Below are 71,169 nucleotides of genomic sequence, written 5' to 3'. Positions count from 1 at the left end.
TATGGGAACATAAATATACTTCAACATGTTCATGAAGCAACAGCTTCTCAAACTGAGGACTTAACAGGAGCTGTGTCTGCAGCTCACAGCTGGATGAAGTCAGGCTGAACTTCCTGTCTTTGACAGTCTTTGACAGGCTGCTCTCCCCTGTGGACCTTCATATGTGACTCCACTGAGCGTTTCTCCTGGTACCTCTTCCCACACTCCTGGCAGCTGTAGGGTTTTTCCCCTGTGTGAGTTAGCATGTGTCTCTTCAGGTCGATCTTCTGTACGAAGCCCTTATTGCAGAGCTGGCAGCTGTAGGGTTTCTCCTTCTTGTGGAACCTCTCGTGTGTCTCCAGTGAGATTTTCTGGCGAAACCTCTTCCCACAGAGGCTACAGATAAATGGCTTCTCACCCGTGTGGATCCTCATGTGAGAGTCCAGGTTTCCAATCTGCCTGAAGTTCTTCCCGCACACCCTACAGGTGTATGGCTTCTCCCCAGTGTGGATCCTCTTGTGAACATCCAGGTGTTGGCTCATGGTGAACTTCTTGCCGCAGACCTCACAGGAGTATATTCGTGGTTTCCCTCCCATGTGGCTCTTGATGTGCCTCTTTAGGACTGTGTTTTCTATGAAAGTCTTCCCACAGAACTCGCAGATGAACGGCCGCTCACCAGCATGCAGCTTCATGTGCCTCTCCAGCGATCCCTTTCTGGGGAAGTCCTTCCCGCAGTCTTTGCACCTGAATGGTTTCTGGCCCGTGTGTGTCCTCATGTGGATCTCCATGTCTCTGAAGCTTATGCCACAAATGTCGCAGATCCGGCTTGTTTCTCTGTGACTCTGGATGTGCAGCTGCAAACTCTCAGAGGACTCTGCACGCTCTCCACAGATGCCACAGAGACAATCAGGGTGGTTTAGATGCGTCTCTGCATGCCTCACAAAGTTTCCTTTGTTGTGAAACGCATTGCTGCAGACCTTGCAGCAGTGAGAAGGGGTCAAGCTGGGTTTTCTGTGCCGGCTACTGATGGTCGTTTGCTCATCTGATCCATGGCACCGGATATGTCGCCTCAGCTCAGCACTCTTTGCAAATTCTTTTCCGCAAAAGCTGCAGCTGAGCGGTGTCTGTCCATCGTGAGCTTTCATGTGTCGTTCAAGCGAGCTGCCTTGACTGAACTCTTTGTGGCAGATGTTGCAGGTGAATGGCTTCTCTGCCGTGTGGATTCTCATGTGGGTTACCATGTTGCCCTTCTGATTGAAGCCTTTCCCGCAGACAACGCAGCTAAAAGGTTTCTCTCCAGTGTGCATCCTCATGTGCATCTCCTGAGCTCGGATTGAGGGAAACTTCTTGCCGCAGACATCGCATGTCTTGGTGCTGTCACGGTGCATCTGGAGATGCAGCATTAGGCCATCACTGGACTCAAAACGCTCACCACACAGACCACACAGACAGTCGGCCTCTTTCAAGTGCTTCTCCACGTGCTTCATCAGAAAGCCTTTCCTGTCAAAGGACTTCCCACACACTCTGCAAAGGTGAGACACCAACTGCTTGTCGTTCTCACATTGTTCTTCGTCTCCCGTTGGATCATCTGGAGAGGCCAGCTGGCGATCCAGTTCAGAGATGGTCTGTGGTCTGGAGGATGTGCCAGGCAGAGTCTCCTTCAGTTGGTTGTCTATCGAGTTGCTTGGCTTCAGACGTTTCTTGTCAGAGAGACTCGTGACGCCAACTGACAAACACAACTCTGGAGAGAAAATACATGACATGTGATTATTTAAATCATGTGACTCTATCACTTTCTTTTAAAGGTTTATGTGTTACCTAAACACTAGCCCCGCCCATACTTTCCCTCCGATGCCCTTTCTGCTTGGTCCACGCCAGAAGCCTGATTTGTTTTGCACACACTTTTGCTTCTTCTGTTTCCTGTCATTGCTGTAGTTTAAAATTAATCATTTTCTTGCTGTCGTGGGATTAAATTTACTGAACTACTGATACCTGAACTTTGTATATTACATTAACGTTTATATCAGAGTTTGCTTCAGTAATGTTGAGGCGCGGGATTTGGGGAGACCAGTTACTGATAGTGTTCCAGTACATGTTTTTCCATCCAAGTATGTTTTTACTGCATTGGTGGTGTTTTTTGAGATCATTGTCATGCTGAAAATAAAACTCTGCAGTAATGCTTAAACTTCCATCTGTTAATACATTCAGTTGCTTTTTTACCAAAGGAACAATAGTGCAGGAACCACAAGTAAAGCCACACATTAATTTGATAATTTCTATCCTGCAGACAAAGCTTTTACCACCACTCACATTTAATTATTAGTTATTATTAATCTGTGGCTCTCTTCCAGTGGGTCTTTGTCCTGTCTTCCTCACCTCACCCCCCACCAGTCGTAGCAAGTGGCTACCCCTCGATGAGCCTGATCCTGCCACAGGTTTCTTTCTGTTAAAAGGGTGTTTTTCCTTTTCACTGTGGCCAAGTGCTTACTCATAGGGGGGGGTCATCTGATTGAGTCAAAGTCAGCTTTATTGTCAAACACCATATGTACAGTCATACACAGGAATTTAAAACTGAAATGCTCCCATGGCCCTCATTGTGCACTAAAACAATATAGAGATAAAAATAAAATAACAGTCTTATATACAACACAATACAATACAATCTTTTATAAACAACAGTGTCCAACACAATCCAAGTGCTCGTGGGCAAGAGTTTGTGTGCAAGTGGGGTGGAGGAATCAGTGAAAAGGTGGCGATGCTACATGACAGGTTTGCCCTTGCTGTTCTTAGGCTCACCTCATCCCGGCTCTGAAGGCCACATTACATGTTTCCCCGTATAGAAATTTTCACGTGTTTCTCCAGTTTGGGCAGTCTTTTGGTCTGCATGATTCAAATCGCCCACCAGGATGAGAAAAGCATCTGGGTGGGCCTTCTGCTGCTCACTGACATGCTGATACAGTTCATTCAGTGCCTTACTCCTGTTGTTGTTATTGGAGCAGGGAGGGACGTAGAAAGCAACAAACAGTATGGCTGAAAATTCTATCGGTAGGTAGAATGGTCTGCACTTGATGATCATAGTAGCAGAGGTGAACAGTGTTTCCAAGCCACAACAGGGTCGCAGCACCAGGCATCATCGATGTAAACACAGAGTTCCCCTCCACGAGCCTTACCCCCTACCCCATTCCAAAAGTGCTTGAATGGCGCTTTTGGGAATGTTAACATGTGGAAACATGTTAAGACATGTTTCCACAAACATGAAGACCCAACACTCCCTCACTGACTTCGAAGTGGACCAAAGTAAGCGTGCCTGATCCAGCTTGCTGTCCAGGGGAGTGCACATTGGGACAGTTCAATGGTGGGAATAGCGGGTTTGTGTGGATTAGCTGCTAAACTACTCCGGATGCCTCCGCGCTTACCCCTCTTCTGTTTCCTCTCACACCGCCTGAGACATTTCCACTGTGGGCGAGATCTAGTAGCAAGGGTCAGTGATAAATGCCTCCGAAGCAGTCCACAGTGCTCTAGTGTAATTTGTAGCTCTTCCGTGTATCGTGAATTTGCTTCTGTTGATTTTGAGCATGCACTCACGACTGTACCTTACAACAATATAAAGCACCCTGAGGTGACTGCTGTTGTGATTCAGTTCTTTATAAATACAACTGAATTGAATTGAACTGAATTAAACGTTTTTTAAAGCCCTTACGAATAAGAACTATTTTGCTCTAGAAGTACAGAAAGGACCACATAGCATCTCTTTGTCTCGGACCATCTCCAGCATCTTTTTCCATCTTCATGCATCTGGTCTCCTTCTGTCATTGCACAGTTTCTTATGTCTGCTCCTTTATTCCAGCATCATCACATCAACACTGTTTCAGCTCGGTCTATATTTTAATCCTAAATTTGAAACGAAGTCTCAAGCATTCTTGAGCCTCGTGTTAGTTTAGTACTTATTTATGTGAAACTAATAAACGTGATGTGTTTACTGGCTAAACTCCCACACTGACAGGTAATGTTTCCTGATAGCACTGTGTGCAAATGCTTCATTAAATCCATGTAGTATTCGGAGTATTTAAATGCAGAAAGGAGATAAAGTTATCATTGAAAATCTGTTTATACATATACATGCAGATCTGTCATATATAAACAGAAGAATGAGCACTAAAAGATCTGGGGGAGGACCGTGAGCGCGCCAGTAAATGGGACTAATTGAGGCTGCAGTGTGGTGCCGAATGTGGACACTGACCTTTGCGCTCCCCACCGGGATCTTCCGCGCCTCTCTCGGCCGCTCTGCTCGCTTCGAACGCGTTGAGGATGAGCTCGATGGCCGCCGACAGCCGCTCCGCCAGCAGCTCCCGTAGCTCCGGCAGCTCGGCTCGGCTGCGTTCATGCAGCAGCCGGAAGATCTCCTGAGCGGCCGCCGCCATCCGCTGCTCGATGGTGGCCTTCAGCCTGCGGCTCTCGGACCGCTTTTTCGACATTTTGCAGCGAACAAAGAGCAGAATGTAAACAGGACAAGACACTTCCGGGATCGCCGGGCAAGCGTCACTGGAGGCGGACGCTCATTTCCTGCGTGAACCGGAATGTGACTCTACAGCTGCTATTATGCTACCAGCTAAAATCCGACAGAGAAATAAGGTGTAAAATTATTCAGGTTTCAGTTTAAAGTGTCCAGCTTTCACTTTTCTTCCAGTGTCGTGTAAACGCTTCAAATGTCAATGCATCACGTGACACGAAATTTGTCAAAAACACCTCAATTTAAAATATCTTCACTAATTCACAGAGATCTACAGCTTCAATAATAAAGCTTTAGGTAAATTGTCAATTAACAACGTCTCCTGTTAATTTCTGCATGTACCAGAACCATTAACAAGCAGATACTGAGTTTAAATATAGAGGTTAGTGAAGACACCATCCGACTTGTCGCATAGTGTTAACGTCTGTCGAACTGACCGTTACTCTTTAATACAATAAAATAAAATAAATCTTTAAAAAAGATTATTAAAGAATCTTTAATAAAATAATTCTGACGTTTCACAGGCACATCACGACCAGATTTCAAAAATCAGAAGAGTCTGGAGCTGGATTTATAATAATAAAAACTGCAATATCGTATTAGTAGGAAGTATATGGGAACAGAAACCTCTGGACTTGTTTTTTATGCTTGGAGAGCTGACCATTATTTGCGAAGGGCATTATGGGCTGGTGGAGTGGATATACTGTCCTTAGCACTGCTTTTTCGGGTTTACCTCTGACATGAGACAGAAATCATGTGATCTGAGAGGTCCGGATTTCTTATAATGTTCCCAATGATGTTGCATGATGCTCACACTATATGAATGTTAAAACTGCACCTTCATTCAAAGCAGTGTTGGGGGGGGGGGGGGGTATTTAATTTTATTTAGGGCAGCTAATGAGACAGATTTCAGGTCTAAAAGCTTCAGATGGGAGTATAAACGTCATAGCTGTGCAGATGTCCCAGCTGAAAAAGAAGAAGGATGTGCCAGACCAGTGGCTGGTCAGAGGATCCCTGGGACTTGATTCAATGCCTTCAAAGTGCCTTTTAAACAGTCTGTGACCTGGAGAGTCAGGACCTTCATGACTAGGTACTACAAACTGATTGACATCCTGCAGTCCTACTTTTACATCAAAATCTTCATCAAAGACCACCATGTTCCCTCTGATGCCTCCATCCTGAGCTTCAAATGGGAAGCGAGGCACTTCCTGAATGAGAGCCAGGACAATGACAAGCTGATTTAAGTCCACTGCACCTATGGCGTGAACCACATTGGGTACCTGGTCTGTAGGTACCTACAGTGGGGCAAAAAAGTATTTAGTCAGCCACCGATTGTGCAAGTTCCCCCACCTAAAATGATGACAGAGGTCAGTAATTTGCACCGAGTTCACCTTCAACTGTGAGAGAACAGAATGTGAAAAAAAAATCCATGAATCCACATGGTAGGATTTGTAAAGAATTTATTCGTAAATCAGGGTGGAAAATAAGTATTTGGTCAATAACAAAAATACAACTCAATACTTTGTAACATAACCTTTGTTGGCAATAACAGAGGTCAAACGTTTACTATAGGTCTTTACCAGGTTTGCACACACAGTAGCTGGTATTTTGGCCCATTCCTCCATGCAGATCTTCTCGAGAGCAGTGATGTTTTGGGGCTGTCGCCGAGCAACACAGACTTTCGACTCCCGCCACAGATTTTCTATGGGGTTGAGGTCTGGAGACTGGCTAGGCCACTCCAGGACTTTCAAATGCTTCTTACGGAGCCACTCCTTTGTTGCCCGGGCGGTGTGTTTTGGATCATTGTCATGTTGGAAGACCCAGCCTCGTTTCATCTTCAAAGTTCTCACTGATGGAAGGAGGTTTTGGCTCAAAATCTCACGATACATGGCCCCATTCATTCTGTCCTTAACACGGATCAGTCGTCCTGTCCCCTTGGCAGAAAAACAGCCCCATAGCATGATGTTTCCACCCCCATGCTTCACAGTAGATATGGTGTTCTTGGGATGCAACTCAGTATTCTTCTTCCTCCAAACACGACGAGTTGAGTTTATACCAAAAAGTTCTACTTTGGTTTCATCTGACCACATGACATTCTCCCAATCCTCTGCTGTATCATCCATGTGCTCTCTGGCAAACTTCAGACGGGCCTGGACATGCACTGGCTTCAGCAGCGGAACACGTCTGGCACTGCGGGATTTGATTCCCTGCCGTTGTAGTGTGTTACTGATGGTGACCTTTGTTACTTTGGTCCCAGCTCTCTGCAGGTCATTCACCAGGTCCCCCCGTGTGGTTCTGGGATCTTTGCTCACCGTTCTCATGATCATTTTGACCCCACGGGATGAGATCTTGCGTGGAGCCCCAGATCGAGGGAGATTATCAGTGGTCTTGTATGTCTTCCATTTTCTGATGATTGCTCCCACAGTGGATTTTTTCACACCACGCTGCTTGCCTATTGTAGATTCACTCTTCCCAGTCTGGTGCAGGTCTACAATACTTTTCCTGGTGTCCTTCGAAAGCTCTTTGGTCTTGGCCATGGCGGAGTTTGGAGTCTGACTGTTTGAGGCTGTGGACAGGTGTCTTTTATACAGATGATGAGTTCAAACAGGTGCCATTCATACAGGTAACGAGTGGGGGACAGAAAAGCTTCTTACAGAAGACGTTACAGGTCTGTGAGAGCCAGAGATTTTCCTTGTTTGAGGTGACCAAATACTTATTTTCCACCCTAATTTACGAATAAATTCTTTACAAATCCTACCATGTGAATTCATGGATTTTTTTTTCCACATTCTGTCTCTCACAGTTGAAGTGTACCTCTGGTGCAAATTACTGACCTCTGTCATCATTTTAAGTGGGGGAACTTGCACAATCGGTGGCTGACTAAATACTTTTTTGCCCCACTGTAATTGACGTGGATGGGCTGGATCCACCAGCAGGACACCCCCTCCACATTGTTCAGGTGTTTGTTCTATGTTTGCAGAAATATCAAGAGACCACCTATAACAACATTTTGGAAGGAAAGCACCATGTCGGCCTTTAAGCCTAGATCTTTGCAGACTCTGGTTCTAACCAGATTTAAAGGTATTTGTTAGAATATGATGATATGGATGTTTGGGTTTTCATACTGAACAAATCAGGAGTGTTTGTAGAAACATTTTGATTATTGTTCAATTCTGGTTGTTGAATTAGAGGAAAAGGAAGTGTTTCCAATTATTTATTTTTTTCATAAGTACCAGCAGTCCATTTGGAATGAGCCCCAGTAATGTCATTCAGATTCAATTTAGACACTTTTTGGTGGGTTTTTGTAATTTATCATTATCCTTTGCTGCTTGGATCATTTCATGTACACATTTGCCAAATAAGGCTTGTGTACTCCAAGACTATTAAATTCCTCCACAGGAAGAGGAAATATTTCTCCCTGCTGAGAATTGTCACAATAAAAGCATAGAACAGTCTTTAGTAATCTTGTTCAGACACACAGGAAACTAAAGTGTAATTCAAACATTTTATTAAAACAGCTTAAAACCAGCAGCAGTTTCAGATCTGCTCCACCTATCAGATGGGTGTGGTTGTATGTGACATCACTTGGGGGTAGTCCTTTGGATTGCAGGACTTAGAGCTTTTAGAGTAGCTGCAGGTCTCTGGAGTGCCTTAATGACCTGCAGACCCAGAGTCCTCATTGGATGCAGGGATGCAGTCCTAGCACGCCTGCTAGGACTGGGACCAGGACCAAGGTCTGCTGGGTCAGATACAGTGTGGGGGTCTCCTCTGTTCCGATGAAACAGGGACTCCCGTCGCCGTGTGCAGGGGCTCACAGCCAACACATTGCGGAAACCGTAGGGCGTGGTCACCTTCGGCACGTGACACAGCGACATAGCTGCACGCGTGGTCAGGTCCATGTCTACGTCCGCAGATACTGCAGCGGCAGTGTGAGGGTGAATGACTGGTAGGGGTGTGTGGAATCTGGGAGAGGATGCAGGGCTAGGTGGGTTCTCAGGGGGGCGCTCACCATCACCACCATGATGAGAAAGTAGTCTGGTCCGCTCCGGGGACACCGGATAAGGCCGCGGCGTGCAGGGTAGGAGAAAGAAACTCGGGATCTTCTCCGGGGTTAGAACCAGAGTCTGCAAAGATCTAGGCTTAAAGGCCGACATGGTGCTTTCCTTCCAAAATGTTGTTATAGGTGGTCTCTTTGATATTTCTGCAAACATAACAAACACCTGAACATGATTGTGATTATCACATCTCCTTCCTGAGGCTGTGGGACAGGAAACATTAAACTGGAGGCACGCATACATTAAAGTTCCAGCTCTAATGTGCAGCCATCACCTTAGAAACAAATGGCAGCCCTGAACATGCTTAGATAAAATCATTCACAGCAATTCAGGTATTCCATTTTACCACTCTGGGGCATTTCCACTATTGGTGCCATGTTATTTATTTATATATATATATATATATATATATATATATATATATATATATATATATATATATATATATATATATATATATATATATATATATATATATAATATATATATATATATATATATATATATATATATGACAGTCATTTCTGTCAAATTACTAAGAAAGACAATTCTGGTCAAGCAGAGGACATTATGCTATAGTAATTCTGTCCAAATTTTCCACGTGGGATGTGTGCCAAATATCATCAAAGCTTTTTGAATGTACACATTTGGAAAATATTTTTCCAAGAGCTAAACTGTATTTTTAGCAAGCATCATTGTAAAAAGGAATGCTTTACTTTGAAGTAAAATTTAATCTCTATTTTGCATAACAGTGGTGACATCACATATTAAATGACTGGCTTTTAACACTTCATGGTTTGGGAAAATAACCATTTAATAATTTTCTCCCTTCAATCTCATCCCATCATCCATGCACACCATTTGAGAAAATTCTAATCCTGTGAGAGGTTTAAAAGTTTCAACCCTATTAAATACAAATCACTATCAATTTTAGAAAAATGCATACTCAGAGCTGCAAACATTAATTTCTTGCAGCAATTTTTAAGTGTTCATTCACATGGACGTCTTGCTGACCTTACATGTTTGGTGTACAAAATATTGATTTATGCATGCAGTGGAAAAAAGATTCACGCTTCATGCGATTCACATGAAGACCAGAAAATAATTTAACATGTTTATCAGCCATATGATCAATTTTATGATACAAAGCAGAAAAGTAGAGCCCAGCTTAACAGAGTTGATAACTGCTTTCACAATACTGTTATTTTCACCCGTGGTTTGGGTTTGTTTAAGCTGCCAGCACAAAGCAAAGCTGGCTGTGTTAAGCTTTGTAGTCACAACCTTCTGATTAACATGTTACTGGGAAAAATCTTAACTAATTCTTTGTCAGAACCATTTCATCTACAGCAGTTAGTCCTGAGAGCTACTGTTCTGCAGCTTTTAGATGCATCCCTACTCTAACACAGCTGAATCAAATGGTTGGATTACCTCCTCAGCATGCCATCAAGTTTGGCAAAGGCCTGATGCCATTCATTTGATTCAGGTGTGTCAGAACAAGGATGTGTCTAAAAGCTGCAGGACAGTAGTTCTCGAGGACTCGAGTTGGACACCCCGATCTACAGCAATTCTGAAGCTGCAGGGACGCTGGAAAAAAAAAAAAAAAAAGGGCAGATGTCTTGGCAAGCATCTCTCAATCTTTGGAACCACTGAACCGGACCTGACTGGGTTCACTCACCAAGGACTAAGCACACAAAGTTCATGAAAGCCATTAAACTTTGATTACAAATCATGTGCATTTCCTAGAGTGACTGAAAAGGTTTTAGAGGCACTGAAGGACTAGAATTTAGTTAGCTTTGTGCGCCAAGTGTCTGAAACCGTTTATTTGTGTGATAAGTTGAGCACACGCTCAACTTATCAGGAACAGGAACTATTTAGAGGCTGTACTTCACAAAACGTGGGTGTGGAAGTCCTGCAGTCAAACATTTGAAAGCCTTGTAAACACTAAAGAGGTTTGAAGACTCTATATACACATAATGTAGCTGAAGTCAAAGTTGTCACATCAGAAGATCTCTGTATTACTCTGCCTGTTGCTGCTCACCTCATGGACAATATAACATTCAGGTGGGGGCAGCACGTCCTCACATCCACACTTTCAGGCTTCCAGAACAACCTGATAGTTCGTCTGCACACGCTCAACTTATCACACAGGGTTCACTCTCAGGTGTATTTGAGCAGCAGCCAATGACACCACACACCTGTTAAAGGTGTAGTCCACCTTAATTACAGTGGAATCATCTGATTTACGTGGCTCTCAATTTATTTATTTTCTACTTTGTTTTCTTTTGGTTGTCTGATGCTTTTAAAAAGACATTTTATTTTGTATGTTTTCTTTCTCACATTTTAGGAACCTTTACATGTTTATAATCTGTTTTCTCCTTCACTGATCTAAGAATTTGATTTTAGGAACAATCTTTTTCACTTTTTTTTGTATCAATGACTCTGTTAATATATCACAGACCGTTATAACCGTGACTTTTTGTTGGATTAAGGAGCTTTTTCCAACATTGATCCCATGCTTATGTTTCATTATTTAAGTTTCTTTCTGATAACACAGGATTTATGTTACATGGTAAACAACTGCTTAGTTATCACAAAGAGGGTGGGGCCATGCTGACTTAACCACACTACATTCATATTCTTCAGGTTTCCAGATGAAGACCACCTCCATATTCCTCCTGCTTCATTTCATGTTTTTAAAGACATCTGGACATTTTCACTGACTTTTTTTTTATACAGGGTATATCAAAGAGATTTACAATGTTCACAAGTGCTAAATGTGTCCCCTCCAGACACACAGCGTATGTCAATATGACAGTCAAACTCAGCCCATATGGTGAGCAGGTCTGCAGGTTTTTTGGCAAATAAGAAATCACTTTTTAGCACAACACCAGGAACCATGTGAAACTCCATAATATGTTCTTTCAAGCTGTATGTGTTTTAATGGTTACCGGTGAACAGTTGCAGAATTCAAGTACTTTGAAATCTGATGATTCTTTCTGATACACCCTGTATTTTTTCTTTATTTCAGAGGTCACATAACTTAAAAACTTTGAACACTGGAGAATTCATGAAATGTAATGATCAGCTGACCACACCAGGCTTCATATTTAACCTACTCAGGGCAGTTTGTGATATGATGTTTAATCCTCATAATGTGCTCTCGATTTCCATGTACCTGTGGTCCTCAGGGGAAAAAATGTCCCCATTTCATTTGAGTGTTTTTTAAAGTATAAAGTATAAATTGTCAATCAATTCAGTGTTACACTTTAGTTTTACTTAAGACCAACACATTAACACAAAATTTACCCTACATTTTACATTTTAGGGCCACCCGACCTTGTTTACATGAAGTATACTCTGTTTTTGAGCGAAAACAAAATGAGACAATAAAGTATTTAAATGTTTATATTATTATGACTATCTGAATAACCACAGAGTGTTGTATGTTGATTTTTAGTGAGAATGTTTTTTTTAATCATTTACAAATTTTAAATGGCAGCACATAATCACACCTGTGGTCCTCAGGGGTCAAAAATGTCCCCATCTGGTTTGATTGATACTTAATTAATATAAAGTGGATTTTCCCCCACTTTTAATTAAAACTTAATTCAAACATTTTGACACTATTTCTTTATTCCATTTCAAATTTATGTCTGATAAAACCTCATTTATACGAAATGTTTCAGGTGTTTTCAGGTAACAAAATAAATAAAATCATCAGTTATTGTGATTATCCTTTCACAACCAAAATTGGTTGCTTTAACAGATGATCACAGACGGGTATATGTCGAAGTTAATTTGGGAAGCTGTTTTTAAACTACTTCAAGTTTTTTACTGGCAGCAAATAATCACATCTGTTGTCCTTTGGGCTCAAAAATGACCTCAACTGGTTTGACTATTTATAAAGCAGTAAGTATAAAATATCATTCATCTCTGTGTTTCAAGGTCTTATTCAACTTTATTCTGACTCATTACATGATATTTTTCTGTTTTGGCATGGTAGGAACACAAGGGCATGGGTCTGAGTGAAGGCAAACTTTCATGAGAACAAAGGCGTGTCCATATTTGACACAAGTGCAGGAGGAAGCTCAGGTTTATTCCTCTGTACTGGTCCCATCATGGACAGCTCTTTTTCTGCAGTTGCAGGCCAAGGGGCATATGAAGTAAACAAGGTGTTACTGGTGATTGTTTTCTTTTGGAAACCTTCTGCAATGTTAGGGACAACTCGCGTGCCCTGACTGCAGGCCAGACGGTTTGCCATCATACATTCCATGTACAGCTGTACCTGGCATCACATAGTGCCCATGTTTTTAATCTTATTCAATCTCTGTGTGCTCTAGTCTGGAGTTATTACCTAGGTGTCCTTGGGCAAGTTACTGAACCCCAACTTGGTCTCTGATGCATCCATTGGCATGTGAACGTTAAAAAGCAGAATACAAGCAGAATACACTGTGTATAATGCTTTCAGTACTCGAGTAGAAAAGCCACTCAAGGGCTATGGGACCTGGCGTATGTGCTTGGACTGTGGTAGATTGTCTTTCTCTCTGACGCATGAGAGAGTCATGCATCATCTGTCACTGGGAAGGATAGAAGACCAGATCAGTGTTTCCTCACATTACTGCAAATATTCCTGTCTCAGCTGACTCCTCCTTCTTGCTTGATCTTCATCATAATTGAAATGGAAGATGTGTAGTCCTCTGACACATCTTCTATTTCAGTTTCACATTCTGAAAATTCAAGGAACTTTAAGAAGCCCAGTCACTTTCTTTCCAAGCTCCTCAGACTATCATGTCCTGGATTCATGAGAACCTACTTGAACATAGTTCAGATTCTTCATCACTTCCTTCACTTCATAGCATTCTTCCACTTCTGCAGGAGGGTGATGTGCTTTTTCAGAGAAAGGGTAGCATGTGCTCTAAATATTGGCAATATTTTCTTTATCTTCTAACCCTGGATCTTCCTAAAAGTTGATTCGTCCTTCTCATTATACTAGAGGACAATATATGCTTTGCTCTACTGGTCATTCCTTTGCTCAACATGGTAAAAAAAAAAAAAAAAAAAGTATGCTCACAAGCCTCCATTGCACTGGAGGCTTGTGAGCATACTTTGTGTATGTATTATTGTAGGGTCTACCTTACAATATGAAGCACCTTGACGCATCTGTTGTTGTGATTTGGCGCTGTAAAAATACAATTGAATTGAATGTAGAGCACCTGCCTCCTCATTGGGCTGCCTGTTGTTGTTGTTGTGGTTGTTATGACCTTTAAGCAAGACCATTAACCCCACACATCAGTGATTCAAGATCAAAGATGTTTGAAAGCAGTATGGTGTGAAAATACGGCCCTTTGCAACACTTTGTACTTTGGGCACATTTTCATCCCCGAGGACAACAGGTGTTGTAAACTCCAATAAAAACCCCATAAATAAAACAAATTACTTAAAACTTATTCCAATCATGCATAGCATAGTACTGAATAACTGTTATTTTCAGACCATTTGATGAATAAAAAACACATTTTTGATAGCAAAAGATTTCTGCAGAGGACAAAAATGTCCCAAGGACAACACATGGGTTAATTCTGAAACTGTCCTGCTATTGGCTCAGTCCAGCTATAACAGAAATGCAATGACATCACTGCTCCTCACTGGCTGCTCCGTGCTCTCACCGTTTTATTACCCAGCTTTAAGTCAGTTCACTTCTGCGCTGCTTCGTCTGTTCTGTTTTTTACCCTCCTGCATCTGATGAACGCCACGAAAAGGTGTTAAAAGGACCTTTGCGGCACACCCCATTCCCCTCCACCCTCTCCACCCCCATCAAACTCCCAATAACAGACAGCTGAGTCTGAAACCAACCATCAGTTTTTATACAAAGAACTCATTGACATGACGGAGCTTTTACTGCAGGGAGCCAAACAGGAAGGAGGCGCTAAAAACAGCAAGAAGTGAGGATTTTCCAAAAAAAAGTACAACCCATCCCCCCAAAAAAGGAACAAAAATCATCATCATCATGTCTGCTGTTAAAATCAGTCTGAGTTCCTCCTTCCCCCAGTGCATTGTGGGAGATCAGCCACACACAGTGACCTTCGACTGCTGGTCTCCATGGAAACAGCACATTAAAAGTCAGTTCATCACATGGAGTTAAAGTTGGCAGCATCTCAGAGCTCCACCTCCCAGCAGCAGTCAGTGCATGTCATCAGGAAGAGACATGGTCTCTCCCAGTACATGGAGCAGCTGGCATGTGATCTTGTTTGGAGGTTCCTTCAGTCACTGTCAGAGCCAACAGCTGATGATCCTTTCCGTTTCCTCTTTGGAGCTTTGGGCTTTGAGTCCTCCTCCTCCTGCAACAACATAACAAGATCAGAAACAGACCTGAACCAAAACAAGACTGGAACCTGTATAGAGGGGGTACATACAGAGCCGCTGCTGGATGCACTTTCTTCCTCATTGTTGGTGGGTGGAGCGACTCCCTTCCTGGAACGAGGTGACGAGGCTGGAGCTTTACGGCGCGACTTTGGCGGCTTCGTCTGAGAGTCCTCGTATTCCTCCGCCAGGGCGAACAGATCGCTGAACCTGACAGGGAAGATGTGACGTAAACAGCAGTGTTGTGATGTAATCGTTTGTGTGCGTCTGTGGGAGTAAATGTACCTCATCTTGTGGGCCTCATCACAGCTTGCTTGGACGTGCTGCAGAGCCTGAAGTATCGGAGTCTGAGTGAAGACTGACAGAGACATACAGACATTAGCACATTCAGGTCATCAGTAATTGGTTGACAATCGAGAACTGTGTGTGAGGGTACTGACAGTTGTTCTTGGTGTTGCTCAGACTCAGTCTGAGGTTGTCCATGTGCTCCAAGATCTGTTCCAGGGTCAGCTGAGCCAGTTTACTGCTCGAACTGCGCAGACTGAAGACAGAATAACGTTAACAGAACTGACACTACAGACAAAGAAATGAGTACAGATGAACAGAGGAGGGGCATGTCCCAATTCAGGAGCTACATCCTTTAAAGGCTGCATCTGAAGGCGTACAAGGCTGCCCCAATTCAAAGGTTTCAACAAATGTGTTCTCCTTTTACCTGAATTTGAAAACAAGTTGGGGGGGGGCAGTATGAAAAGGGAAAAAACAAAACAAAAAAAACAATGCTTGGACACTGCTAGCACGAGGCGCCCACACAAACGCAAAGCAGGAGATGAAGCATCGCTGAATATGTTTCCAAACCAACTTCATTCTAAGCTAAAGACTAGAAAATATGGTGAAGCATATCTTCACCATATCATAGCGAACATTTATCTTGTAAAACAAAGGGGGGCCTAGCAAAAACAGTTTGGGAACCACTGACTTAATGCAGCTCAGGTTCCAATTGCTTACAGATATAAAGTATGTACATTTTTTATTTTAATTTGTGTTTTAATTCTGCGACTTACCGCACATTTGATTTCCTTTGTCTGAAAACGTTTTATATATTTTGAGGTAAGTTCATCAACAGCTGGTTTGTCCAACTACAGGGCTCAAGGCCCGGTGTCCTGCAGGTTTTAGATATCACCCTGGGTCAACACACCTGAATCAAATGATTAGTTCATTACCAGGCCTCTGGAGAACTTCAAGACATGTTGAGGAGGTCATTCAGCCATTTAAATCAGCTGTGTTGGATCAAGGACACATCTGAAACCTGCAGGACACCGGCCTTCGAGGCCTGGAATTGGACACCCCTGATCTACAGCGTTACATCATATTTTATAAGGATGTTGTGTTTTTGTATCATATAGCCACTTACTTGTGGCCTTGTGGTCTTTGAAGAACCCACTCTGCATGGGCCGAGTCCTGCAAGTGTGAAGCCCCTGATATGGGACACAGCTGAGGAGAGCCCCAAGAAGTACAGATGCAAAGAGGGGAGAGCCCCAGGCAGAACTCACAGTCCTCACCTGTTTTTTTTTTTTTTATGTCCTTATGTCATCGCCTTCAAATTGTCCTTTTTATTGTAATTTCTGTTTTTACGTTATCCTAACCTCTTGTCTGTCTTTTTTCTCTTTCATCTATTTGTGCCTTCATCTGTTTTTCTTTTCTTACCTGTCTTTTTAGAGTTTTTCCCTCAACTCAGTCTCTTTCTACGTTAGTCACTTTTTGTGGTTAACTCTCTGTGCTTACCTCTGTCTCTTGCGGGGTTGGTTGTTGTTCTTGATCAGCTGGGCCTTTATGTTTTCTGCCAGTGTGTCGTCGTATTTGGTAGCCCAGTGTCTCAGGATGCTAGTGGTGAACTGGTCTTCTGGGTGACAGGGACGACTCAGGACCATTTTCACCATCTCTTCGCTGGGCCTGTCACAAAAACATGAAGGGATGTTAACAGGGACACAGAAACACAGCTCAAATGCGGAACAGAAACACATGTGAAATGGGGTGTCTGCTATGTGTCATACTTTTCTCTGCGAAGCTGCAGCAGCAGGCAGGACAAGGCCTCAGGGTGCTCTGAACCATAAACAGAAAGGAGGGTTACAATCTTTCCTTTGCTTTGTGTCCCGGTCTATTGAGGATTTATTCACCTTTGTATTTGAGGTGCTGCAAGATGGGGATGATGGTTTCCAGGGGAATGCTGTGGGCCAGAAACAGCTGCCAGGTGCTATATTGCTCGAAGGTCTCCCACTCGAGTGACTGAACTGTGGAGATCGAGGATAAACAAGCAAATGAAGATGGACCATGGCCCGAAAAACTGAAGAGTCAAACTTTTAATCCGAGTTTCTCACTGAGGATGTTGAGCACAGAATCTTTCCGGAACATCACCAGGTTCCCCATCATCACGTGACACATCAGCTCCTGTAACTGCACACACACAAACACGCACAGATGAGACATGGTTTCCCAGCAAGAGCAGCGGGGACGCACCGATCAGGTTTATTACCTGTGTGGAGTCGATAACAGCGACGATCATGTTGAGAAGCTCGCCACTCCGCAGCGTCTCATCTGGAAACTGAACAAGAGCAGGGACCTTCATCAGAGTACTACATTTTCAGTGCTCACACACACAAACTACACCCTTTTTGGCTCCTACCTCAAAGCACACTGTGCGCTGTCGATCTTACGTGCTGCACAATAATGTTTAACATTTAGTATTTACTGTTATATTCCCATCGATCATCATGATGTTGTTTATTCTATTGCTCTCAACAGGTGATCCAGGTGATTGATATATGTATTTTTTGTCTGCTTATTTTGTTGGTTTTTGTTTTTTGCCCTTTATCCCCTTCCCTCTTCTCCACTGTTCCCCCCCCCCTCTCCTCTTTCTTTCTCCCTTTTCTTTTCCTCATTCAAGTCTGTCCCGTATCTAACAAGTGAAAATAAAAAATAAAATAAACAATAAAAGGTGAATCAAATAGACCATTACGGCAAGGCTGGGATGGTTTATTTGGTAAAGTAAATCCGTTGGGCATCTTTCTTTGCCTTTAGACAATAATTCTGATGGCAAAAGAGCCAAACGGGACAGGCAATAAAAAAAAAATTTTAAAAAAGGGAAAAAAAAGAGAGTACTACATTTTCACGTCACATAAAAATGTCATATTGTGATACCATTTCTATAGCGATGCCATACTTTTGTGTTCCCTTGTCCCGAGACAAGCCCGGGCATGTCTGAGAACGAGTGGCCCAAGACATGATGTTCCAGTTTGATGATGTTTAAGAGTTCAGTTAGTTTAATTATTGTTAAGCTGTTATGTTGTACTTTTACTGGTTAGGCTACTCTTGTACTTGTGTTTGTCTTATGCTGGGTCACTACTATCGCACTCCTCTGTTTCAGTACAGTCAAACATTAAATCATACAGTGTGTCCCCAACAGTGTTGGTCAAGTTACTTGGAAAAAGTAATCAGTAACTAATTACTGATTACTTCCCCAAAAAAGTAATCCAGTTACTTTACTGATTACTTATTTTCAAAAGTAATTAATTACTTAGTTACTTAGTTACTTTTTAAAAACACGATTTACAACCTGAAGAGGTGATAAAGCGATAGATCTTTCAGCCCAATTCTACTTTTTCTGCATAATCCATCATATAAAATGTAATCAAATGGAAAAGTCCCTTTTTAAAACTTGTTTTATCAGTTTTAATCTTTTAACTTTATGCATCAAGCAAAAATTTAATTATATGCAACATTCTCTGACTTGAATAAATTAGTTTAACATTTAAACCTATTTTCTGCACATTCCAGCACATAAAATAAAATATTTTTTGTGTTTACACTCAGTCTTTCAAATAGATGCAAGTAAAGCACAGCAGAAAATAAATAAAGTCAAAGACTCAGCGGTCCTTTTGCTCTATTTTCACCTGTAAAGCAGGAGTAGGGTAGGAGGAGGTTTACCCTGGTGCAGGTGTGCCGCAGCGGTCAGTTGAAGAATCCGCGAGTTTCTCTGTGAGTTTCCCATTACGTCGTAGCGCACTCGGTGCTTGCTTGGAAGTTTAGGGGTTTTTTTTCGCTGTAAAAAGAAGTTTTCTTCCCACGCACGATGGACACTAATGTTTTTGTCACTTTTTATGGAATCAAACTCAAAATAAGGTCAGTACTTCCACGCTTTAAACTCTGCACGCTCATACTCTCTCACACACTCGATATGTGATCCATTGTTGATCTGCACACAGCTGTTGTCATGAACGTCGTGCTTGCTTACGTCACTGTCATGAGACATTCTCGCAAAAAAATCACGGTTTTAGTAACGCAGTAACGCAGCGTTCCTACGGGAAAGTAACGGTAATCTATTTACCGTTTTTGCAATAGTAATCCCTTACTTTACTCGTTACTTGAAAAAAGTAATCAGATTACAGTAACGTGTTACATGTAACGCGTTACTGCCCATCTCTGGTCCCCAATGACAGCAGCTCATTGGAAAAGAAGGATGGAAGTTTCAGGAGCATTTTAAAGGACATGAAGGGAAAAAATAAGTTCCTGGAAGGATGCTCTTAAATCAGTACTTCTACTGTGTGAAGATTTTCTGGCTGGTCTCTTTTTTAGAGACTTTTTGTGGTGCAGGTAAGACTTGGGTAAGCCTACCTCAGAGTAAATTGAGGGTGTGAGGTAGCAGAGTAGCCGGACGTCGTCCTCCTGACAAGCCTTCATGTCCATCATCAGACAAGTGTGGAGGTCACCAAGTGCCGTCGCCTGAGCAAATGACTCGTACAACATCATCTTCCCATTTGCTGCTTTACTGTTGACAGACACAGACATGGAGTTTAACCACGTTTCTCCTATCAACATCTGTGACAGCAGCTTTTTTGTCACACCTGCTCACCTAGCCTTCAGGTAGTACAGCAGGTGATAACCGATCTTTGGCTGCTTCTGGTAAAGTTCAGCAAGCATGTCTAGCAGAACTGAGAAACCGCTGTTGTCCTCTTGCATGGTGACAAGGTTCCTGAAGATCAGACAAACGGGTTTACAAACCGACTCCTCCAGGGACCTACAGAGAAATATAGACAGGTCATCAGAGAGAGCCAGACATGAGTCAATAAGGAGAGAGAGAAGGGGACAGAGTCAGTCTGATCTTACTCCTCCGTGATCTCCTCCGGCAGGACTTCTCCTCTGAAATGATCTTTGAACAGTTCGGCCAAACAGGAAGCCAGAGCTGACATCTGCTCTGTGTCAAAGTCCTCCTGTAGGACAGAACACAACATTGTACCAACATCTCTTAACACTGAAGCCCTGCAGCTGGCCGCACTCTTTTCTGATAAGCCACGAATTACTCATTTAACTCAACAAGATAGCTCACCTCCAGGATGAGATCCACAATCTCCTGCATCACCTCACACTGAGTCTCTGTGTCACTGCAGAGGAAGTGTTGCTGTCAGTTAACAGGAAATGACCTTGATGTAACATCTAACCTGAGGACCTGAAAAAAGACTGGACTTTCACCTGGTCTTCTGAATCTGCTGCACCTTCTCCTTCATTGTGTCATCTAATTGGTCAAGCCAGGGTGTGATATCAGCAGGCTCCTCAATCACAGCCTCTTTGATTGGATGAAATCTGAACTCCCTCTTTTTTCCTGAACAGTGATGGGAGGACAGGTGGTCAAATACTCTACTTCCTGTTTGGGGTGAATTGTTAGAAATTTATAGTAAAACTTCCAAATTATGAATTGGAAATTGAATTTATATTTATAAACTCACAGCTCATATTTCGTCCCCAAACTGGAATAACACACCAGTTAAATCCAGGATAAAACAGGTTATTCTGGTTTAAAGTAGTTTCTAAACCATTTTAAACTGTTTTATTCCAGGATACAATTTATTTCAATTAAACTTGTTTCATTGGTCCAACTTGTATTATTTTGTGTTTACTCCACTTTAAAATGATTTCATTCAGTTTTGTTCAGTCATTTTGACTTATTTGCATAGAAAAATATAACTGTTAAATTTAAACCCCATCATCTCTATTTCATGACTTAGTGTAGCTAGGTGGGGCTGCGATGGTAGTCCCAATCACCCCTTCACTGCAAACCGCCTCTCAATTTTACATACATCTTACACACTGAGGGTTTTGCATGGTGCAAGCATTGATGGAAACTGCTGACAGTCTCTTGTTCGTGCTGCATTTCTCTTATTGCTTCACTTTAATAGTGAAAAACATCTTCATCAGAATTCTAGGGCACGTTTTGAAACACTCCCATCCAAACATGTATGTGCAGTTACACATTCGCTGTAGACTGAGCAACTTCTTGTTGGCAGTTTTCAATGTCTGTATTTTGGCCAAAGTTATAATTACGAGATTCGGATCCACATTTACTTTCCTGATTCTCGTTATGAGTTTTTTAAAATTACTTAAATCATAGAAGGTATGCAATACTGTACAACAGATTAATGGGACAGCAGTGGAGAGCCTTCAGGACTTGCCTTAGAATCCTCTGGTTTAAAATATGTCTTCAAAATTAAAGTAATCCAGTGACAGTTGTCAGTATTTCTGCTGCACAACAAACAATAACTTAATAATTAATTCAGCAAATGTTATTTTTCAAATTGTAAACGAACACAGTTTAAAACAGCATTTCTGTCATTGCCAGTGTAACTTAGTTTAACGCAATAACCTGAACAACAAAGTGACCAATCCCATTAGGACCCCGTCCTCATTTGAGCTCCGCCTACAAACTGTCAAAAGTAAATTTACTCGCATGAGCAGGATTTCTCCCTGAACGCAGGGAGCTACCAGCGAGAGCGTGAAACTGTAACAGCGCGTGCAATCAAGTCATCTGAAGTTGTTTCTCCAGGTGTTACCTTTGTTGTTGACTTCCTCCTCATCGTCACTGAAAGTTGCTTCTGTGTTGTCGTAGCAACTCTCCTCCTTGTCCAACACATGATTGTCCATCTCCATGGAAACAGACTCCTCCATCTTCACTGCATAATTGAAAAAAATAAAGTGAAAGAGAGGGAAGAGGTTAATGTTTGTGTCTACTCACCTGTGTGTGTGTGTGTGTGTGTGTGTGTGTGTGTGTGTGTGTGTGTGTGTGTGTGTGTGTGTGTGTGTTACCTTCAGTAGGAGGTGATGGTGGGCTGCAGAACTCAGGGAATCTTTCTCTGAGCATTGACCGGAGCTCTCGGTCCAGCTTTGGGTTATCAAACAGTGGAGCGAGGTGACTGAAAGAGAGATCAATAACCAATAATCAAAAATGATCCCTGTGATAGAGTGGTCAATGATCAATAAATATTGATGCCTCTTACGCCAGGACCCTCTTTTCCATAATGAAGTTTAGCGAGTTGAAGACACCCTGACGGACCTGAGACTCCAAAGGAGGAAAGAAATGAGGGATGATCTGAAGAGGGGAGAAAGCAGACCAACAATAAGAGAAGAGAAATTAAAACATGGTAAAGTCTGTCGTGTGTGTGTGTCTGTGTGTGTTACCCTGCACATGAAGTCCAACAGCGTTGCAGTGATGGCAGGATGAGGTTTCATGGAGTGATGCATCACCAGAATGGCTGGCTCTGAAACACATCATCACAGGTGAGTGCTGTTTTACCTGTCTGCCTAATAACATGATGACATCATCGCTGACCAACACCACTCTGGTGTAGCCTAAATTGTGTTACCTATGTTCATGATGCTGTCCTTCTCAGGGTTGAAGAACAGCCAATCATAAAAGAGAGCCAGCTTAGCATTGGAGGCCGCCACGTTTGACTGCAGTCACACAAATCAATTGATTATTAGTTATTGACCTATAACAATTCCTGCAGATTGACAGCCTGAAACCAGATCCCCTTACCGTGCAAGTGGTTAGCAGCCAGCCAATAATAGCCCAGCGTGGCAGGATATCAGAGCTCAGGACCTCATTGGATGGATGTACTACCCCGCAGATGTAGCGAATCAGATCACAGCGTAGTGATTGGCTCTCTGCTGTGGACAGGTACTGTCTCTGAAACCAGTCCTGGTACCGTTTCTGCTGCCCAAAACGCACCTGAGCAGAGATGGAGAAAGAGTCTAAATCAACTGAGTCACAGGTGGAGAAACACCCAAATCACAGCATTTACTAACGTGGTTGAGGTGAGAGTGCGAATGGCACCTTTGTCTGACCCGTTTACCTGCTGTATTTGTTTTGTTGGAGGCTTTTGCACTGGTGAGTATGACTGTCAGGCTCTACTACACATCTGAGCTTTTAAGAAATATCACAGCTCTTCTTTTGTGTAACCTGGTGAGCTACTCTCTCAGGGCCCTATATATGCCCTTTAGCTGACCTCCTGTGAACGCAGAAGAAGGAGGGGGGAAAAGGCTGGAGTCCAGGTGATATTGGTGATGATGATTTGTTGCAATTGCCAGTGCTATTTGATCAGCATGGTGTTCCCTGATTCATCAGGATACTACATGTTTTCCTCCCTGGATGCTTTTGCAGGACCTGCTGTCTCTGTCAGGTGCTGACAGCCACCGTGCTGGAGGTGAAACGATCCTCCAGCTCCTCGCAGGACAGCACTGATAAATGCATGGTCCATCTCATCTTGAATGATCCTAATCAGACCAGAAACTTGGTTTTCTTGTCTCTGACAGAAACAGATGCTACAGATAAACCTGCAGCTAAACGGACTGTAATGGACTCTTAACTTAACTCGGCATGTGTTCAGGTCCCACTCACAGCAAGGGGCTAACACTGTTGGATCTTTCAGCTGCCTTTGACACAGTAGATTGTGGTATCCTGAGTGACAGCCTGCAATTGTGGGTGGACATCTCTTGTTCTCTTTCTGTCTCTCTCACAGGAGTTTATTTTCCTAATTTTCCCACTTTACCTTGTGATGAGTCCCAAGGTTTGATATTAGGGCCCATGTTGCTTTTCCTGTATATGCTTACACAGGGACACATCTGAATGATTTTGAAGGCATCTTAAAGCATTGTTACGCAGATGACATCCAGATGACATGCAGTTCAGAACCCAGAATTTAGCCAAGGTCTGTCTCCTTAAGAGCTCTCTTGTGTCTGTGAACTACTACATCATTACATAACTATTACACCGCTGAGGTCACCTGATCAGTGCTTGTCCAGTTTAAAGCCAAAACGAGACTGAGCTTTTCAGATTTTGAATTCCATATTGTGGTACTAAAAGATCTGGTGGTGATAGTTTCAGTCATTATGTACTACTTATAAGGTTGGGGAATCCTGCAGTCAGGTGAGACTTGAGAATGAGTGAAGAAGCAGATGAACAGAATCAACTTCTGGAAATTAGTTATGTGGAGAACCACTCTAACATAATTAAATACAGAGTGGTACCCTCTTCTTAAAGATCATTACATTTATGAGCTAAAAGAGGCTTTACCCTGGAGGTCATGAACAGTAGTTTGGTCTCCATGTCTGGTGTGAGTCGGCAGGCCAGAAACTTCCTGGAGGTCCGAGCCGTCAGTAGTTGGAGGACACCCGTGAACTGAGGGCTCAGGACTTGAGGATTGTGCAGCAGGTCTCTCCACAGCAGCTCCATCTCTGGGATCCGAGCAACATTTTGCAGCAGACGAACCAGATCTCTGCCGATGATTAGACAATCCATGAACTACAGACAGAGAGAGGTCATCAGTGTAAAGAGAAGGCGTTAAATACATAACAGACCACACCATACTTCCTTCCTCTCCTTATTACCTTCTCCCTCAGCATGCTGATGCAGAAGTCCACTTCTTTCTGGCGCAGAGGCAGCAAGTTCGGAGCTCCGTGGTCCACAATCAGGCGAAGGTAAGTGTAGACTGACATCGCTATGAGCATCCCACTCTTCAATACCCACTCTCTGGAGAGACACAAATAATCAGCTGCTGCACTATAAAAACCCACTCTGGGCTCTAACAGAGACAGAAAAAAGCAGCTGATACTACAGTCTGAAAAAAAAACAGTGAATCATACTTCTGCTCGAGCAGGATGTCCAGGACACTCTCAGCCAGCCACAGGTTTTTGGTGGAGATGTCTCCGCCTGTGCAGAGAGAACAGTGACATTACAGTCAGAGCGAGTGGTGACAAGATTCGTAGTTTCAGCTCAGGTAAAAATCCAAGTGTCTCACCTGCAATCTGTTTCAGCAGTGTCATGATGACGCCATCAGCTCCCATCACGCCACTCTTCACCAGCTCTCTGACCAGCCACACTAGCTGCACACACACCAGCACTTCATTAGTAACCACCACAGTCAGGTTCAGGTGAGATCCCACATTTAAGACCAGGACCTGAGGAGGGACGCTGCTGTCCTGTCCTCTCAGGACCTAACCTGGTCTGCCTCTGTTCCTTCACAATGGTAAACACGGGTCCCTGCTACCCAAAACACTTGTATATAACTGTGTGCAGTTATCTTTGTGTTTGTGTGTGTGTGTGTGTGTGTGTGTGTGTGTGTGTGTGTGTGTGTGTGTGTGTGTGTGTGTGTGTGTGTGTGTGTGTGTGTCTCCACCTGTATTGGTTTACCTGTGTTCGGGGGACGTCTTGCAGTTTCAGGAACTTCTCCATCAAGATCTGGTTGATTTTAACCAGCACAACGTTCATCCCATCTCTGTTGACCAGTGCCAGGTCTCTGTAACACTATCACCACACATAGTGATGTTATTGTAATGTCAGAGTCGCATCAGACATTACCCACAATGCTGCAGAAACTCACCCTCTGGGCCTGAGCCGGCTCTGTGAGGACCAGTGTGAAGAGACCCAAACACACCTCCTCATGCTGTTGCTGACCTTTACATGCCTACAGAACAGGTAAAACAGGAAGTTAGACACAAATTACAAAAATATAGTCTTTTCATTTCCAGGTCTCAGAAAATCAGGAAGGTGTCTGGTTCCAGCTGTTAAACACAGAGTAGACTGAATGAAGTGATTCAGAATTGGAGCACATTAGAGAGACTAGAGATTAGATGTTTCCAGCTCTGACATCCAGAAGTATTTGGACAAGGACACATTTTTGTAGTTTAGTCTCTGCACACTACCACACTGAATTTCAAATCAAACTCTCTGCTTTAGTTAAAGGAGTATAATAAAAATATTGCAATAAGGAATTCCAGGGATTTTTTATTCACAGTTCCCTATTTTCAATTTCATGGAGAGACCTGTTCTTTTGTTATTCCATTAAGTTAATATAGATCTGGAGTCGATTCCAAGGATTGTATTTGTATTTTATAGTCACTGAAATTTTCTATATGAGGGTCAAAGAGATGTCAGTTTAAGTGAAGGAGGTCATCGTTAGGCTGAAATACCCAAATGAACCAGTCAGAGAGTAGAGCTGTGCGATATGACCAAAATCTCATATCCTGATATTAAGACATCTATCGTCCGATAACGATATAAATCACAAAAATGTAACATTTTCTGTAAATTCTGTGAATCTCGGGCAGCTCAACTTGCGTGAAGTGTTTCCAGCTGCGCGTCATGTACCTGGAGTCGAGTGTTTTAACTGATGCATGAAACGATACATTTTCAGACATAAGTTGTAACAGCCGCCGTTTTCTTTGTGAGTATTTATTACACAGCCGTAAATATTGCCGTAAACAGTTTATTTTGCGACACCACGAAACAAACGATAGCGTAAAATGAAACGATAGACGTTTTTATATCGTCATCCGATATATATCGCTATATCGAACAGCCCTATCAGAGAGAGCTAAATCTTTAGACGTATCCAACAATCTGGTTCATTCTTAAAAAGACTGAATGCACCAAGCAGCAACAACAAACCAAGACCACAGATACATTAAAGAGCATGGTGACAGAATTATTTCCACAGTTCAGAAAAACCACCATCTAACTAAGTCAGGAATAGTGTTAAGAAGGCAGGAGCATCATCAAGCATCACATTCAAGAGACAATCAAGAAACACTTTAATAACAGGAAACAAGGTTTGCACCTTGTTGAAAATCAAGAAGGTGTAAACCACTGGTGGTCATCTGATTAGACTTTGCCAGATCGCATCAAACACAGCCAGCACAGTTCTGGAAAAAAAAAAAATGAAACCAAGATGAACCTGTACCAAAACAATGGAAGAGAAAAGTTTGAAGAAGGAGGGGAACAGTTGATCTGAAGCATCCACACAATCTTTGTGGACTGCTGATAGAAGCAGCAGGATAATGTGTGGAGTGTGCAGCGCTGTACTCCCTCACATTCTCACTGATGCTGCAGAACTGATCACACTTAGCTTCACAGAGGAGCTACAACTTACAATACAACTTTATTTATATAGCAAATTTTAAAAACCCGCGGACACCAAAGTGCGTTACAATAGAAATAGGGAAATTAAGACATGATTAAATAAAAGACCATTAACAAAGTACCACATATGTCAGCAGGTTGAAGGCACTAATTATACAGGAATAAAAGGGAATATAAGAACAAACTTACTAAGAACAGATATAACTAAAAGATAAAGTACATAGATAAAAATGGAGCCAAATGTAAAATAGGGACACTAACTAGATGGAAAAGCTAGGTTAAATAAGTGAGTTTTTAAATGAGATTTAAAAGATAGAATGGAGTCTGACGCACGGATAGCGATGGGAAGGTTGTTCCACAGGTTAGGTGCAACAAGGGCAAAAGCACGATCACCCCTAGATTTAAGTCTAGATCTAGGCTGAACCAGGAGTAAGTGGGCTGAAGACCCGAGGGCTCGCCCAGGAACATATGGACTAAGGAGATCGACAAGATAGCTGGGGGCTAAATTATTTATAATTTTAAAGGTGAGCAACAATATTTTAAATTTGATATGATATGATGATGAGCCAAAGAAAACTCGAAAAACAAGCCAAGAATCGTGACATTCTTCAAGTCCATCAAAGCAGCAGCTTTTCTGTGATTAAATACAAACTTCAATGCAGAGAGCTGAACCAGCAGCAGCAGCTGAAGGAGTTGCATGTTACAGCAGCATGGAAACAGCACATTACTTCTGAACACCACTGAGTACCGTCAGTCAGACTCTTTTCATTACAACTGATTACCATCCATGGTAATCATGCATGGGGTCATTATAGCAAGAGTCATGTCATCAATTGTATGTGACACAAATACAACACCAAAATGGAGGATATCAAGTTGATGGTGTAACTGCTGCTCTGTCTGTATCTTTGTGTCAGACTCAAAGACCATGGTGTTGGTTTTTATATGCAGCCATTTCCCTCTTTGCCAGGTTTCAAAAATGACACTTTCGATTTTTGAGAAATCTCTCTCTTGACGACGGATGGGTATCGTTTAAGTTTTATCTGATACCGGTGCCAACCCGGTACTTTTGAAATGGTGCCGGTGCTTAAACGGTCCTCGAACCAGTGCTTAAAGAATGGAGAACACAAACTTTGCCCAAAAACCTCTCATGTTTAGCTGTTTTTTTGTAAAAAGATAACAATGTTAGCCTTTTCTGCAGCTATAGGGCATATATGGTATCACTTGGCTGGAAGCAGTGCTTAAACAATGGAAAAAAAAACACACAAACTTTGTCCAAAAACCTCTCATGTTTAGCTGTTTTCCACTTTTTCTTTGGCCATTTTAGCCTTTTTGGCCAGGGTGAAGGGAGTATCTGCCAGCAAACAAGAAGACAGCCACATGTAACTACAACGGTGTTTGCTAGTTTACCTTACATGCATTAATTTAATAACGTGGCTAGCCTACTCAAGGTGCAGAGAAGAACGGCTGCTGCTGCTGCCATCATCATTCATCATCATTTATGCTACACTGGCAGGGCTAGGGGCCAGGACTCTCCTCTTTGGGTTCTTGGGGGATGTTGCTAACTCCGGGTCCGATAACAGGCACCACACACGCAGTAGATGTGCTCGGTGTGAGGTCTTGCAGCAAGCTATCAAATACGGCGCATTTCTCGGCTTTTAAAAAACGCTATGCGTCGCCAGGTGTTTCATCAAATTCGAGGTGTTACCTCCTTTGTACAGTATCACCTTAAAGCACTTGTTGCAGGCTGCTGAGTTTGCATCTTTTGATGTGAAGTACAGCCAGACTTTTGATCGCTTCGCCTTGGGCATTTTTAATCTGTAGCTCTGCTCTAAAAGAACGTACCTACCTGGGCCCGCCTACTATCCTTGCAAAGGTAAAATGATTGGCTAGAATCCAAAGTGTGTGACATCTCAGGAAAAAAAAGCACCGAAATGTGCGCTGCTTTTCGGTCTGGTTACTACCATTTATGTCAGAACGGATACCGGTACCCATCCCTACTCTTGACTCACTGATTGACACCACTGACTGGCCAGTTGTTGAGATGCAATCTGTAGACGTCATATTTTCGGATCACAGCCCACATCAGCGGCACATCATAACAAAACTAATCCACAGATTACATATCCTGCACATAACCGTAATAAGAGTCTTCAGTCGTTCTTTAGTACAAACTCTGGGTTTTCAGATACTGCAGTATTGTTAGGCTTCGCCTACAAACACATCATGCCTAAATACAAGCATAGTCGTTTAATTTGGTGATTGCAGTACTATGTGTGAGTATTAAATGTAATAGTACTGAGAGGTGTGCTACGAATTGTGAAGATAAAGGCATTAGTGAGCTGTGAGGCTAAAGTCAGAGTTTTCTGTGTCATGAAGGACTAAATCACCATGGTAACTGATGCTCAACACATCACCTGCTGGAGATCTGGTTATGTTCAGAGTCTGAGTTAAAAATGAGGTGGATGTGCCATGTTTTCACTGATTCTTTTATTTAGCTTTAAAGCGTGATTTAGATTCTTTCCTGGAAAGTAAGTTTATAAATGAGTTGCTGCTGAGTTGTACCTTACAAACCCGCCAAATGCAGCCTGCATGTAAAGCTCCTGCAGCTCAGACTGTGCCCCAGGAAGGCTGAATGCACAAAATGTGTTTATGTTAGCTCCAAATGCTACTCCGTTTCTTCACATGGGTGGAAGTCATTAGTAGTATCAGCAGTAGTAGTACTGATGTTTCTTACGTTGGCCGTGAGTGCGTCATTGGCCTCCCTCTCTGACAGTCCATTGGTCAGTGCCTGGACGATTCCAACACAGCGCTCCAATCTCTGCAAGCAAACACAGCAATCAGTGTAAACAAGACAACAAACACTAAACATACCGACAACACAAGCACAACAAGAATCAATGCAAATACGAGAAACACAAACAGAAAATAGTAAAGATAAAAAAAAAAATAGCATCAACTAGTCGATCAGCTGACGGCGCCCCACAGAAAAACTGAACTTTATCAAACAGCACTCACAGTTAGCGTCTGACAAGTGAGACACTGCGCATGTCACTTTTCATATGTTCGTATGTTTACGTAGAGTTAGCATGCTAAGCTAACTGATTTGGTTTTAATGAGCCCCGCGGTTCGGTCCGCAGTCCCTCACACCGTGAACGACCACGACAGCAGAGACACAAATTCCACACCTCCGGTAGCAGTTCCGAGTCCCGCAACGTACCCTTCTGCTGAGCTAACGCTATGAGCCTGCTGCTAGCCGTGCTAACCGTCTAATAAAATGGTACCGCGGAGTCTTTATACCAAGGCTGCGCTGTCTGCCCATAAGCCCGCTCTGTCCTGATTTAGTCTGCCTTGAGATCAGCTAAACAGCGTCAACCTACCTCCTCCAGCTCGTCTTTGGCGTCCAGTGGGGTGGACACCAGGAGCCGGCCCTGCGGCTTCGCTTTCGCCGGTGCAGGCTCCATCTGCTCCCACTGCGCCTCGCCGGGCCCCGCGGAGTTGAGACGGACTGGGACTACCTGTGCTGGGGGGCGTGATGGGTGTCTGTGTCAGTATAACGGAGGATTTAGGGTCGGTGCCTTGCGGTGAGCCGCTTCGGACCTTTAATGTGTGTTTTCAGAACTTTTTCGGGGTCAGTTCGGACCGTGAGTCCCACTCTGTCCGACACTGTAACATAACGGACGTCCGCACTGAGCCAGCAGGGGGAAGAGGCGGGACCGCACACGCCGCCGACCAATCACTTCACTTACACCACAGACTGAAGTGAGCGTGGACCAATAACAGGAGCGAGAACCTGGAGCCAATCCTCGATCGCCTATACTGAAGGCCAACAGCATGGAAAGGGCTTCAGCGTGTTTATAGTGTTGTAGAGCAAATATTGAAGAACTGTAAAGTACGCAGTACTTGTCTGCTTACTGCACTTAGACTGCTGTTATACCACCTTTTGAGATACTTTTGAAGTATGTACAAAATAATAAAATAAAATAAAAAACTGGTTTTATTCATCCCAAATGTCAACATCTAACAAGTAAAAACCAGTAACAACATAAACTCAAAAAGAAGAATGTGAAATGGAATGTTTAAAAGATGGTAGTGAGACCTGCTGTGATGGAAGGTTTGGAGACATTGGCACTGACAAAAAGACAGCCAAACAAATGAGCTGCATGGATGACATTAATTCCTAAATGTCTCAAAACCTTTTAGAACCAAGCAGAGAAAAGATAGAAATAGTTGTTGTTGGTCCAAAAAGTCAGAGGCAGAAAATTTGTTCATATTTATCATCCATTGTTGTCTGTTGGTACAACTGAGGAGGATAGTGGGATAGGAGGAAATGGAGATGATGATTCACTGTGGAGACCAGCAAAGAGAACAGTGGGAAGAAGAATAATCCAGATTTTTAACCACATTTGACTACTCTGCAGTGGGCTATTTTGGAACTATATGTGCTTTAAAATAAAGCACATATCTATTAGTTTTATTATGGACAAAACAGGGCAATATAAAGTAAAGTAAAAACAAAAAACAAAAAAATCAATCTGCACACTCTAGGAGAAAGAACTGGACCACCTGCACATTCCACTTCCAGGGTCTACTTGGCCATGAAGCTCCTGGTGCCGTTTTTGAGCAGATGTTAATAACAGAGGAGATTTGGAGCACTGCAGTTACTGAGTCGGCAGAGTGTTGGTGACTTAAACTTGGTCACTTAAACCTCACCACCCAGTGACCCACTATGTAACTTTACATGGTCTGACACTTCATGGCTGAGTTGCTGTGGTTCCTAAATGCTTCCATTTTGTAATAACAGCACTTACAGCTGATCCCAGAACATCTAGGAAGGAAGAAAGTGTATAAACTGATTTGTTACAACAGTGGTCGATTTCAAAATACTTTAGGTTTAGAAAAACTGCTGGATTGTCTAAAGTGGACTGTATTGTTTTCATAGACAAATTCATGTTAATTGATGTGGACTTGAATACATGTTACTGACATGAAAAATGATGGAACTATCTGTGTTAAGAGGTATATTCTAAAACACTTCTTCAGTAGAGAATCAGAGAAGAGAAACACACAGAACTTCTTGCTACCAAGGGCAGCCTCCCGAACTGAGACTCGCGCTGAGAAACTGCCCCGGTCTTTATTTATACTTCAGTGGGTGCTTGTGTGTGTGTGTGTGTGGTGTCAGAGTGTGACCCCATAAATGACTTCCCGAAACCTGCTGGTCTCGAAGTCCAGCAGTTCATCAAACCAAAAGGCACTTAGACTAAGACAGATATAGCTACGTTAATCCTACCGTAAAACAATAAGACAAGGTACGACCTCTCCCATACTCCTAGGATGTGGGGGTGAACGCCAGAACACCCTGGACTGTTACAGACCTCCTAGGATGAGACATTCTTTCAATATGCCACCAACTATATACTTCTAAACACAAATGATTACATGCAGTATTCTACCATATGCAAACTTATATCATTAAAAGATTAGAATAGAATAGAATAGAATAGAATAGAATTCAACTTTATTGTCATTGCACATGCACAGGTACAGGGCAACGAAATGCAGTTTGCATCCATCCAGAAGTGCTTTAGTGATATAGATATATTACAATATGTATTAGCAATAATATAGATATGTAAGTATATTACAGAAATGGGTCTATTATGGTATGTTATAATGTACACGGTATGAAGTATGTTGTGAATATTCTATAACTATAAGTATGTACAGGCTATGAACAGGATATAAATATGAAAAACTATACAGAATATGAAATAAATAACTTTACAGAAATCTGAGATATACAGTTATACAGAAATGGGAACTATGCAAGTTGTAAACAGTTGTAAATTATACTGACTACTAAATACAATTTTCCATTGACAATCTGAGTAGCTGCTTTCCTTTAAAAGTCATGTTCAGGAACTAATGAAGACATTGAAACCTGAGGCTCTCTTTTAGAAATCTCTGTTTAATTGGTAGGTTTCTCATTTTACCTCTAGTGATGCACAATGGTGGGTGGATCCGTATGTGTTTGCCAACTCCTGCATTTATTTATTGTCTTGCATATTTATCACACTTATATGTTTAGATCATTAAACACATTATTATATTAGACAAAGATAACCTAAGTAAATACAAAATAAAGTTAATAACTGATGATTTCATTTAGAAAGGGAAAAAATATTTCACTGTCTGACAAAGTGAAAGGCTAAAAGATCTCAAAAAAACAAGTCATCATGCCACAATCAGGCACATGCCACAAACAGCTGAGAAACAAAGTCACTGACATCTATGAATCTGGAAAGGTTTACAGAGCCATATCTAAGGCTTTATAACTCGAGTGAAAAACGGTGAGAGCCATTATCCAGCTTGGAACAGTGGAAACCTTCACAGGAGTGCCTGGCTTACCAAATTTACTCCAAGAGTGGATTGACAACTCATCCAAGAGGTCACAGAAGAACCCCTAACAACACCTAAAGAACTGCAGTCTTCAGTTGTCTTGTTAAGGTCAGAGTTCATGATTCAACAATCTGTCACATCTGACATCAAACTAGCATCATAGTAACTTTAACATATGGTGGTGTGATAGTCTGGGACTGCTTTGCTGCTTCAGGATGTGGACTACATGCTGTAATTGATAAAATCATGAATTCTGTAAATACAGAAAGAAAAAAGTGCTTGCATGTATGTGTGTGAGATGTAGTATAAAGAACTTTGAGTGCTCAATTTGAGTAGAAAAGGGCTATATTAAAAACCAGTCCTTCTACCAAGTATCGAGCAAAACACCATCTTTCACAACAGCAGCTTAAAGTTACAATTCACCCTTATGGCTTATTATATTTCACACGAGTGACCATTCATAACCACTGGCAATGGCAGCAAACCTAGAAGCTGTAGTACTGAGAAAAATTTTTGTGCTGAAATCACAGTGAACATAAAGTTTTGACACGGTACAATTAAATCCTGAAAAACTGAAATAAATCACACATTTTTAGGGCCTTTTGCAACCTGAGTAACCCTCATCATTCAGGCCACTCACACATGGACTCTATTCTCAGACCAAGTCCTTTGCACTCTGTCCAAGCACTCGATCCTCTAATGTGTGCCTTTGTCTTGTTTTGTATATATCCCTCTCGATAATATATATTTCTTCTGTTTGTTATTTATTACTGCTGTCTACTATTTATATTTAATCTGGCACAGTTGGTGTGGAGAACCCATAATTTCATTGTACATGTGCAATGACAATAAAAGACTATTCTATAAACTTAAAACATGCAAAAAAAAAAAAATCACCTGATGTGGCAAATATGACAATGGATTTATTCACAATAAAGACACACAGGTAGCAAACACAGTTTATTGTTGTATTTACACATTTTCTTCCTCGTGATTAATTTATCTTACAGTAAAACATTTGCCTATCTTTTTTTTTTTTCTCTACAGTCTTTGGTGAAAGTTCACTCAGTCTTTTATCTGTCATCTTAAACAATGTTCTGTCCAATTAGATGAGAAGATGAGGAGGCGGGTTCTTGATGTCCTCCTGATCTTTTAGTTAGTGGCGTTCTCTCCCAGCAACCAGTATGTCCTCATGCGTCCTTTCCCTTTCACTTCAATCTCTCCTCTGAGCTGCAGCTGGAAACAGCTGAACTCCTGCAGAACCTGACAAGTCGCCTCCGACACGTGAATCTTCAGAGCTGCAAAGACACAACAACGCATGACGTCACACCTGGCCGAGCAGGGGATAAAGTGCTCAAGTACAAGCACAGCATGACAAATATGTAAGGTCCCAAAACCTGCAGTTCCTCTAATGTTCACCAAAGGCTCCAACAGCAAATCAGTCAGCATAGACACCCATGTTAAAACTTTAGCAGAAATAAACATGTTTACAGCCTGACACACAAACTGGTTTGGCCTGTGTAAATAATTTCTCCCTTCATAACAACTGTAAGAGGGGAGGCTGAAAGTCACCTCTGGCTTTATAAAAATCAAATAGGCAGCAGGTGCAACAAACCAGTATGTGGCTACATCCATCTTTTAGATTCACTTTATTCCTAGAACATACACTAAATGATGTTTTTGTCTTTCGCCATCAGAGTTGATTAGACTAAAGAACCAATCAAGTTAGACCTGTCCTGGTGGACACAGACATGTGATTACTTAGCAGGAAGCAGGTCCTACCCTCCCCAGTTGACTCCATGCGTGACGCTGTATTGACCGTGTCTCCGAACAGACAGTACCTCGGCATCTTCAACCCAACCACGCCAGCACATACCGGACCTGGTGACACACACACCAACACTAAGTCTGCACTGTTCTTTTACTGTAGTGTAATGATAGTAGTGATAGTAATGCCGTGTATTGTAGTATTTCTGGCTGCAGTGTATGTAGTACCGCTATGGATGCCGATGCGGAGCCATAGCTGCTGATTGGGTCGGTGTCGAATCTGGAAGCTCTTGACAGCTTCCAGCAGGGCGAGGGACATGCGGGCGACCTCTCGACCGTGAAGTTTACCGTTCCTCGCAGGTAGTCCTGAGACCACCATGTAGGCATCACCGATTGTTTCTACCTGAAAGGTGAAGATGTACACGGTAAACTGATCTGACTCACAGGTGGGATGTAGCTTAGATTAGCTCAGTTTAGCAAATTGTACCTTGTATACATCAAAGTTGTCTATAATGGCATCAAAACAGGTGTACAAGTCATTTAATAACGTCACAACCTGCAGGAGGAAAACGCAGACACAGAAGGTGAGTGAGATTTCACACCAAAACAATCAGAAATGTACTGCAATAATAGCTCAAACCAGCAGATGGCAGCCTTATGTTTGCACGTTGTGATTTGAACGTATAGATCAGGCGTCTCCAACTCCAGTCCTCGCGAGCTACTGTCCTGCAGCTTGTTCAGCATGCCATCAATTTTGGCAAAGGCCTGGTCACAAGCCACTCATTTGATTTAGGTGTGTTGGAACAAGGATGCATCTAAAAGCTGCAGGACAGTACCTCTCTCCAGGACCTGAGTTGGAGAACCCTCATGTGGATGGTTTCCCTGTAGCTTCCTCCGGGTTAACAACCTGCAGTGGCGTGCTCTCTGCAGACAGAGTGGTGAAGCCAACGATGTCGCTGAAGTAGATGGTGACAGAGTCAAACGCTTCAGCCTGAACTGTCTCTCCTCGTTTTAACTGCTCTGCTACAGAACTGACACATAAATAGGATGTTATAGTACTGCAGTATCCAGTATTTAGTGCAGTATTCAGGGCAGTAGTACTGAAGTATAGTTACTGTGGGAGTATCTGGTACAGCAGGGCCTCCGCCTTCCTCTTTTCCTCATGATAGGCCTGCGTTCGTTCCTCCACCAGCTCCTCCAGGTTATTAGCATACTGCTCCATCCGGGAGAGCAGATTGTCCAGGATGTTAGAGCCATATCCTCTGAAGAGACACATGATTGGACAGAGACAGACAGGGTGACAGGTGTTTGGCTTTCTGTTTTGTGAGTGACAGTTTTTCTACATATTTCTCTCATTTCTCAGCCTCTATTTTAGTGAAAGAACAACATGAATATTTATATTTCAATATTTCTTTCTTTACTGGCTGATTTTACAGAGTTACCGGGGATGCTCTCTGCCAGCTCTGTTTAGTGTCCAAACAGAGAGCTGAATAAAAGTTTTGTACAGCTGAGAGCATACTCTGAGATTTTTTGCATGTCTCCTGCTTCAGCATTAATCAGAGCATCATAAAAACCTGTCTCAGAATAAATGTGGGTCTGTTGCCTCTCCCTCACCTGTGCTGCTTCCTGAGCAGGATCTTGATGGTGTTGAAGTCGGGACGCTCGCTCGGCTCTTCACTCCAGCAGCGCTGCATCAGGACACCAAGCTCCTCACTGTGACTGTGGAAGCAGAGGGAGGGGCGGAGGGGTGGGGTGCCACCATGAATCACCGCCTGCACAATCTCTGTTGGGGGGAGGGAGGGGGGGGGGGCATAGGTTGCAAAAGCACACACATTCAGCAGTAAGAGGTAAGTAGAAACACAAACACTTAAAAACGTTGATGCTCTAATTCTAGAAGACTCAATCCTGTGAATCCTCCTTTGTCTGATCATTTCTTAACATACAGTGGGGCAAAAAAGTATTTAGTCAGCCACCGATTGTGCAAGTTCCCCCACCTAAAATGATGACAGAGGTCAGTAATTTGCACCAGAGGTACACTTCAACTGTGACAGACAGAATGTGAAAAAAAAAATAAAATCCATGAATCCACATGGTAGGATTTTTAAAGAATTTATTCGTAAATCAGGGTGGAAAATAAGTATTTGGTCAATAACAAAAATACAACTCAATACTTTGTAACATAACCTTTGTTGGCAATAACAGAGGTTAAACGTTTACTATAGGTCTTTACCAGGTTTGCACACACAGTAGCTGGTATTTTGGCCCATTCCTCCATGCAGATCTTCTTGAGAGCAGTGATGTTTTGGGGCTGTCGCCGAACAACACGGACTTTCAACTCCCGCCACAGATTTTCTATGGGGTTGAGGTCTGGAGACTGGCTAGGCCACTCCAGGACTTTCAAATGCTTCTTACGGAGCCACTCCTTTGTTGCCCGGGCGGTGTGTTGTGGATCATTGTCATGTTGGAAGACCCAGCCTCGTTTCATCTTCAAAGTTCTCACTGATGGAAGGAGGTTTTGGCTCAAAATCTCACGATACATGGCCCCATTCATTCTGTCCTTAACACGGATCAGTCGTCCTGTCCCCTTGGCAGAAAAACAGCCCCATAGCATGATGTTTCCACCCCCATGCTTCACAGTAGGTATGGTGTTCTTGGGATGCAACTCAGTATTCTTCTTCCTCCAAACACGACGAGTTGAGTTTATACCAAAAAGTTCTACTTTGGTTTCATCTGACCACATGACATTCTCCCAATCCTCTGCTGTATCATCCATGTGCTCTCTGGCAAACTTCAGACGGGCCTGGACATGCACTGGCTTCAGCAGCGGAACACGTCTGGCACTGCGGGATTTGATTCCCTGCCGTTGTAGTGTGTTACTGATGGTGACCTTTGTTACTTTGGTCCCAGCTCTCTGCAGGTCATTCACCAGGTCCCCCCGTGTGGTTCTGGGATCTTTGCTCACCGTTCTCATGATCATTTTGACCCCATGGGATGAGATCTTGCGTGGAGCCCCAGATCCAGGGAGATTATCAGTGGTCTTGTATGTCTTCCATTTTCTGATGATTGCTCCCACAGTTGATTTTTTCACACCAAGCTGCTTGCCTATTGTAGATTCACTCTTCCCAGTCTGGTGCAGGTCTACAATACTTTTCCTGGTGTCCTTCGAAAGCTCTTTGGTCTTGGCCATGGCGGAGTTTGGAGTCTGACTGTTTGAGGCTGTGGACAGGTGTCTTTTATACAGATGATGAGTTCAAACAGGTGCCATTCATACAGGTAACGAGTGGGGGACAGAAAAGCTTCTTACAGAAGACGTTACAGGTCTGTGAGAGCCAGAGATTTTCCTTGTTTGAGGTGACCAAATACTTATTTTCCACCCTGATTTACAAATAAATTCTTTACAAATCCTACCATGTGAATTCATGGATTTTTTTTTCACATTCTGTCTCTCACAGTTGAAGTGTACCTCTGGTGCAAATTACTGACCTCTGTCATCATTTTAGGTGGGGGAACTTGCACAATCGGTGGCTGACTAAATACTTTTTTGCCCCACTGTATACATTTACAATAATGGATTACACAGCATTAATACATTATTGGATGTATTATTGGGAATACATTTAATTACAGCAGATGTCTTTCTAAAAGGGTTGTAACTAAGTTTAAGGATATAATTCCTCCACTGTTATCTTCTTCAATACCATGTGCCAACAGAGTGCAGAGTAGCTACGTGAACTCTACCCCCACAATGGTCGATTATCTTTGAACTTGAAGATGTAAAATTATTACATTTGACAGCTGTGACATCCATCAATCACCATACACAAACCTCATGTCATTGAAGTAAGTCTGAAAGAAATCAGCTGATAAACAAATCTACAGAAGCTCCAAACACAGGCTCAGATCTCTTTCATCCTCACGAGGCTGGTTCAGGGTGCTCAGAAAGTCCTGGATGGATTTCCATGAAACAGGATGAACTTTTGGAGTCAATCCTAATGTGGATCCAGGACATTTTGGAGTGATAATTTACCATTGTGAGATAGGTAGGCCTGAGTGCACAAGCAGTGTTCACCTGGAAGTGCTGAAGTATCAAAACAAAGAAATGGTCTGTCTGCTAATTAGACTGGTTCTTATACTTGAGTATGCAAAGCACTTTATACAATATACCCTATTCCCACCTGCTTTCAAACATTCACACTCCGATAAAAACATCACAGAGCAACTTGGGGGGTTGTATCTTGCTCAAGGGCAAGTCACGCAGATCAAGCAGTTAGGGATCAAATCACCAATGTTCCAATTAGCAGATGACCTGCTCTACAGCCACTCCAAAAGTGAGCACAAGTAAGAAACTGATGTTTTTAGAACTTCAGCTGTCAGAACAGAGCTCAGGTGAAGCTGAAAAATGGGGGGGGATCAGAAGTGTATTAAAACTTTAATTTTTGTTTCCACACGTTGAAGTGAAATAAAACAACTCTTCTGTCCTTCAGTTGTTCTTACAGTGAAAAAACTGATAATTGGTTTGGGACTTGAGAGAGGTCATTGCCGATGGCACCAATTTAGAGATGATAACTCCATTAGGATTGTAGTTGAACTCGAGCAGAAATATCCATGTGAGTAAAGAAACTGGCTGTGGTGCCTGAAGCTGATGCTATTATGAGGTTGCTGCTCGATTCATGCCTCAAATTAAAGTGGAAGATGCTGTAAAACGGTTTTTGGTGCTGTGACATCGCTACAAAAGAAAGCTGCCAAGCATCTAAAAATGGAGCTTTGTCTATCAACTTCTCCCTTATATATTAGAAGCTCAGCATGCGGACAATTGGTGTGAATGTCAAGTCTCGTTTATTTGTCCTACAGCAGCGACTCAGGTCAGAAGAGCATCTCCAGCCCACTGACCGACTCGGGTCTGTTCCAGGCTTCATGTAAACGTGACACGTGATGACCGAGGCAGGACAGGTCCTGTGTGAACCATTTACCTGTTAATGTGTGTGCGCCCTGAGCAGCATCTCACACACACACACACACACACACACACACACACACACACACACACACACACACACACACACACACACACACACACACACACACACATTAATCTACTGACCTATTATTGTAGGGTCTTTATCTTACAATATAAAGCACCTTGAGGTGACTGCTGTATAAATAAGGTTGAACTGAATTAATTTAACCCTGAGAAACACACATTCACCTTTAGGGGAGAGAGAGTGTGAGTCGAGGTAGAAAACTCCTCTGAGCAGAGCCACTTCCTGCAGGATCACCCCAAAACTGTACACATCCCCCTTTTGTGTTCCACAGTTCGGAGGACAATCTATCCTCACCAGCTCTGGAGCTGTCCACAGCTTCCCTGCCAAGTGATCAATAACTGATATCAGTGATAACAACATCCTCATAGACAGTCTTTAATGTATAGCGTCAGCTTCAATACATACGTGCATAGTAAGCATGTGTGTCCTCGGGGCAGTTTCTGGTCCTAAGACTCTGCAGGCCATAGTCAGTGATTTTCAGGACAAAGCGACTGTCCACCACACAGTTGGACGATTTAAGGTCACCATGGGAGATGATGACGCTGTTGTGGAGAAATGCCATTCCCTGGAGGCAAACAGACAGACAGACAGCTGATTCAGGTGAAAAGTCTGAAGCTCTCTAGAATCGAAACATGAGTCCAACATTGATGTCAGAGACCTCGTTCATACTTTTTCATTTACATGTGTTTTCTGTAACCCCACCCCCCCAAGCCACAGAGACAAGTTTTTACCTTGACAATGTCATTAATGAGAGAGTATCTGAACATCCAGTCCAGTGTGATGCTGTCACTCTCCATCAGGTCCTGAGGGACAGACACACACGCATGTTGGCCATTCAGTCCAAGTGAGGTCCTCAGCAGAGATGGGCAGTAACGCGTTACTGTAATCCGATTACTTTTTTCAAGTAACGAGTAAAGTAAGGGATTACTATTGCAAAAACGGTAATGAGATTACCGTTACTTTCCCGTAGTAATGCTGTGTTACTGAGTTACTAAAACCGTGATTTTTTTCGAGAATGTCTCATGACAGTGACGTAAGCAAGTGCGACGTTCGTGACAACAGCTGTGTGCAGATCAACAACGGACAATATATCGAGTGCGGGAGAGAGTATGAGTGTGCAGCGTTTAAAGCGTGGAAGTACTGACCTTACTTTGAGTTTGATTCCATAAAAAGTGACAAAAACATTAGTGTCCGTTGTGCGTGGGAAGAAAAATTCTTTTTACAGCGAAAAAATCCCCTAAACTTCCAAGCAAGCACCGAGTGCGCAACGACGTAATGGGAAACTCACAGAGAAACTCGCGGATTCTTCCAATGACCGCTGCGGCACACCTGCACCAGGGTAAACCTCCGCCTACCCTACTCCTGCTATACAGGTGAAAATAGAGCAAAAGGACCGCTGAGTCTTTGACTTTATTTATTTTCTGCTGTGTTTTACTTGCATCTATTTGAAAGAGTGAGTGTAAACACAAAAAATTATTTCATGTGCTGGAATGTGCAGAAAATAGGTTTAAATATTAAACTAATTTCTTCCAGTCAGAGAATGTTGCATATAATTAAATTTTTGCTTGATGCATAAAGTTAAAAGATTAAAACTGATAAAACAAGTTAAAAAAAAAGAGACTTTTCCATTTGATTACATTTTGTATGATGGATTATGTAGAAAAAGTAGAATTGGGCTGAAAGATCTATCACTTTATCACCTCTTCAGGTTGTAAATCGTGTTTTTAAAAAGTAACTAAGTAATTAATTACTTTTGAAAATAAGTAATCAGTAAAGTAACTGGATTACTTTTTTGGGGAAGTAATCAGTAATTAGTTACTGATTACTTTTTTCAAGTAACTTGACCAACACTGGTCCTCAGTGACAGACACTGAGGACACTTCTGCTCTGCGAGGACATTTCTGTGCATGGTTAAAATTGTGTACTGAATACTGAATCACTCAGCAGAGTAATGGTGTCTTTGCTTGTGACTATCTGCATGCAGCAGCTTCAGCTGATATTTGATATTCATTCTTCCTCCCCACACTAAAAGCATCATCCTCATCTCAGAGCACAAACTCAAAATAACTCTAACCGCCTGAGTTGCTCTGTGTTAGGATGACAGCCCTGACATCCAGCGGTCATCTGACAACAACCCAAACCCCCACACGGCCCACATCAACCTTTGCATGTTGCTAGGTTACTGTGCTGGGAGGTTGCTATGCTACAGTGCTGACAGATAACTGTAGCTGAGAGGAGAGAGAACATCTGAAACACAAAAAACATCTCATATGAAAAAATGTAAGGAATGAACGAGCAGAGGATGGCTGCAGTGCTTTCAGCTGCTCCCGTATTAACACGAGCTCCACACAGCAGGCATCTCCAGGTTTGATGTCAGAGTTTGCATCCAAAGAGCTGTCACGATCTAACCAAAGTAAACTGAGGATGTGGACAAGTTGTGCAGTTATATTATTTGGAAATATTGTTCTGACTTTTTGCAATATTTCTAATCTGTATAAAGTAAAACTGGACCAGGGTTTTGACATGCAAGCTGAAAGTGTCGATGAAAAATAATGCACAGATTTCTAGCAAAACATTAGCTGGGTGTGACGTACCTGAAGGCTGCCTCTTGGACAGTACTCTGTGATGATGCACATGTTCGGCGGGTCGATACAGGCGCCAATGAAGCGGGTCAGGTGTTCATTTTGGACATCTCGCATCTACAAAAACACAGAGGCTGCTACTTTAAATCCTATCATGCTCTACAAACAAAATGGGTAGATTGGTAGGTTGAGATCATTTAGGAGGTTAGATCGGATAGGTGTGTGTGTGTGTGTACATATATATATATATATATATATATATATATATATATATATATATATGCAGGCAGGTGAGGTTTTCAGTCTATAGCAAGAAGGATGGTCCATTGTTAAGTGGGTTAGTAAGTTTGTCAGTCGCTAGGCTATTATTTCATTTGCTACAAATACAAAAGCTCAACATCCTGCAAGAAGACCTATAAGCTAGGTCAGTCAGGTACAGTGTTAGCTGGTAGGTTAGTGGGCAGATAGTTCTTACATGCTTCAGTTCAAACAGAACCTTCCGGGTTAGTTCGATGCGTTTCTTGTTGATGTATTTGATAGCTGCCAAGTTTCCCTGCAGGAGACACAGTGAACCAGATTACCACTTGACACCATCTTGTTAGAGGAACATGTGATGGGACTGTCAGCGTCTGTCAGACCTTGTAGTATCCGGTTTTAGTGTAGATCTGAAAGTTTCCCTCCATGGTCATCAGAGAACCATAGTTGGATCCTTTCTGCAGACACAAGCACAAACAATCGAGACACTCGGCTTTTTTTCAATGAAGAGTGTAGGTCCTGGATAACATGCAGCACTACCATACGGAGGAAACTTTTTTCCTCATGTTTTGCATGAGTGGTCCAGCCCAGTAGTTACTAATTAATAGAGTAATCAGCATCACAGTTGGTGCACTTATGAATAATTATATAATATATAACATAATATATATTATATAAAGAAAAGAAAACCAGGTTTATGGTTTGAAGGAGACTTCAATTATCTTTTTTTTTGCACAACTCTACTATACGATGAAGAATTTAGGAAAATGATTTAATTCAATGTGAACAAATCAGTCAGTCAGCTGATCGAGGCCCAGAGAGCTTCCGGTGTAGCCGGGAATTCCAGAAAGGGAAAAATAGAAATCCAGTTGAAGGCTTCCTGTTCCATCTGTTAGTCATTGTTTACAAATGCAAACACATTTCAGACTATAAACAGAAACTGGAAAATTTCAGGAAGTAAAGACAGGGACTGTATTAGGTATAATATGTTTCCAGTGAGTACGGATGATTTATTTATAGTATAATAACAGCTGTGTTACCAGAGACATGGTGAGCCTGCTGCACGCTCTCCTCAGGACTTTATCCAGGTTGCTCATCTGGACGTCATCCCAGGAAACTCTCCACAGCTGAGCTGCAAGCTCGCTCTCCAGCTTCAGCTTCCTGTTCAGCAGACAGGAAGAGAGTGTGTATATGTGCATATGTGCGAGTGTGTGTGTTGAAATTTGAGGGGAAGGAAAATGGAGAGAAAGCCGATGGAAAGGATAAACAGGCTGAATGAGTTATACAGAGATCTGGTGGGGCGGCTGTGGCTCTGGTGTTAGAACCACTGGAGCACTGGCGTGTGAGCGTGTGTGAAAGTATTAGGTATGGATAAAAGCATTGGATGAATGTCTGCGATTGGGCAGATGACATTTGTAGTAGAAAGTGCTTTGAGTGTGCTTTGAGGATCTCAGTCAGAGATGCTTGGCTTTACACTAGCGTTTGTTCCAGTTAGGATTATGCTCTATAAGTGGAAAAGCAGCCAGACCAGAGCAAGGGAATGACTTCAGCTTATGAACTGATGATAACAAACCTCCGTAACAGTAGAGTCTCACCTGCCTGTATGGAGTCAGTTTTTGAATTTGAGTGCATGAGTGAGCTTCTTGTCAGTTTTATGCTTTGTTCATTTTCACTTTCAATGACTCAAAATGTAAAGAAATCAGGGTTTTCTTTGTTGAAGTCAGATGAGGATTTCTCCTTTGAGCCTTTCTTTCTGGGCCTGATGTGCAGCATGAGTGTAATGATTTAAACTGAGATCTGCCAGGGTCGCAATGGGGTCATACGTCCAGTTTTCATACTCAGTACAGAGATACAAACATGTTTGGCTCACCTGTAGATGAAGATGGTGACAGTAACGATGATGACAAAGACAAAGCAGATCACCATTGCAACCATCTGATGCATAGCAACTGTACCTAAAAGATGAGACAGGAAGAAAATCCATTACTGTTTGCAGGAGTGAGGACCAGTTTGAGCTCTTTTGCTCTGGGTGAAGCGGTTTTCAGTCCATGGGGCTTAACATGTGTTATAAGCAAAGATGGGCAGTAAGGCATACTTTTTTAAAGTAACAAGTAAAGTAAGGGATTACTATTGCAAAAAAGTAATTAGATTACTCTTACTTCTTTCCCATAAGCATGCTGCATTACTAAACAGTGATTTTGTTTGTGAGAGTGTCTCATGACAATGACGTACAAGTGTGTGATGTCTGTGGCAGCCACAGACGTGTGTAGATCAACAATGGATAATATGGAGTGTGGGAGAGAGTATGTGCAGCGTTTAAAGCTTGGAAGTACTGACATTACTTTGAGTTTGATTCCATAAAAAGTGACCAAAACATTAGTGTCTGCTGTACACTCTGCGTGGGAATAAAACTTCTTTCTACAGTGAAAAATTAAACTTCAAAATTTCAGCAAGCACCTAGCACGCTGCCACAGGAACGTAAAATTCACAGAGAAACCCCCGGATCCCCCCACTGACATGACCGCTGTGGCACCAGGCAAACCTCCACCGGCCCTGCTCCTGCTAATCAGCTGAAAATAGAATTAGTGCTGCTGAATCTTAGATTTCATTTATTTTTTGCTGTGTTTTACTTGCATCTATTTGAAAGAGCAAGTGTAATATGCTGGAATACGCAGAAAACAGGTTTAAATGTTTAACAGATTTCAAACAAAGTCAAAGACTGTTGCATATAATTTCATTTTTAACTTTTTGCACATCGCATCAAGCAACAGATAAATACTAATAAAACAAGTTTCAAAAAGAGACTTTTTCATTTGATTCAATTGTATATGATGGATTATGCAGAAAAAATTAGAACTGGGCTGAAAGTTCTATTGATTTATTACGTATTCAGGTTTTGTATGTATAACTAAGCGACCATTGCAGCTGATAACTCCAACCTCGCTTCAAAATATGGTCACTAATGGTTCCAAAAACCCAATATGGCCATAATGCTGATGTTTAGGCTTCAAAATGTGACGTTTTTGTGACGTAGCCTGTGATCTGCAGTTTAGCAATGTTTTTACCAGAAATGTCAGTACGAATCATTAAAATTATATGATTATCAATAGGAAAAAAATTATCATCCCATGTACTTAAAGATAAACTACTTTAATAAATCAATGGCATCCTGGCAGCAAGCTGTTTCTTTAAAGTGTTAACTATATTTTTTGACAGCACAGAGGCTGAAATGACTGAGTATACTGTTAGTGTTACTTTAAAGTTAGTTCCATTAAGTTACCTTAAGGATGTATAACGTCAGCCATTGCAAAGACCCTTTCGAACATATCAAACTTCACTATAAGCACTATATACAAATGCACTATATAAGAACCAGTCCATGCATTGGTTCTCGTGACATCCTTTGTGCAGTTTGCTCTGTAGTCTGTAGTTGTGCGTTCGTACTTGTGAGACATGCTGGGTTGTTGTTCTTGAAGCCACACTTGGGGATGTCTGGTGGCGGAGAACCTTTGGGCCAGTGGAAGTTTAGACCATTTTGCAGGATGAGCTGCTTTATGCTGCTGTTATACACGCACACCACCTGAGAACATACACACACCACAACTCTTTGGTTTCTTCACTTTGTTCAAAGCCTGCAATCTCACTTACTCCCTAACAGTATCGAATAGGGCAGGAGTGGCCAACTCCAGGCCTCGAGGGCCGGTGTCCTGCAGGTTTCAGATGTGTCCTTGATCCATCACAGCTGATTTAAATGGCTAAATTACCTCCTCAACATTTCTTGAAGTTCTCCAGAGGCCTGGGAATGAACTAATCATTTGATTCAGTTGTGATGACCCAGAGTGATATCTAAAACCTGCAGGACACTGGCTCTCGAGGCCTGGAGTTGGCCACCCCTGGAATAGGGTTTATTGGTGTGTCAGGGCCCTGGGTTGGGGACGCAGGGTTTAGAATTTGAACTCTGGTTTGGGTTTAAAGGATGTTCTAAGTTTAATTCTCTGGTGCTGCTACACCAGGCTTGGAGAGTTTTCCTGCCTTGGAGCCAGTGACATCTGGAGTAATTACACTCACCTGCTGCTGATCAGCCTCGTCAAGTGAGTACTACTAACTGGGCGACAGTCAGCACAGGATCGTTGTACGATCAGTTCTCCTGCTAGTGAGGTGAAAGTGTTTCTGTTGGCCAGTTGTTTGGAATGTACTTACAGCAGTGTCTCTTGTTTCCAGGTGGATTGAGGAAATGGATGGAGGGTGCTGGGCACAAGTGTACATAGACACCGAAGAGGGCGGAACATTCACAGAGACAAGTCACTGAATGGGAGCTGGGAACTGACACACGAAGAGAACACGCACTGGGGATTATTGGCACTTTTATTTTTATTTTATTTTTTGTAGGGCTGTCCTGGTTGACACGCCTCTACAATGTTGCATGGAGATCAGGGGCAGTACCCCTGGACTGGCAGGCCAGGGTGGTGGTCCCCATCTTTAAGAAGGGGGACCGGAGGGTTTGTTCCAACTACAGGGGGATCACACTCCTCAGCCTCCCTGGGAAAGTCTACGCCAGGGTGCTGGAAAAGAGAGTCCGCTAGTCGAACCTCGGATACAGGAGGAACAATGCGGTTTTCGTCCTGGTCGCGGAACACTGGACCAGCTCTTTATCCTCTCAAGGATACTTGAGGGTGCATGGGAGTTTGCCCAACCAGTCTACATGTGTTTTGTGGACTTGGAGAAGGCATTCGACCGTGTCCCTCGGGGTGTCCTGTGGGAGCTGTTGGGGGAGTATAGGGTGTCTGGCCCGTTACTACGGGCCATTCGATCCCTATACAACCATTGCAAGAGCTTGGTTCGCTCGTCGGGGTCTCCCCTGACACACTGAACTTTACTCCAGTCGGTTTTACGGTAGCTCTGCAGCCTTTATCGTACCTCTAAGGTGTTACATGACAATGATGACATCAATAGTCTTACCTGGAATTCTCCAGACTCAACATCGGTCATGTCCCACACAGCGAAGTCCATCTCTCTGTCCCCGAACTCGTCCATCTCCACAGGGCCCATCACGCCTGCAGAGACGCCACAGAGCAGATGTTATCTGTTTGTGATCTTGGAGAACACTAACTCTTTTCTCTGTTATTTCTGAGTGTTTGCTTTGCAGCGATGGGGAAATATTTTCAATCAGCTCGGGCACAGTTTGAACTGACGTGAGGTCACGTTAATCTTTTTTTACCATGTTCTGAGAAATGTTTTCTTTCACAATCAAATTTATTTATTTGACATATTTTATTGGCACCCTGAATGATGGAAGTCTTTATCTCGCATACCCAAAAGGTCAAAGGTCAAGCTTAGACAAACACAAATGTGAACTGAAGCCTGACGGGTTGGTGATGTAATTCTCACATTTCTGCTCCAACATGGAAAAATACTGCGACCACTCTGCAGTCTTCTCAGATCCCTTGTCAAACACCAACAACAATATAAAAAAAAAGGTGGAATGATCACTGAGAGAGCGGCTTGTTTACAGGAATAATGCTCCACACTGATTTTGGCTCCTCAGTCAGTCAAACATCTGTCGCTTTTTATTATGCCTGTAGTAATATGTATAAATGCACACAATTGTGTGGAAATCAATCTGCACATTGAAGCATGGCCTCCTCGGGCTCGTGGCTAGTGAAGCAGCTTGTGGCTAGTGAAGTCTCTGAGCCAATTAAACTGCATACAGCTCAACAGCCTGCAGGATTTAAACTCGGGTTCACCTTCAATTTAAGGAATCAGTGAAACAGGAGCTTGTTTTCTTCCTGACCATTATCAGGAATGAAGACACTGTGTCACAGCAAACAACAGCAATATACAAGCTCGAGGGGGGAGGGACCTCAAAGAATCAGCCGACCGACCAACCTTTATCAAATAAAAGCTGTCAGATTTTCTGGTTTTACAGTGGTATCGTCATGGTTACTGCAGCCTGCCCCACCCCACTGTTCTGTATGGACATGGAGGGACAAATGAGGGTTTTTAAGCTGAAATGGTTCCTCATTTAAAGCCCTGTGGTTCTCCACCCTGTTTGTAATACCACCAAGCAGAGAGAAGAGAATATTGTAAATAAAATGTCATTGTCAACTTTTTTTTTCTTTTACTCAACAGTTTTGTAATAACTGAATATTTTCTGATTAGCTAGAAACAACAATGCTTCTAGTGAAGCACAACAAAGTTAAACACAGTGAAGCTAGACTCCAGCACAGCCTCATTTAATGAGTAACTGAGACACAACAAATGTCCATCAGAATTCCCTCATACTCGCTGCATTTTGGCAAAGCTCAGTTACCTGAGACTGTCCTTCAGTGGGCGCGTTATGGTGAAATGCTCTGAAATTTAAAGAAATGTGAATAAACTCACTGAGATGTAATCGTGAGCACCTTTGAGTGCTTTTATGTCTTTCTGTCTGCAAACATGATGAAGGTTAATTTAATGTTTTCTTGGTTCACAATTGACAAAAAGCCTTAGAACATAAACTGCACAATGGAAACTCCAAACAGAAAATCCAACTAAATTCAACACATGAGACAAGAGACTAACAAAATAAAACAGGAAGTAACTAAAAGGGGCTATCTCATGCAGCAAAGAGGACTTAACAAGATGCAAGGGACACAGGAGGCAGGATAGAATAGCCCTTTGTTGTCATTGAAAATGTACAATGAAATTGTGGGTGCTCCACATCAACCATGCTGGAGTAAAATATGAATAGTAGACAGCAGGAATAAATAGCAAACAGTTTAAATACATACAATTATGAGGGGTATACACAAAAGGCACACATTACAGAAGAAATTGCAAAAGGCAGTGCAAGGATGCAAATTACTCGGTCTGAAAAGAGTCCATGTGCGAGTGGTCTGAGTGGTGACGGTTACTCAGATGAAGGCTCCGATTGGTGAGGTGGGTGGGCAGGGGTGTGATGTGGGGGATAGTGTTTGTTGACAGTCCGAACAGCCCAGGGGAATACGCTGTTTTTAAGTCTGGAGGTGTGGGACCTGATTGACCTGAAGCACCAACCAGAGGACAGCAGGTCAAACATGTGGTGGGTGGGATGCAAGGCAAGTCATCATGGCCCTGGTTTTTCTGAGACAGGAGGATCTGACAATGACCTCCAGGGGTGGCAGAAGGCAGCCAATGATTTTTTTTTGAGCGGTGTTCATTACCTTCTGTGCAACCTTACTGTTCTCAGTAGTGGCCCAAGCATACCAAACACCCAGGAATCAGGCGAGCACGCTCTCCAGTGAGGCGTGCTAGGCTAGCAGCAGTTTCTGGTCCAGCTTTTTCTTCCTCAGGACACAGATGAAGTGCAGTTGCTGTTAGGCCTTCTTTATCAGGGTGTTGGTGTTGTGGGTCCAGGTGAAATCGGCGGAGATGTGGGTGCCCAGAAACCTGAAGGTGGAGAAAGATTCCACCCGTTCTTCATTTATAATGGGAGGGGAGTAGACCTGTCTGAGCCTCCTGGAGTCCATTATGACTTCTTTGGGATATTCAGCTCAAGGTATTTTCTGAGCACCAGCGCAAAAAAAGGACAGGGGGATATCGAGGTGGTCCAGTTTGTTGGTAAGGATGTCTGGGATCATGGTGAGCTGTAGTCCATGAAAAGTCCTCATGTAGTCCTCGGGTAGTTCTTACTATTCCTAGATGTTTCAGTGCTCTTTGAAAAGTGATGGTTAACGATAACTGATAACTATTAGGGTTGTGCGCAACTAGTCAACTAATAGTTGTTCCTGTTACTAGTCGGTACCAGACATACTAGTCGTTTAATCTAATTGTTTACATTTTCTTTGATGCTTAATGCCAGTAAATTGTTGTATCTTAATGTTATGCAGCCATCTGCCACCAGATGGAAATTTGTTGGTGAGAAACACCAAAACTCCGTTAATCTCGGCCTGATGTTTTTCTTAACATTATCATTAGAATGAGATCACGGATCAAAACGGCAGAAATTAGCTTTCTTGCCCAAGGAGTCAACGACTGAGACTGTCCGAGCTGGGGCTCGAACCGGCAACCTTCCGATTACAAGGCGAACTCCCAACTCTTTGAGCCATGATCGCCCCTATATAGTACATGTAACATTCATTTCATCGTTTAATAAAATTCATCCAAACGTTTAGTAAAAAATATCAAGTTGAAAAGAGGTTTTTGATCTCAAATTTGTTTTCCAGAAACTGATACTTTTAATAATAATGGATTGGATTTATATAGCGCTTTTCAAGGCACCCAAAGCGCTTTACAATGCCATTATTCATTCACACACACTGGTGGAGGCAGTAGGTGGTAGGGTAAAGTGTCTTGCCCAAGGACACAACGACCAGGACAGAGAGCCCAGGGATTGAACTGGCGACCTTCCGGTTACAGACGCGCTTCCCAAACCCCTGAGCCACGGTCGCCCCTTTTGTACATTGTACCTTGAGTTTAGCCTTTACGTTAGGGCAGCAGGGAAGCCCAGACCTCTTCGTCACCACCCCTTCCTCCTGGGAAACATTGAGCCTTTCTCAGGCCAGCCTAGGTGTAATCTCTCCAGCGTGTCCCAGTTCTATGCTGGTATGCTATCCTTATGGCAGGACATTTCTGCCTATAACACCTTGTCCTGGAGATGCCTGCCTCAGCTGGCTCCTTTCAATGTGGAGGATCAGCACCTGTAGTCCCTCCTTAATGACTGAATTCTTCACTCTATACCGAGAGAGAACCCTTCCACCCCACAGACACTTCACCTACTGCCTACTGGTGTTGGCCAGAAGGGCTGATGACGCGATATGGAAGCCTCGCCTCTGTCAGTCTGCCGCAGGGCAGCTGTGGCTACAACTGTAGCTTGCCTCCACCAGTGTGTGAATGGGTGGATGACTGGGTGTGTAAAGCGCTTTGGGGTCCCTAGGTGGGACTAGCAAAAGCGCTATACAAATACAGGCCGTTTACCATTTGTATGCGCATAAATAAAAAATAATAATATTATATCTGTAGTCAAAATGATGTCAGTTAAATTAAAATGAATTTCAGCCAGGCAAGTATCAAAAGACTGCACTTAGCACTTTGTTTTTACTGCACTACAAACCTCTTAACGTGTGTTTCAAGAGAAATAAAATTAATAGAATATATAGAGAATACAATATTATTCTTTAATGGCAAATACTACATAGGCTTGGTGAAGGTTTGCTTTTTGTTAAAGGTTTATATTCATTTCTACTGTTGTCCTCCTTTCATCTATTAGGATTGTTTACTACCACCCCCTCATTTCTCCTCCCCTTCTCCTGTACCCCCATCCACCATCTCACACACCTCTGACGCAAATGCCCACTGATTGATGGCCGCTGACGGTGTTTCAGTGTATGTTGTGGATAAAAGCTGTTCAATCTAATAAAGAGCACACAGAGCAGCCTGTTTATCAGCACCATCAACACACTCGCATACACACTGAAGAAACACACACCGAAATCACAGTGGGACCTGGGCGTCCCGCTCCTGAGTCTGACTCTGGTTTTGATTATATTAGTGCTGGTTGACATATACGTGATAAATATAAGGACATATCTGTTTCTAAGGTACAGCCCTGTTTCCAAAAAATGCTCATTCCAAACATTAATAAAGCAGATGGTGATCCTTACACATTATTTATAGTCCACACAAAGCATGAGATTAACAGGCCCAGAAAAATAAAACACTACACAGATTTGGCTGTTTAGTTCCTTAAAAATGTTTTATTGTGGTTACAGATGCATGTGTTGGATTCCATTGGTTTTTTTTGGTTTGTTTGTTTGTTTGTTTTTGGGGGGGGGGGGGGGGGGATTTGTGGGCACGAATTGGGTAAAACGTGCGCACGAAATGCTAATTTGTGGGCACGAATTGGGTATAACGTGGCAATGAATTACGCATTTGTGGCAACAAAATAGATAACGTGCGCACATCATATTGATACAATTCCTGCACAGCTGCGTAGAGACATAAGCATAAGAGTAGGCTAAACCTATACACCATGGACAGAGACAGTATGATTGAGTTTTATTTTAGGCTGGGAATGAGCTACAAATGCATTTTGAAAAGCCTGCAATGAAAGGAACCATTATTACGGAGAGACATTTAAACAGGATATTGAGAGCCCAGCTGCTTTACAGACGTAAGACCTGGACGCCGGGATAGATTTTATTGTCAACCAACTGCAAGGGCCTGGGAAGGATCACGGTTATCGGTCAAGTGTTTCGTGCCCACAAATGAGCATTTCTTGCGCACGTTATACCTATTTCGTGCCCTCAAAATAGTATTTCGTGCGCACAAATAAGTATTTTGTGGGCACGTTATACCCATTTCGTGCCCACGAAGTAGTATTTTGTGGCCACAATTTATTTATTTTTTGGACCGTGTTATCAGAGGGGCTCCGTAAAATAGAGAGACTTTGACTTGTAACAGAAAACAGCACACGGCCGAAGTTTAGCTCGTTTTCCTCTGAGCTGTATCAGCTCATCTTTACCTCTCTGAAGAGACAAACTGTTGCAGAGTAAAGCAAGGGGTTTTTATTGTCTTTTCTTTTTGATAAAGCATATTGTTATGGTTGGATCACGGGACCCATTAGTTATGCAGCTGGTGCCTTCCCCTGTGTTTCTACGTCAGTCACCTTTTTCACTCACTGTGTTTTTATACACCTCTCTGCATTTAATCATTAGTTATTCATCAGTCTCTGGCTGTCTTCCACAGCATGTCTTGTCCTGTCTTCTGGTTTATGCCTGTTAAAAGGGAATTTTAAAACTTTCTGTCTTTCATTAAAATTCAACATGATAAGTCTTTGGACTTGTTTCAATTAAATTTGAGACATGACAGAGTGTAAATGATTACATTGTTTTTAGCAGTCGGCCAAGTCTTTTGGAAACAGGGTTACAAAAATACTACAACAGAAATAGCACTGCGAGGAAACCAGGCTCGAGCTGTTCCAGTTTGAGAATGCAGTTGTAATTTATCCCAGTTTAGACTAGTTTTCAGGACTGACCTAACTGGTTCTTCATGGCAATTAGGAAATGCATAGAAAAACATTTAATTCCACTCCCTCCAACAGACGCTCTGACAGCTGAGTCATTATGGGACATGAAAGCTTGATCCTAAACTGGCTGGACCATCGATGGATGTCCTTCCCTGATCCACACCAATCGGCAGCACAGGATGGTAACCCAGTCCCCTCTGGAGAGTTTACGCTGCACATGGACCAACGTGTGTGTGTGTGGTTGTGGGTCAGAGTGCACCAGTGACATGGAAAGAGAAAACTGGAGATCAGTGTGTTCACACTGTATATTAAAATAGGATCTAACCATGTTAGCTGATGAAGTGCTAATCTGCTGTGTTCTGTTCCTTTAAGCAGTTTTATTGTTTTTATGTATTTTTTTAAAAATCAATGTCATGTTCGGTGTGTGCTGTAAATGAATGATAAACCAGGAGGAGATTTTTCCTGCCACCATGTTTGCTTGCTTAAAAAAAGTCACCCTGAGAGATTCACGTGTAGCGTTGTCTGCACCAGTCAGCAGGCTCACACTGTGCTCCAAATCTGACTCACAGCTGCAGAGTGTTGGGGAGTAACGGAATACATGTACCGCCGTTACGTATTTAAAATACAAAATATGAGTAACTGTATTCCATTACAGTTACCATTTAAAAAGGTGGTATTCAGAATAGTTACTTTGCTGAAATAAATGGATTACACTGCGGTACTTTCCTGTTTCATATGTTAGGCTGTCCCCTCTCTATTTTTGGTAATTCCACGCCGGTGGAAACCCAAACAAAACACACATTAAGAGGCTCTAATGTCTGTGTCTCAATCTAGCGTCTCATAATGACGTGAGGAAATATTTTTAAAAATGATTTAATATGTAGGCAATAAGAGAGTGTTACAGGCATAGCCCTAAAGAATGTAGCCTCTCCTGAGCAGTGTAGGCTGTGCTGCAGGGAGAATGGACCGCCATACCCGTTATGTTTCTGTGAGCGAGGGAGGGAGAAAAAGGAAAAGTACGAGCTGTCACGGAGCAGAAATGGGAGCTGGAAGCATGTAAATATAATAATAACCACTGCAGCCAAAAAGAGTGCCTGACGAGCCCAGTTGTAAGTAAGCTATTAAGACTCGACTGTACGCTATGTTCGTGTTTTCTCTGAAACAGTAAGTTCCGTTGGAGCAGCCTTTCAACGCCTCTCTTTGTCTCTTGCTAGCAGTCGACCCAGACAACAAAGTAAAGCTAGTTTTCAGCTACGAGCCCGACACGGAGCCCGACGTATTAGCCAGAGGCCCCTTTACTACGGTTCGGAGCCGCGGACCTGTTTTATATACGTACGGAATAGTTTTCTATACGAGATCGCTGCAAAAAGTGCAGCTTTACCTAATGTCCACCCTACTGTTACTCATTTTATATTAAGACTTAAAAATCTAGTTGTATTGGTATGGCGAGTAACCTTCAGTAATAGTAATAAATCACACAGCAATAGTACATTCATGTAGTTGTAAAAAAGCATGATAATATATGAAGTAATCCAAAGTATTCAGAATATGTTACTCTCATTGAGTAACGTAACGGAATACATTACAAAATACATTTTGGGGCATGTATTCTGTAATCTGTAGTGGGATACATTTTAAAAGTAACCTTCACAACACTGACTGCAGATGAACAGGTTGGCCAGGTCTGTGAAGCCTTTCGTCCTCATTTCTTATGCATTATGAAACTTTATTACACATGACCAACTACACTCTCTCTTATACACACAAATATACACACACAGATCGGATTAGCGCTCATCTCCAGCTGAGTCCTGCTGTTATATCCTGTGGTGGACATTCGTTTTCTACACCTGGACCCCCCCCCCCCAATCATGTTTGTAATCTTCTCCTCTCCTTCCTGTCTGCCCTGCTATCTTTTGCCCAGTCTGTTCTTCTGTTTGACTAGAATAGAATAGAATAGAATAGAATAGAAAAGCCCTTTATTGTCACTGTACATGGTACAACGAAATTGTAAGTGCTTCAAATCAACTATGCCGGAATAAAATATAAATCGAAGACAGCAGGAATAAACAGCAAATAGGAGAAATATATACAATCAAGAGCAAAATATACAAAAATAAGAAAGACACATTGCAGACTGTTAAAAACACTGGTGGCTTCCTCCCAGTAGGTGCATCTGTGGTATCAGTTTAAAAATCCTAAAATCTTCAGGAAAGTTGATCTTCAGGTGACCAGAATTTGACCTCCTCTGAGATTTTTAATAGATGCACCTATGGTACCAATTTCAAAATTATTTTGTCACTTTGTTCTCGAGTCATTGCATTCACAAAATCTTTGGTGTCCACGCCGCCTGTCCTGCATGATGTCAATAAAACCCCCATTAAAATCCTGCATTTCTTAAAATGAGCTCTCAACTAAGATCTTTCAGATGTTAGAGAATAATATGAAAATCTTTTCTTTTAATTGTTTTTGTTAACAAGCTTAGAGGAAGAAGCGCACAAAAGAACAACAGGACATTAAAATGCTTTAGCCCCTGCAAATTCTTAGATTAATCATAAGCTGGAAAGCTGTTCATTTTCCAGCTTATGATTAATGTCATATTATGGTTCAGCATGACACTGAAGAGACCCTGTCCCTGATCTGTGCACTCAAAGGCCCCGCTTTCTCTATACCTAAATCTGCGAGCACCAAGTTACATCTGGAGCATGATAACTGTGTTATCTGTGTGTATTATGAACTGCCAGTGAACACTTTTTAACTAAAAACTTTTACAAACTTTAGACTTTAGATCAATGTATACCCTACAGCTTGTTAGAACAAGAGGTGATTCTAGATCAACTGCAGGTGTGAATGTCTCTGTGTGTCAGCCCTGTGACGGACCGTTGTCTGTCCAGGTGCAACCTGTCTCTCGTATTGTGACAGTAGTGTTTTAACTTGAACTACCACTGGAGCCTCAGGCTGGACTTCAGTGACCTGAATCAACTTCTGTTGTCATTGTCGACATTAGCAACATGCATCCACCAACCACAGCTCATAAGGCATTGACAGGGTGATGAGGTGCGTGAAAGTTATGCAGTTGCGTTTAGCCAGTGGGTGAGCAGGTGACCACATAGCAAGGAGAGCAGCCGACCAGGTTTGAGTCCAATCCTCTCTGTGTCTCCCCACTTTCCTGCCTATCTCCACTGCCACTATCCAATAAAGGCAAATCTAAAACCCAAAGCTTTAGTGTCGGTGTTTCTTTTCACTTGCATTTGATCTGATGTGTTCCTATGTTTCTTCGGCTTTTTCATACAGGATTGATTGGATTCCTATTCATGTCCAATCTTCAGTCTAAATGAATCCTAATTAAAACTCCAAAATGAGATTTTACTGGGACCCAGTACTGGGTGTCCATGACCTCTACTCTGAGTCCAACAGCATCACACACAGGCAGCCAATCAGAGAGCCACGCGTGGTTTTCCAGTTAGTTAGAGAAGTCTACACCTGTGCTACTTTACTCAGTTACTTGTAGTGCACATGCGATTTTCAGCCCAGTGCTGTGCTCTGATTAGTCACCCGCTGACAAATATCTGTGCTCACCTTTGATTGTCCTGTTCCACATCCTCCGGGTCACCTCATCTCCTCTGGGCCTCTGGACTGGTCCCAGTATTGGTCCCAGTCCCGGTCCTTGCAAATTCAGGGTCTCGTTCAGAGCATGAGCGTACAGTATCACCCCGTCGTAGAACCCTCCGGCAATCAGGTTGTACTGAGGGGACAAAGCATGTGATTGTTATAGATGAATATCAGTCTCTCACATATTTGAATAAAAATTTGAAATATCAGATTCAGTTAATCAATAAGGGTTGTTATTTGTACCATAGAGTCTCTGATGGTGAAGTTGAACATCGCCTTTGCGTCTTTTTTCAGAGTTTTAACAAACTGAAGATATTCGGGATTCTGGGGCTGCAGATACGTCAGCACTTTCACACTCTGACGAAATCAATAACAAGCTAATCAATTGACCGGATCACTTTACATCAGTGAGCATCCTTTAAAATTTAACAATGAAAGAGCATCTTGTCTCACCCTGAAAGCGTTGCGAGCTGCATAGTCCTCCTGGTCTCCTCTGAACCAGGGCCTGATGGGAGCGCTCCCGTCCAGACCCTCAGCAAAAAGATCAATGAAGAAGAAGACATAGTCCTCCAGCTCCACCCCTTCCTTCCAGAATTGGACCATCAACGTCCTGAAGATGTCCCAGGAGCAGCACATGTACACAACTGAAGACAAAGAAGCAGCAATGTTATTCCATAAAGGAAAGGAACAGAGACAGCTGCCAACGCTTGATGGTAAATCTTTATTACACACACCATGTGTGCTTCATGGTGTGACCTGCGTGGAAGCCTGGATAACAAAAGCCCCATTCCAGCCCATCAACAAGACTTCTCAATTTCCATGACCAATACTTTTCATCAATGACCATTTTTCTGATGAAAAAAAATAAATGTAATGGCAACCACCAGTGCTACCCCTCAGTCTCATAGTACACACACCTGTGCTGTAAGTTTGATACTCCAGAAGAGTCCTTCTCGAGGGTTGGGAATCAAGAACTGGTTCTTGTAGGAAACTGGTTCCCAGTAGTCCATTTCTTTGGAACTGTTAGTTTGCCTGCCTATCGATCCTGCGTATCTGTTCTTGCACTCACACTACAATCAGCTGATTTCAGTTAAGGTGTCAGAGAGGGAAAATAGTGACGTAGTCACATTTATTTTTTTTTGCACTAAAGGATGGAATAAATGGTGAAGTGGATCTCTGCATGCATGACAGAAACAACCGCATTATGCTGCTAACATAATATTGGTTCTTTGTAAGCATCTGGCCAGACAGCATGCTATTGCTAAGCCCGCCAACAACCCAGGGTGAATGCCAACCCCAGCAGCCAGACCCTTAACTTCAACATGTAAAAAAAAAAAAAAAAAAAGATGAGCTGCAGCCTCCCTTTCTACCTGTTCACATTTCATGTTTTTGTGCTGGTTCGGTGTGAGATTGTAGCCTCTCAAGTTTATATTGTTAAATTGTGATTATGAGTGTTTCAGCTATTTTACAGAGTAACATGAAAGTAATGTAACGAGTAGTATAACAAATTACTTTCTCCTGGGAGTAATTAAGTAACATACTGCATTAGTTTTAAGAAAGGTGTTCTGTGTAATATGAGTAATAATGGCCTTTTTAAGTAACAACACTGCACATATCAAAGAGGGGAAAAACCTCAACAAACATGCACAAACATTTGATCCACAGCATGCTATTAATTTGCATGAGCCTAATTTCTTTATTGCTGGTGGTGACTCTCAAAATGGAGCCAATGAGATAAGATGAGATAAGATGATTGATAAAAGAATCGATAATGGAATCTGAATCGATAAATTCTTATTAATTCCCATCCCAATTCTCGAGTTATCACATTCACAAGATTTTCAGAAAACTTGACCTCTGACCCTTGACCTTTAGGTTGAGGTCACTGAGATGTGAACTCATCCGAGATTTAATTCTCAAGGTATCGCATTCACAAACTTAGTCCACACCTCCTGCGCATCCTGTGGGGTGATTCTAGAGATGGGAGATCCAATCAGGGCTAATTAAGTTGCGTAGAAAGGCGGGACGAGTTTGAATGCAATCCAATCAGAAAAAGAATCTCCTTGTACAGTAAGGTTAGGTGCAGTCATTTGATCAAAATCTCAATTCTTGAGAGGAAGAGAAGAGCAGACATATGGACAAATTTCAAATATTATATCAATTTGTAAACCATGTGGAGCAACTCTCACTGCTAAAAACAACCCCTCAAACTTTAGATTTTAGTCACTGAATCAGCTTTAGATATAGTCTGCTATAATCTTATGATATATAGTCAACCAGAATTACCTTAAATCTAAGAAAAAACTGAGATGCCTAAATTAAGACTAAAATTAAATTGAAGTTTGGAGCCAAAGTCCAAGACTACAGCACCTGTCATGTCTCAAATCCTGCTGCTCATGTGCGAAATCTGACCTGTGGTGACTGATTTAAGCATGCAGATGTTAGGGACAGCCCAGAGCTGGTAACGTTCTCCTCTTCTTAGCAGACCCACATGTGTCCTTTCATGGGACAGATTTGGGCAGGAATAGAAATAAAGACAGATTCAATAAACTCTTCAAAGTTCATTTTCCTCAGAAAGGCTTTGCGCAACCTTTTTGTTGCAAACATCTCAAAAAACCTAATTTGTTATAAAAAAAAATTAAATTAAATTAAAAAATAACACCCACACAACTTTCTGTAGCTCTTTGACCTTTCATAACCAGTCTTGGATTCATCTTCTAAAATCTGAAATCACATCTCATCATACCAAAGCAGCAGTCCATGACCCAGGCAGCACCTTTGAGAAGCAGAAAGGACAGAGCAAGCACCTCTCTGAAGTCAAAAAACTGAGATGTGTAAACATTACCCCATTATTTTGGGGTAATATTATTTGGGTGCGTGGCCTCTTTGACTGACAGGTGGATAGTGACACAGGCAGCTGTAGCTGCTAGCTGTCTGTTAGGATTCACCAGAACTGGACCTCTGGACCATTTTTGTGCTTAAGAGACATTTTGACTTTTAACTTACTTTAACTTTAACTTACTTACTAACTTACTTAATTTTGTATTTGCTGTTTGGTCAAGTGTGTAAGACGGATAAACACTGGAACAGCCTGTCAACACGTAGAAAAAAGAAGCCAGTTTCCTTTTGTTTCCCTCCCCACCATTGTTGTGTTTGAAGCGCTACATTTGGGCGCACACTGAGGAGGGTTCATTTGCTCGCAGCTGGAAGACGCTGCCGTTAAAACAGCCCTATTATTTTTTCCGTTGGCTGCTTCTTTTAGCTTCAACCAACATTAGTAGCTAACTTACTCATGGGCAAATAAATAAATAGCTCTAGTAAAAACGATCAGTGAAAAACTCAGCCCATTGTTGATGGTCGATATTCGTCCAATCGCCCAACCTTACCATCCATCCATACATTTTCTTCCGCAATTCCGCAGTGACAGGGCTAACACACAGACAGCCAATCATTCACACTCACATTCACGCCTATGTGCAATTTAGAATCACCAATTAACCTGACCTCACTGAATCCCACTGAACTGAAAGTTTTTTTAATGAAAAAATATTGTGATGTCAATTCTTTATAGCCCATACCACATTTAAATAACAGAAGCTGACCCAAAGTCCTTTAAAGACAGGCATATTTACATTCCAGGTCTCTAAAAAAAATCCCAAATCAACATATAAAAAACTGTGTTAACTAATTATTGTGGATAGCTAAAATCATGGTGTTCATTAAAACGTGTTCAGAATTTGGCAAATGTACAATGATTCAGTTCATAAATGACTATCAGCTAGCACTGGCTGATAACTTAGCATGCCACTCTCTCCTGGTCATTTCCTGAAATAATAAAGCAACATGGATGGTGCTTAGTGAAATCTTGGTTGGCTATCCGTCGTTTATATACTTCTTTCTCACCACTCCCACACTGTTGTGGGGTATTGTTGGGGTTCCTGATAAAAAACTGATGAGAACTTCATGGTCTGAATTTATTTTTTTCTCCAGAGAAATCAAGAATAAATGTGGGATGAGAAAAACAAAAACACCCCCCATCCCCCACCTTGCTATAACAGAGCCTGAAAATAATCAACTGTCAGAGAAAAAAGACAAATACCACCACCACCCAACCCCCTTCTGTCCACACAGTCCCCAAGGTGGACAAAAAAATGTGAATGCTGAGAATTTCATATGCGAAAGGGAGAAAGTCACATGTTGGTTTGTCTGCAGCCAAAAGTGCTTTTAATGGAAGCAGAAAAGAAAACAGGACTGACTGATTAATGCTGACACACACACACACACACACACACACACTGAGGACTTACTTTATCCAGTGTTCATCTTAAAGTGTGATTTATCCTGTGAGCATTATGTCCATGTGACCATGGAAATAGATTCAAGCCCCAACTAAATGATACCTGATGATACCCTAGTAACAATGTTACTAACAGTTCTAATAACACAAGATATTTTTAGAGGCAGCAGCAGCACAAGAGGGTGTGTTTCTGTGTGTACACACCTGTGTGTATGAGCACGCTTGTGTTCATAATGTTTCTCCATGTAGTGTCCAATGGTGGGTGTGGGTTCAGAGGTAATTACTAGGACGTCCATGTTGCTGGGTGCAGCAGCTGGCGTTGGTTAAAGGACGATAGTGTGTCTGTGATGATGTCATCATGCCACACAGCTCTGATCTCGTGATCTAATTCACACTGTGACATCAGCGGGCGATGCAGGTCACTGCAAACATTTTCACGCCATCAGAGCAGCGTTTCAGTGATGCTTACAATAAAAACGTGCTGACGGCGAGGAGCAGAAACACAGCAAACAGGCTCACTTCTGCTTCCTCTTCTGTACTAAATTACAGACTGATTGTTTACATGTGTGTTCAGCAAACACACACACAGACACACATTTGTTTTCTGTACTTGTAGACCCTCACTCACATCATTACCCACAAACTGAACCTGATATCATGCAAAGCATTTCCAGCTCCAGCTGTGTTTCAGTCACCTTCAGCAGCCAGTGCTGCCCAAACACCATGAACACGCTTGTCATTGATTGAAGACTAAGCTAAATGACTGACACTTCCAGTCTGACCACCGCTGACTGCAAATCAAAGTCCAAAGCAGCGATCTGCATGTATCGCTCATGAACTAATTTCCATTAATAAGTTAGAGACTGAAAATATAATTTTTCTCTAAAATGATGTTTGAATTGTCACGCGGAGGTCCCCACAGGACTGTCCCCACTCCAAGGTCTTAAAATGAAATTACTCCTCACAAACATGTAGGAGCACCCAAACACACAGAGGTGAAGTCAGTCATTAACCAGTGAGGATAAAAATCTCAGAATAATTAACCATCATTTAACAAGGAGAACAACAATAAGGCAGGGAGGAAAGGAAAGGAGGAAGGAGGAGTGTCATGAAGGAAAAACAATCAGTGACACGAGAGCAAATGAAGCATCTGACCACAGCTTTTCATCTGATGAAAGAATGAAAGAACAAAGAATGAAAAGAAAAAAACTCAGTTAAGGAAGGAAGCAAAAAGGAAAACCGGAAAATAAAAGAACAAAATGAATGAAGAAAATAATGCTAAATCAGTTGAAGTGTCTGAAGAAGAAATGAAAAAGAAGCAAGGCTGGAGGAGTTGAAACTGGGCAACAAAAGCAGCTGAAAAGCCATCTTCCCCAAGATCATGGATCACCTCAGCTAAAAGGAATGGCATGAAGAAGAGAACGTAAAAGAATAAGTAACCTTGAGATGTCTGCTTCTAAAGAGTGAGCAGAAACAGCGTAGCTTTTAAGCAGTTAATTTTAGAGAAAAGGACGAACAGAAAGCAGTGGGATGAGGACAACGACAACTGTTAAAACATGAGGAATGAAAGCAGCAGAAGAAGAATATGACCTCGGCCATTGTCACGGATATCCTGGACCATCGACTTGTAGTTGACGTCGCCCTGGATGACGTGGTCGTGGACAGTGATGTTACGTTTGCCCAGCACCTCATACAGCCCCTCCACAGCGAAGTAGCACAGCGGATCATCATTGGAGTCCCTGTTGTCACTGAAGATGACCGTGGCGTGCCGCTGCCAGCCAAACATCTCCTGGATCCTGACACCAAACTCACCCAGCTTTTTGTGAGTGGGGCCCGTGTTGGTGACCGCAGCGTACAGATTGAAGCCGATTGCTCGGGCACCAGCTGTCACCATGGGAACATCCCAGTGGGTGGTAAAGCGGGCAACAGGTGAGGATGAGTAGTCGCAGCCGGGTCCAATGAAGGCCCAGGGGTCGTGGGACAGCTTGAGGTCGACGGCTACAAGCGGCGCTATGGAGTCTGAGCAAAAGCCGTCGCGGCTCTCTGAGCTGCCATAAACTAGCCGCAGCTTCAGACCTGGTAGCAACCAGGGGTCAGAGTTCACCTGCTGTAATGCCTGGTAGATGGCGGGCGCAACCCGAGGCCATGCCCATGCATAGTTAGTGTTAGTCAGAGGCAAGATGGCTGCCAGGGTGACCTCCTGAAGATCCTCCGTTCTGTTGTCAGCAGTTAGAGAGGTTGCAGCTGATTGGGCAGGAAGAAGGACCAGGAAGAGCAAGGGACAGGCCCAGGGCAGCATGATGAAGAGGCGTTAATAGCCTGTCAGACGAGCTGTGGGGAAAATATAACACAGTGTTAATCAGCGTGTCCTGTAGAGAAAATTCAAAACAAACCTTTATTCATCAGAACAGCTACTGAAACTTGAAGCTGCTGGGAATTCTGGAAAGTCTGTGCGAGTTTCCGTGTGGGATCATTGAGTGGGATCTATCCATCCTTCACGTGGCCATGTGTTTGCAGACATGAAGCTGAAGTCCTCCACTGGGCCGGTCCAAGATAATTGCTTGTTAAACAGCAGCCTGACCATGTTTACCGTTTGATTAATGAGTAATGTGAGTGACAATTAGATCTAATCTGCTGCTGTGAGAGTCAGTGAAGCAGTCACACTCTTACAGTCCATCTGTTCCTGGTAACACAGAGCCGTAAAACTGAACAGAGGTGAATGATAAGAGTAAGGTGTGAGGGAAAGGCCAACTAAAGAGTGAAGAGAGAACACATCAGAGTTCAGGGTCCTGTGAATAAAATGAGTTGTTGTCTTTAAAAGCTAAACGAACGCATGGGAGAAGTCTGACTGCATGTTAGGGTTTCATCAAACAAACTCCAAATCCTCCTCGGCTTCCTAGTCCCTTTTGATCAGAGCTGCAGAGCTATGTGACTCCTTTCAACAGACCACGGAGTTAATCTGAACATCTTCATCAGCTTCTTCCTCACATTTTTCTGCTCTACCTGGGTTTCCTTTGTCATCTTTCTCTGTACCTCGTTTATATAGTCCTGTGATAGGGTAACACCTGCGTGAGGAAGCAGATGTGCACGGTTTATCCATTAGTTTCCATAATAAAAGCCTCACTGACATATGGACATACAGTTTCTGTACTGCAAAGCTAACAGGGCTTTTAATTTGAAATAAATGCAGAAAATGTTGAGTTGAGTCACTTTAACAAGGTAGGAGAGAATTAAAAATACTAAAACAGGTCTAATTCATCCCATAAAATACAAGGAATGAGGTAAGCAGAGGTCAAAGACAACACAATGGTGTCAACGTTAGTTCGTCAGCTGTTCCAAACAACGAGAGGATCCTTTTCTCGTCTTCTCATCTTTAACAGTTAGCGAACAAAGAAGAGAGAAACAAAACTGAGGTCACGGTGAAGTTTGAAGCCAGGTGGTGCGGCTCCATGACTGGAATCAGTCCACTCGCATTATAGCAACTTGACAGCTCGGATCATTTCATTTGACTTAATTGGCTCTCTTTCATCAAATGCACTCCAGGGATGACTGAATTTCAAGGAGAATGAATAAATAAGCTCCAAAATATGTACCTGATGTTTTATTCAGTAAGAATTGAAACCAGGTCTGCCAGTCCAGGGTGAAAGAAAATGGATGGATGGATGGATTTAAAACTAGGGACTGAGATCATGAACTCATCAGGAAAGTGTGTACTGAGCTCGGAGATCAGGTGAGGAGTGGGCTCATTTTCCCCTAGACTTCTGTATAATCAGACCAAAGCAGTTGCACCCTGCTGGACATTAGAGTGCTTCTGCATTGGCGTCAAGCTTCAGATGCAGTACCAGTATCTGCACCAGGGATGTCAAACCTTTCATTCCTGAGCCACTTACCATTCAAATTCATCAGCTGTGCTGGTTGAGTAAAACCACTCCCTAATAACTCTTGATGCATGCTCAATCATCTGGACATAGTTTTATTAGTGGGAGAAACGTTTCATCACTCATCCAAGTGACTTCTTCAGTCTCAGCTGTAGGTTTCCCCAATCTTTTAAACAGTGCATTTGCTTAATGACTCAAACTAACTCCACTGGTGAACAATGGGCTGTAAGGTCAGTTTCTTGACGAGCTGAACAAGAGTGACAAAATGTTTCTCCCACTGAAAATGCTACGCCCAGATCAACAGAATTGGGCTCTCCCTAATAACTTTGAAATCTCCTTTATTTCATTTTCTTTAAGTAAAGGGTTATGGTTGTTATGGTGATGTTAATTTGTCTATGATTCCACACATTTAGAGTACAGATGATCTGGTCTCTTCGGCTTTCAGCCTACATGACTCACACCTGTTGTTGAGCTGTTGACCAAAATGTAGGTCCCACTTTAAACTCAAGAATCCATCAAAACGCCCTCACATCCCAGTTTTGAAATGCAGCGTGTGTTTCTGGGTCTGTCCAGATGGTGGGAGGTAGCACAAAGCAATATGATGTGTGGTGTTGAAATGCGTGCATAGCTTCTCTGTATGTGGAAACACAAAATCAGACTTTAATCACCACATTTCTCCATACATATGAGCGCATGAATAAATCTCTGACAGCAGGCTGCTGTGAAAAAAGGCAGCAGGAAATCTGACAGGAAGAAGAAGTATAGGCCAGCTTCAGTCAGGCTGAAGTGTCTTTAACACATCAGGATTTTTGATGCTGATTAAAACTTTACTGTCCAGAGATGGAGGTAAAACACGCTCAGCCACCCAGTCTGTGTGTGTGTGCCATTGTTGTATATAAGTGTTGCAAAATCAGTGAGACTCAAACACATCACTCACGGAACAAAGAGCTGTCAGCGCTCAGGTCTGTTTCTAAACTTTCAGCTTCTTTAGGATCAGGATGTGTGCACACATCAAACCTCATACAAAAAAATACACTTTCTCACTTTCATTCTGAGGTGACTGTCCATCTGACCATTGAGTGTCTGTGTGTCCGTCTGTGTGCTTCACATATCATTTTTATTATTATTAATAATACTATTGTTATGTAAAACAGTCAATGATATCGTGGATGTCAAATGCATCATTCTCGCGATCGATTATGAATATTTTGTCCAGTCTCTCAGATGATCGCCCTTCCCTCAGCCTGGCTCTACCGGAGGTTTCTTTCTGTTCAAAGGGAGTTTTTCCTTTCTAGTGTCGCCAAGTGCTTAATGGTTGCTTTCACTGTTTTATTGCTGTTGTGATTTGGCGATGTATAAATCAAGTTGAACTGAATGTATTCTTAATGGTGGGCTGTTTTGTCTGAAGGCAGATAGACTTCGGTTAAGATGAAGAAGGAAAATCAGAGTCTTCGTTCATTTGAAAGCGTAACCAGGACAGAGACTAAGAAAAGAACTAAAAATAACTTTCTGCTCGATTAACTGCTTGGTCGCTAAACGCGCGGCGCCTTTCTCCTGTGTAAGTTCATCAATAGAGGAGCGGCTGACGTTGTTTTACCTGTTCGGCGCTCAGCGCAGCTCCGTGTGTCCGCAGAACGACATCCAGCTGTTTTCAGCGGCAGCTCGTGCGGAGGAGGAAGCCTCGTGAACACTCGGTGGGAACTCTGTCTCACCGGAGGCTCACCGGAGGCTCGCGCCCCGCTGCTGCCGGCGCGTTTCCGCTTCTCCGCGCTCACAAACCATCCCGGTGATAATCCAGCCTCCCGCCGTGCGCGCACACTGAGGGGGTGTGGAGGGTAAGAGGGCAGTCCTGAAAACGCGAACTGAAGCGCGTGCTTGAACCTACGTGTATTCAGTTACCAAAGTGACACAGGCTATATATGTGTGTTCGCAGTACTCCCTCCTCGCCGTGCTCTGCGCATAGGTAGGCCTGATAGGCTGAAATATTACTTTTAATCAAAAACTTTATATAAACAAGCTGCTCTGCGACGTGAGCATGTGGATATGGAGCCCCCTGGTGGCTGCCTGCAGCTATGACAAAACGTCCGTCAGTTGGTTTTATTGATTGGATACCGGCACTAGTCAGTTGATTAGTTAGATTGAACCCCGAGTAAAACGACTGAGGTTGAGGGTGATTATGGATTATAGACAGATGATTGTGATTCTGCCTTCCGCTCAGTAAAAGTTCAACTGTCATAGAATTATCTAACATCAGTTAAGTTAAATGATTGATCAGTTTCTCATCAAACTTCCAGCATCTCTGAACTCACTGCTGACCTTTGACCTCTTTGCAAGGAGAGATTTTAGATTAAAGTTCATTAACAGCCACACATGACGTCACACTGCAAGTCTGTTATTGTCCATAAAGTTCATGCACAACACATATATAGAGAACCAAAGAATGTGTGTGTGTGTGTGTGTGTTTTAACAGGATACACCCGGTATACCAGGAAGTCGCTTGGAAACACACAAACTCTCCCTCTCTGTACCTCTTCCTGGAAATGATCACCACCCACCCTCATACTCAGACTCTCTTGCTCTCTTTCTCACATGTGTCCTGCCTTCCTCCCACTCTCTCCTGTTAATGAAAACACACATTAATGTTTCTCTTATTTGACTGTAAAGGTCACACTTGAATACAGCAAGTCGACTCTAAAGGAAGTCAGTAAATACAGTTAAGGTGAGCTGTTTCCTCCTTTTATTATTCTGATTCTGTTAGAGAAGCTTTGCATGATTCCGTATTCAGAATAATCCTTCTGTGTCTGATTCTGGGTTATAGTGCGGCCTCTTCCTCTCTTTTGATTGGTTGTTCTCTGCCAACAGAACCTTGTAAGTATTATATTGTGCTGTGTCTACTGGAGAAAAAAAGACAACATGAAGCTACTGAAAACATGATTTGTGGTTGTTGGTTTGGACTGAACTGGTACAGCTGAAGGCTCAGCTTCATACTGGGATCTTGTGATTCCTGTATGAAGTGAACGCTGATCTGAAAATAGAAACTTTATCTTCTTTTTTCTTCCTTCATACAGGTAAACAAACTATGATGAGATGACTGTGAGGATATCCTCTCTGTGTGATATCATACAGCCAGGGTCGCCACAAGGAGGGGCCGGGGGGGGGGGGGGGCACTGGTCCACCCTAGCAAGGCTGTTATATGTTGGTATTATTTTAATAAACATGAGGTTAGAGAGAGAGGAAGACACCCTACAGTGAGTTGAAACATTAACCGTTATTTATTCCTGCATATACTATTTTGCCATTCGTATTGTGTCACTTTGTACAGGGAGTGCAGAATTATTAGGCAAGTTGTATTTCTGAGGAATAATTTTATTATTGAACAACAACCATGTTCTCAATGAACCCAAAAAACTCCTTTATATCAAAGCTGAATGTTTTTGGAAGTAGTTTTTAGTTTGTTTTTAGTTTTAGCTATTTTAGGGGGATATCTGTGTGTGCAGGCGACTATTACTGTGCATAATTATTAGGCAACTTAGCAAAAAACAAATATATACCCATTTCAATTATTTATTTTTACCAGTGAAACCAATATAACATCTCCACATTCACAAATATACATTTCTGACATTCAAAAACAAAACAAAAACAAATCAGCGACCAATATAGCCACCTTTCTTTGCAAGGACACTCAAAAGCCTGCCATCCATGGATTCTGTCAGTGTTTTGATCTGTTCACCATCAACATTGCGTGCAGCAGCAACCACAGCCTCCCAGACACTGTTCAGAGAGGTGTACTGTTTTCCCTCCTTGTAAATCTCACATTTGATGATGGACCACAGGTTCTCAATGGGGTTCAGATCAGGTGAACAAGGTGGCCATGTCATTAGTTTTTCTTCTTTTATACCCTTTCTTGCCAGCCACGCTGTGGAGTACTTGGACGCGTGTGATGGAGCATTGTCCTGCATGAAAATCATGTTTTTCTTGAAGGATGCAGACTTCTTCCTGTACCACTGCTTGAAGAAGGTGTCTTCCAGAAACTGGCAGTAGGACTGGGAGTTGAGCTTGACTCCATCCTCAACCCGAAAAGGCCCCACAAGCTCATCTTTGATGATACCAGCCCAAACCAGTACTCCACCTCCACCTTGCTGGCGTCTGAGTCGGACTGGAGCTCTCTGCCCTTTACCAATCCAGCCACGGGCCCATCCATCTGGCCCATCAAGACCCACTCTCATTTCATCAGTCCATAAAACCTTAGAAAAACCAGTCTTGAGATATTTCTTGGCCCAGTCTTGACGTTTCAGCTTGTGTGTCTTGTTCAGTGGTGGTCGTCTTTCAGCCTTTCTTACCATGGCCATGTCTCTGAGTATTGCACACCTTGTGCTTTTGGGCACTCCAGTGATGTTGCAGCTCTGAAATATGGCCAAACTGGTGGCAAGTGGCATCTTGGCAGCTGCACGCTTGACTTTTCTCAGTTCATGGGCAGTTATTTTGCGCCTTGGTTTTTCCACACGCTTCTTGCGACCCTGTTGACTATTTTGAATGAGACGCTTGATTGTTCGATGATCACGCTTCAGAAGCTTTGCAATTTTGAGACTGCTGCATCCCTCTGCAAGATATCTCACTATTTTTGACTTTTCTGAGCCTGTCAAGTCCTTCTTTTGACCCATTTTGCCAAAGGAAAGGACGTTGCCTAATAATTATGCACACCTGATATAGGGTGTTGATGTCATTAGACCACACCCCTTGTCATTACAGAGATGCACATCACCTAATATGCTTAATTGGTAGTAGGCTCTCGAGCCTATACAGCTTGGAGTAAGACAACATGCATGAAGAGGATGATGTGGACAAAATACTCATTTGCCTAATAATTCTGCACTCCCTGTATGACCCTCACGATTTCCTGCTACACCCCTGTGCTGTTTTGAATTGGTGTGCTACCCCAATATTTTTTGTGGTCGCCATATGGCCATCCATTGAAAAAATTCAGGAGGTGGCCCTGCACAGAGCTTGCTGAATGTAAGATGCTGGCAGTGGTTGGAGGAGCATGAAGTAGAAACATGTTTAATATGAACATCCAAACTTGGAACAGGAGACAGCAGACAGCAAGTCGAGAGGAGCACTCAATCACCGTTAACGGTTCTTTAGTGTCATAAACGAGTCAGAGTGGCTGGTAAAACTTGAGGGTAAATTTGATATGAGCAGCCATGT

General features: G+C 42.6%; 4 protein-coding genes across 5 annotated transcripts in view; all 4 read right to left on the bottom strand.

The window, feature by feature from the left end:
• LOC120726516 (zinc finger protein 236-like) overlaps positions 1-4,764 on the bottom strand; it is a 14,601-nt gene extending 9,837 nt beyond the window's left edge. The window contains exons 1-2 of the mRNA XM_040020146.1: positions 4,220-4,764; positions 87-1,720 (exon numbers count right to left, since the gene is read on the bottom strand). Of these exons, the coding sequence (XP_039876080.1) occupies positions 87-1,720; positions 4,220-4,454 (1,869 nt within the window). The 5' untranslated portion in view covers positions 4,455-4,764. The remainder of the gene's footprint in view (positions 1-86; positions 1,721-4,219) is intronic.
• A 3,216-nt stretch (positions 4,765-7,980) lies between these two features.
• LOC120726802 (C2 calcium-dependent domain-containing protein 4A-like) lies at positions 7,981-10,716 on the bottom strand. 2 transcript variants are annotated; one of them, XM_040020755.1, is made up of 2 exons: positions 10,583-10,716; positions 7,981-8,690 (listed from the first exon to the last, which is right to left on the bottom strand). In XM_040020755.1, exon 2 carries the CDS (start codon positions 8,641-8,643, stop codon positions 8,071-8,073), a length of 573 nt encoding a protein of 190 aa, XP_039876689.1. In that variant the 5' UTR covers positions 8,644-8,690; positions 10,583-10,716; the 3' UTR covers positions 7,981-8,070. The 2 variants fall into 2 exon arrangements, with proteins under 2 accessions (XP_039876689.1, XP_039876687.1); XM_040020753.1 differs by having other exon boundaries at positions 7,981-8,709; positions 10,583-10,708.
• A 3,669-nt stretch (positions 10,717-14,385) lies between these two features.
• Positions 14,386-30,855, bottom strand: ints3 (integrator complex subunit 3). The gene is made up of 28 exons (XM_040020752.1): positions 30,526-30,855; positions 29,883-29,966; positions 25,608-25,691; positions 25,418-25,531; positions 25,026-25,110; positions 24,871-24,937; positions 24,616-24,757; positions 24,302-24,529; positions 22,766-22,957; positions 22,593-22,680; positions 22,408-22,487; positions 22,227-22,318; positions 22,036-22,142; positions 21,783-21,902; positions 20,428-20,557; positions 20,285-20,339; positions 20,065-20,168; positions 19,811-19,975; positions 19,573-19,726; positions 17,435-17,503; positions 17,280-17,355; positions 17,079-17,192; positions 16,956-17,004; positions 16,687-16,854; positions 15,345-15,445; positions 15,190-15,262; positions 14,958-15,114; positions 14,386-14,882 (listed from the first exon to the last, which is right to left on the bottom strand). The coding sequence occupies exons 1-28, from the start codon at positions 30,607-30,609 to the stop codon at positions 14,805-14,807; spliced, it is 3,060 nt and encodes a 1,019-aa protein (XP_039876686.1). The 5' UTR covers positions 30,610-30,855; the 3' UTR covers positions 14,386-14,804.
• A 3,599-nt stretch (positions 30,856-34,454) lies between these two features.
• Positions 34,455-67,917, bottom strand: npr1a (natriuretic peptide receptor 1a). Its single transcript, XM_040020751.1, has 22 exons — positions 67,559-67,917; positions 63,674-64,414; positions 58,240-58,430; positions 58,030-58,143; positions 57,754-57,919; positions 48,150-48,244; positions 46,635-46,770; positions 45,061-45,145; positions 44,231-44,351; positions 43,574-43,648; positions 43,411-43,488; positions 42,948-43,052; positions 41,085-41,156; positions 40,759-40,918; positions 40,518-40,673; positions 36,926-37,094; positions 36,427-36,573; positions 36,219-36,342; positions 35,799-35,867; positions 35,540-35,714; positions 35,327-35,425; positions 34,455-34,842 (listed from the first exon to the last, which is right to left on the bottom strand). The coding sequence occupies exons 2-22, from the start codon at positions 64,380-64,382 to the stop codon at positions 34,697-34,699; spliced, it is 3,192 nt and encodes a 1,063-aa protein (XP_039876685.1). The 5' UTR covers positions 64,383-64,414; positions 67,559-67,917; the 3' UTR covers positions 34,455-34,696.
• Between the last annotated feature and the right edge of the window lie 3,252 nt (positions 67,918-71,169).

Source organism: Simochromis diagramma, unplaced genomic scaffold (assembly GCF_900408965.1).
Source record: "Simochromis diagramma unplaced genomic scaffold, fSimDia1.1 OVJJ01000753.1, whole genome shotgun sequence".
NCBI classification, from domain to species: domain Eukaryota; kingdom Metazoa; phylum Chordata; class Actinopteri; order Cichliformes; family Cichlidae; genus Simochromis; species Simochromis diagramma.
Note: the sequence above shows the minus strand (reverse complement) of the source record. Positions and strands in the feature narration are given on the sequence as shown.

Excerpts from the sequence above, each read along its gene's own strand:
- ints3 (XM_040020752.1), bottom strand. The coding sequence starts at position 30,609 with ATGGAGCCTGCACCGGCGAAAGCGAAGCCGCAGGGCCGGCTCCTGGTG. Across the intron at positions 29,967-30,525 it reads CCAAAGACGAGCTGGAGGAG|AGATTGGAGCGCTGTGTTGG; the intron begins GTAGGTTGACGC and ends GTTTGCTTGCAG. Across the intron at positions 16,855-16,955 it reads CTGCAGCTTCGCAGAGAAAA|GCCCAGCGAAGAGATGGTGA; the intron begins GTATGACACATA and ends TTTTTGTGACAG.
- npr1a (XM_040020751.1), bottom strand. The coding sequence starts at position 64,382 with ATGCTGCCCTGGGCCTGTCCCTTGCTCTTCCTGGTCCTTCTTCCTGCC. Across the intron at positions 58,431-63,673 it reads TATCCGTGACAATGGCCGAG|TTGTGTACATGTGCTGCTCC; the intron begins GTCATATTCTTC and ends CTTTGTCTTCAG. Across the intron at positions 57,920-58,029 it reads TCACCATCAGAGACTCTATG|TACAACCTGATTGCCGGAGG; the intron begins GTACAAATAACA and ends TTGTCCCCTCAG.
- LOC120726802 (XM_040020753.1), bottom strand. The coding sequence starts at position 8,700 with ATGTTTGCAGAAATATCAAAGAGACCACCTATAACAACATTTTGGAAG.